This window comes from Xyrauchen texanus, chromosome 47, assembly GCF_025860055.1.
Source record: "Xyrauchen texanus isolate HMW12.3.18 chromosome 47, RBS_HiC_50CHRs, whole genome shotgun sequence".
In the NCBI taxonomy this organism is placed as follows: Eukaryota; Metazoa; Chordata; class Actinopteri; order Cypriniformes; family Catostomidae; genus Xyrauchen; species Xyrauchen texanus.
In genome coordinates, this window is record NC_068322.1 from 10,359,040 (window position 1) to 10,419,987 (window position 60,948).

Sequence of the window (60,948 nt, forward strand, 5' to 3'; positions counted from 1 at the left end):
TTAATATCGAAAGTACAATCACCAGTTACCCTAAATGCACTGTGAGGAAGGCACTAAGTACAACCTCCAAAAATAAGACAGCCAATAGCAAAATTGTTACATGTTGTTGTTGGGTGAATTTGGTCTGTGGATGTTGTACAGTCAGTGGTTGAAAAGGCTCCTTTTGGAAATACCCGAACTTACCAAAACAATTAGACACCTCCCACTTCTAGTCTCCATAAACAAAACTGGTTGACTATTGTGTATAGCTGAATTTAAAATGGCTTAAGTAAGGGAAATGACACAATTTGCAAATGCTCTAATCTCATTTTTAATTTCAAATGGGTAGTTGACATGATACATCAAGAAGTGACAGCAGGGTCCTGCAGTGTGACATTCTATTCTTCTTCTAAAACTCTTTAAAATATTTGTCTTGTGACTCATAAATATAACCCATAACACCTAATATTGTTAATATATTGGAAAGATAATGTTGTGTTTCCATGTTTTATGGGGACTTCCCATAGACGGAATGGTTGTTATTCTGTACATACTATATATTCTATCCCCTAACCCTACCCCTACCCCTAAACCTAACCATCTCAGAAAACTTTCTGCGTTTTTACATTTTCAAAAAACATAATTTGGTATGATTTATAAGCTGTTTTCCTCATGGGGACTGACAAAATGTCCCCACAAGGTCAAACATTTAGGGTTTTACTATCTTTATGGACACACACACACACACACACACACAATGTCAAATCTTGTTAAAAAGGCCTTTTATGTTAACAATCCCCAACTATCCTTCCAGAAGTAGTTACAGTATAAATACCCCGGGCCTGCATTTGTGATTACAGACAAAGAAAATAATTCCAGTTTCTTTTATAAGAACAACCTTAGTTGTTCGCAAATGAGAATTCCTTAAGATCTGTCAATTTTGTTATTAAAACACTTTATACCTTCTTTATGCTGTCTGCTTCTTAAGTGCTTTCACTTTTAATTTAACACAAAGAATATGTATTTCCTTGTGTGTTGTTTATGTATTTGTATCAAATCAAAGCAGATTTACTGGCCTGGACACAATCTTTGCCAGATGGGCTACGATATTTGCAAATGTTCATTCCCCCTCTGCTGAAAAATGAACCTACAATGGCGCCAAAAAGTATTTGGACACTTAAGCCATACATAAAATGTATAAATGTAATCGCATTACATAACAAAATATCATTAAAAAGTTTCACAAAAATATATGTGTTAAGTTTAAATGACAAAGCAATAGGTATACAATTTTATACCATTGATTTGTCTATTTTGGAAAAGAGAATTTGGTGGTCAAGCTTAGTGAAACAAGTCCTGCTAGGGGCACCAGTAGACTTGAGGGTGACTGACTTTCATCCCCTAAAATTGACCATGGGACCAGTTGAATGGAAGTAGTGGCAAATTACATTTTATAAAATACATTTTATAAGTATGTGTGGCTTAAGTGTTCAAATAATTTTCTGGGGCCACTGTATAAACAAAAAGTGAAAGTAGATTCCACAGCTTGAACAACATCTCCTGGAAATCACGTGATAAAGGATGGGATTTTTTTGATTGTATGTTTTATAACCGTCACATGTGGTAGGGCATCTAGAGAGCAATATCTAATATAGAACATGAAAAGCTGTAAACGTCATCTGATAATCATGTGAGTGTTCTTTTTGCGGTCAAAATACTCTGGTACTTTTGAAGAGTAGATCTCAATATATAAGGCAAATTTAAGACACAGTTTGTCCACATGATGTCAGCATTGCACCAGTATTGTAGGTGAAACTGAAACGCGCACAGAATCAAATCTTGAGCCAGGCAGTTAAAACCGAGTTTGAGATTTGGACCTACTATTGATCCTATTTCAGACTGATTTTTGTCATTAAAAGTATCTTCATATCATTTGAATATGCTTAACATTATATCAGTTTGTCATAAGCTGTAAAGTCTAATGATTCACTTAATATACACTGGCGGCCACAAGGTTGGAATAATGTACATATTTAGCTGTTTTTGAAGGAAATTGGTTATTTTATTCACCAAAGTGGCATTCAACTGATCACAAATTATAGTCGGGACATTACTGATGTAAATAACAACATAATTAATACATATAAAAAACACACACACACACACACACACACACAAAAAACTACTTTTGATAAAATCTAGACAGACCCCATTTTGAGCAGCCATCACTCCAACACCTTATTCTTGAGTAATCATGCTAAATTGCTAATTTGGTACTAGAAAATCTTTTGCCATTATATCAAACACTGCTGAAAGCTATTTTGTTCATTAAATGATGCTTAACATTTTCTTTGTGTTTGTTTTTGAGTTGCCACAGTATGCAACAGACTAGCATGTCTTAAGGTCAATATTAGGTTAAATTGGCAAAAAAGAAACGACTTTCTCTAGAAACTCATCAGTCAATCATTGTTTTGAGGAATGAAGGCTATACAATGCTTGACATTGCCAAAAAACTGAAGATTTCATACAAAGGTGTATACTACAGTCTTCAAAGACAAAGAACAACTGGCTCTAACAAGGACAGAAAGAGATGTGGAAGGCCAGATGTACAACTAAACAAGAGGATAAGTACATCAGAGTCTCTAGTTTGAGAAATAGACGCTTCACATGTCCTCAGCTGACAGCTTCATTGAATTCTACCTGCTCAACACCAGTTTCATGTACAACAGTAAAGAGAAGACTCAGGGTGCAGGCCTTATGGGAAGAATTGCAAAGAAAAAGCCACTTTTGAAACAGAAAATCAAAAAGAAAAGGTTAGAGTGGGCAAAGAAAAACAGACATTGGACAACAGATAACTGGAAAAGAGTGTTATGGATCATAACCACATTGAGCTTTTGTGGGATCAGCTAGACTGTAAGGTGTGTGAGAAGTGCCCGACAAGACACACACATCTATGGCAAGTGCTACAGGAAGTGTGGGGTGAAATGTCACCTGAGTATCTGGAGAAACTGACAGCTAGAATGCCAAGGACCTGCAAAGCTGTCAATGCTGAACGTGGAGGATTTTTGATGAGAACTTTTTGAAATAGTTTAAGAAGTTATGACAATTTTTGCAAATTGTAATAGTCATTTTTCATATTATCAATGTCCTGACTATAAACATTGTGATCAGTTGAATGCCACTTTGGTGAATAAAAGTACCAATTTCTTTCCAAAAGAGCAAATCTGTACATTATTCCAAACATTTGGCCGCCAGTGTATATAATTGAAGATGTCTTACTAACCTTTAGTTAATGTCAAATAGAGGAAATCAGGGCTCACTCATTTAGACATTCATTCAAATGTAGCACCACCTGAAAAATGAACTTGCTTTGACAAGTTTGGAACCCTGTCTCAATTTTCATCTCTATATCTTGAGCACTATGCAATGATGTGGTTGTCTGGGACAGTGGTACAGTACGAGCATGTGGTAGCATTCACAACCTCATAAAGGCTTCAGTCAGAGATCATAACAAACCAGTCAAGGTTAATAGGTGGGATGGTACTCTGCAATGACCTACAGGCATACAGGCTATAAGTCAGTCTGTGCACAAATACAGTTATTTTCACTGAATATAACGAGAGCTTCTAGTTCAAGGTGGCCTACCTAGAGGGGCCAATAGATTCCTATGTTTTGGAGAACTTGTATTGTGGGATCCACATCAAGCCAAGCCAAATAATTTTTATTTGTATTGTGCTTTTCACAACACATATCGTTTCATAGCAGCTTTACAAAACTCCATAAGATGTTGATTAATGGAGAAAAAAACCTTGTGAGAAACCAGACTCTTCCTGTTTCCCTACATGTTCATGTGTCTTGTTTTCATTGGTTCATTGTTTGATTACTTTGTTATCAGTTCTAGTTTGACATTGGTTTTAGTTTATTGTCTTTTTATCTTGTTTAGAGTTATGTTTGTTCATTGGCTTATGTTTCCCCATGTCCATGTATTTAAGCCCTCATGTTTGCCATTGTCTCTTGTCTAGTATTGATGTATGTAAGTCTAGTCATGTTTAAGTCTAGTCATGTTTAAGTGCTAAGTTAGGGTTTTCACGATTCACATAATCATTGCCAGCTACAATCGTGACAAGAAGGCTTTTGTTGGCAATTCATTTATAGTCTCTGTATTACATTTCAAGAGTGTAGTCCATCAATAAACAAAGGTGATGCAGGCAGAGATCAATGAGGTGCATCGCAGTTCAACCGGCAGGTCATTTCGGTGAGGTTTGGTGGGGTCCATCCTAAATCCAAGGTTCAGGCAGTGGCATATGAAATATCCGATGTCTTCCAGTTGGAGCTGGCATCAGTTCATCCTCTGAAGTCTGTCGTAAAAGACTGAAGTGATGTCTGGCTAGCACTGGCTATAGTTTGTTTTCATCACTCAGTGACACGTAGCAGTGGAGTCTGACACCAAGCAGGAAGGGAGCTTGATATGGCCGGCTCTAGTATCCTCGGGATTGAGACAGGAAACAAATAGAATAATATTAGCGAATATGCAATTCAATTTATTGCAGTTATAGATTATGAGAAATTTTTCAGAGAAATGTTTCTGGTTCTGGCAGACCTAACTAAAGCAGCCTAATTGTGAGTTGATGGATAAATTAGGTGTATGTCTGGCTAAATAGATAAGTCTTTAGTCTAGACTTAAACTGAGTGTGTCTGCTTCCCGATCAGTGTTAGGGAGACTATTCCATCGTTTTGGAGCAAAATAGAAAAAGGATCTAACTCCTTTTGTTGATTTTGATATTCTAGGAACTATTAAAAGGCCAGAATTTTGTGATTGTAATGAACATGATGGAATAGAATGTCTATTAGAATAGAAGAATCTAATAGAATGTGGTAGAAGGTCACTTAAGTTCTGTGAAATTAGAACTTAATCTTTGAATGAGGTTAACATAATTTTTAAATGAAAATGAAATTTAACAGGTAGCCAATGTAATGATGATAACATTTATATGATCATATTTCTTGGTTCTAGTCAGCAAACTGGCAGCTGCATTTTGAACTAATTGAAGTTTATTTATTGAAATTGCAGTACATCCTCGCAGTAATGCATTACAATAATATACAGTAGTCTTGAGGTTATGAACGCATTAATTAATTTTTCGGCATCAGCAACAGAGAGCATGTGTCTTAACTTAACAATAATTCTGCGGTGGAAGAATGCTGTTCTACAAACATTGGAAATTAGATTTTCAAAGGAAAGATTGGTATCAAATATAACACCTTCTTCGCTGTAGAAGATGGCTTATTTTTAAAAGTTTTTGGTCCAATAATTAGTACCTCTGTTTTGTCATTTCTGGCCCTCCAATCTTTGATTTCATTGACACATTGATTAATTTGGGCTTACGCCAAAGAGAGACATTACATTTCTGTTTTATATTCATCAAATAAATGTCATCTTAAATTTCACTCAAGTCTGCGAGTCTTCCTGATAGAACAAAAGTGTTTGTGTTGCTCGCTGTACTACTTGCATTAGAAACAGTATCTACCAGCTTATCTTTCTCACTGACCTCCACTAGCGTTCATATGCGATATCTAACTCTAACCTTCTCCATCAGCCTGACTAATTCCTTACATTTATCACATGTAAATCCCTCTCTGCTGATGGAAGTAGCCATTATAAACATGTGGCATGCAAAGCAGGAAGAAATAACATGAGCGGATGCCATGACATACCGCACTTGTTGTTGTTATGGTTGTACTTGAGCGGCGAGGTTTTGAGATCAATGTGGTTTGATGTGCTTCCTGATCAGCAGATGTTAGAGATTGATGCAATAATCTGTTTAAAACACAGAGAAGAAAACAAAAAAAAAGGGAAAAAAGAAGAAAAAAAGAGAGAAACAGTTTAAGAGAGAAACAGTAAAAAAACACTACTTTTATCTACTTTTGCTTTAAAGACAGCATGCACTTGAGCTGTCATAAACTTCACATGTTTGCACAAAACCTGATGATATATGTTATTCCAGCCTGATCTGAGAATGTTCCAAGAGCCTCTTGTGTGCTTCAATGGAAGAAAATAATTCTGACCTGATTTCGTAAATAAAAAACATGGTCAATGGTTACAAATTTGCTTATTTGATTAGTGACCTAGAAATAGTGCAGAATCCTAAACCATTTGTCATCATTATTAATTTTTTTATTTTAACTTAGTTTATTTCCAGGTTTAAAATAGTTTTTTAATCCCACAATTTTAATGTGGTCTCAGATATTTGCACCCCTTTGCATGTAACTGTATGCCTCGTACACATAATTTCCTAGTTTATGAGACGACGTTGCAGCCAGAGCCACAAAAAGTAATTTTATTACATGCGGTATTGTCGCCATAAGTTATGGAATGCAGTCAAACATTTGTTGTGGAATTCTTGGAGTTACTCTAGAATTCCCAGACTTCCCAGTTGGTTCTATTAGTGATGAGAATGAAAGCCAGACCTGCAGTACAGAGAGAGAGAGGGAGGTTCCAGCCATGTGGTTCGTTCATCCCGCCAAGACTGTGCTTCATTAAAATGAGGACATTTACAGAGCCAGGAAGTAAAGGGAAAGAGAGGGAGAGAGAAGAATGAAAAAGGAGAGTGAAAAGAGAGTCAGGCCAACAAGGGAGGAGGCAGCAGAGGATGGCAAGTTGGGTGGTGGGTGGAGGAGGGTGGCAAAACAAAACCAAAATGAGTCACAGAGACTTGGAAAGAGAAAGAGGAGAGAGAGAAGGGGATATCATTCCTCGATGACTGTGCGTGTGTGGCCGGATTGGAGGCGTGGAGTGGCACGTGAGCCTACAGTTCTAGTGATGGTGGTATGAGTCAGGACATTCAGGTGTGAGTCAGTGGCAGTGTGTCACACACCCTCCGGTCAGACACACCCTCAAACAGAAGCGCACAAACACAGATCAGTCATAAAAATCATACAAACACAAATTCATGTAGATTCTATGTGAAAATTATTAACAAAGATACATGGAAAATCATGCTCATATTTAGGAGTTAAAAGTTGTCTTAAATAGTCTTATTATACAGCTCTCTCGAATAATTGATTCTGATTGTTAAATTGTAGCATTCTGTGGGCATTATATTTTTGTAGAACGGTCCAGATAGCAAAATAGCTTTTGGCCAAATTTGGCAACATTTCGGCAGTGAGTTTGGCCCACATACCACGTAGAATTACGGTCCAAGATTGCCCAAAAGTCACTTGCTACTAAACTGTACATTGAAAAAAGTAAACCTAAAAAATGTGCTTCATATGGTAACATCTAAATTAACTGGTTAAAAATATTACTTAATTCACTGAATCATCTAAATACATTAGGTTACACCGACAAAACAAATTTTAAGGGGCAGATCAGGAAAAATAGGTATGGTAACAATTGCAGGTTACAGTGTATAATTGGCCATTGTCACATGCAAGTAACTATGTTCTATGTTTCCTATGATTTCCCACATAGCTTTGCTAGTTTCATGTCTCTCATATCACTCGACACTTCTCACCTAAAAAGCAATTTCAAGTAAAAAATGTCATGTCCATTTACATTATTTATATATTTGGTAATTAACTGTGAAATAAGCAGGAAATGTATACTGTTTTCAGTCTGCCGTTTTGGCGAAATAAAATCTTTAGGGTGATACAAGACCTAAACTACATGGACACCATATCTGGCTCTCTGAATAAATAAAATCTGATTTTATAATACCCCATTTGTCCTTTTCAAACTATATCATGATCTGGACACTAGAAGGCCTTTTCCACCATGGTGCCAAATGGTTACAGTTAGTGAACCGACTCGTTGGCACGATTACGTTTGGTTTTCCATTGTGTTGCTGCGAAATTAATGCTGTGTTCCATTCAAAGTCGGATGTTCCATCGGGCATTCCATTGCCCGATGCTTGGAGAATAACGTATAAACAATCAAAGCTGCGTTCCTTCCATTAGATGTCTGCTAGCAACCAAATTGATAAACTGTACTGCAATGCTTTTGTTGCATTTGTTGGCACGTTTAAAGAGTGGAGTTCCATTTCACTTTTCTGAATAGGTAGTTGTAAATTCTGAATTAAAATCTGTACAAATAAAAAATTCTGTGTTGAATAGAACACAGCATAAGTTTAGAATGGGCTGACTGAGCAAGTGACCAGTCGTACCACATTCAAAAGCCATTCCACAAACATGGTTCTCTTTCCTGAGAAATCTGGGAGAGGTTTGTAATAGTACCATACTAAACTGTGTTCAAGTAGAAATGCTACAGGAACCGGAAATCACAGTTTGGTCAGATGGTGGGAAAGCAGGTTCTGTTTCAGCAGGCTAAAACACTGGGAATGAGGCACAAGTACACACACCTTTCCATTTACCTGGTCCACACATCCACCTCTCTGCTGGGTTTGTAACCAGAAATACAAACGGCCACATTGGATGCAACCCACACTGAGCTCGAAGCAGCGGTCAGACTCTGACACATTCAGGCTGCGGAAACCAGACAAAGTAACATCCGCTCCACATTGATGGAGGAAGCAGGCAGGATTTCACAGCCTGTAGTTTTGATGTCCACTGACTCATTCCTATAAACAGACACTTTTGAATAGAAGCAGACACTGTGCTAAAGGGCCATTTAAATTCTACATACATCTCACCACTGTAGTATTTGCTGTTAACTCACCTTGACTCACCTCGAGCTGTCATGATCTGTTAAGGCATTCATGAGGCCAAGGTGGTCCAACTGTGCTGATATGGATCAGATATTCCACTTGTTAAGATTATTGAGAACTTTTCATTTAATAACATAAACATGGACAATGAAAGGGATAAACACATATAATGAAGCTTTTGACTTCAGCTAACTGCTCATATAAACATTATTCAATCCACTTTTGTCTGCTGTTAATGTATTGGACCATTTAAGAGTCACACCCATTTAGTTGTCAGTCCCACACATTTACTAATAATACACATCCATATGGACCTAAAACGTGATTTAGTATTGAACATAAATGTGCTCGAGGACTATTGGGATCGTCTTCCCATGTCTATTTATCTGAGGATCCATATGTGTGTGTGTGTAGTGTATATGTGAATGTAAACAAGACACAACTGTTTTTAAAGGTCTGTTACTTTTTGAGTGCGTGTGCTTAATGCTTAGACATATATTAACCCTGAAAGAGGCCAATGTGACTAACCTTAACCTTTCTCCTGTTGTGGAACAATGCAGCAGCTCTGGCCTTCCTCACAGCCAGACGACCCATTCCAAACACTCGTCTGCAGGAAGCACCCAGACATAGCATGGTCTCAGAGAGGCTACAAACCCACCACCTCCCTCTTCAGTCCCTCTGGATCCCACAACTCCCAGACAATCCACAGATCCAAGATCTCTGGAGAAAAGGACACAACAATGAACCACAACAAAACACTAAATCACAGCTACAGCTCATCATAGGGAACGCACTTTCACGGCACTCTTAAAAAGATTTCTCATCATAACCGTTTTGCGGGGCCTCAGTGTTCTCAAAGTCACATTCCTTCTTTGGAAAAGCCGGAATCAATAAATTATTTGGAGAAATGTCATCTTGAGTATGCTGTCATTCCTCTCGAAGCAGCTTCTTCATTAGGTTTTCATTGTAAAATTGTTGTAACGTTTGAAACAACTGTTAGATAAGCACTGAGCATTCTTCTGTATATTTAGAACAACTTGTTCATTAGTTCACTTTATTTATTTCCTTTTCAACATCTGTGTGTCCAAAGAGGGGAAAATGCACCTAAATAATCAAACGCCTTTGTGTCGTAAACCAAAGTGGTGTGTGTGGCACGTGAAGCTGCTTGTTGTCTTTTCTTGTCTTCCCTAGAGGAGATGCTCCTGAGAGGAATTTTGACATTTCATGTTAACTCAAGGGCTTGGAAGTTGCTATTGGGGTGTAAAATTATGAAATTTTGGATTTGATTGTGATTTTTGCATGCATATGTATGAGGACAGATTTGTATCTAGGTTTTGTTTGTTTGGTTTTTATTTTTTTAAAACAGATTTCGGTCCTAGTTATCGTATGCAATGTCTAATCTCTTAATCTTGATCTATGTCAGATAAGTAAAACTCTGTGAACTATGATTGTGCTCAATGCTTTGATTAACAAACACAAACATTTGAATATACATGTTTTTTAAATTTAGAGCAGGGATAGGGCATCTGATGCCTGCCAAGAACAAACCCACGTACCTTTGAATAATGGGTGAAACTTCACTAATATTGTTCCCCACTTTCTGTGGCTAAAATTGGCATATACAGTATACTGTACATTTTCAAGATGTACACACTCGATTCTGCACATCCTAGCACAGAAACTGATTTGTGGAGCAGTGCATGCTTATTCATTATGTGTGATGCATGTCCCAGGTATAATAAACACGGGAGTGGATTTACTGTATGGAGAATGAACACTTTACCCACAAGTTGTGAAACAGGCATGCGGGAGGTATGGGAAACCTGTTGAATCTCTTTGCATTGCCTGAAAAATGCTCACTCACTTTCATCTAGTGTCAAAGGCAAATTCACATAAGAGAGACCCAGCGTGTGCATGATAAAGACTGAGAAGGACCTGGCTGTTCAGCAAGCTGCTGTCAGTAAAACTTGTAGAGACTTAATGGCAGCCAGAGAAAATTATATTTTTTTAATTATAATCTTCAGCAAATTAAACTTCAGCATTCAATATGATATATATCTTTGTAAATAAATCATTTGAATAAATGATGACTAAACAATTTCTTGCAAGTTCTTTGTGAAAAGTATAAAGTAAATATATTTATGATGATTTTTTAATGTTTGTTGAAAAGTAGCATGTACCAAAATTTAATTGCGATTAATCACAGAAAATTGTGTGAGTTAAAATCGATTTACAGCCCTAATAATATATATATATATATATACATATATATAAATGATAGGAATGTTAAGGGGTTAAGGATTATATGGAAAAGCATGAAACAGGATTTTAAAGGATCTGAGGTGGAGTCTATGGCAGGGCTACAACAGCTGCGGCCAGACACACAAGAGAGAACAGGAAGTGTGTTTTATTCGCTCAGCAGAGTGAACGGACATCCTTTGGTGTGGAAGGATGGTAACACTCTAGAAAGAGCACGAGCACGTACATGCGCACACATATGCATAAAAATATCTAAACATCCTTACAAAAAAAACTGTGAAAAATAATAAGACTTTTAAAAAATGTTTTATCCCCTTTTCTCCCAAAGTGGAATGCCCAATTCCCACTATTTAGTAGGTCCTTGTGGTGGCGTAATTACTCACCTCAATCAGGGTGGCGGAGGACAAGTCTCATTTGTCTCTGCTTCTGAGACTGTCAATCCGTGCATCTTATCATGTGGCTCGTTGTGCATGACACCACAGAGACTCATAGCACGTGGAGGCTCATGTTACTCTCCGTAATCCACGCACAACTTACCACATGCCCCATTGAGAGCAAGAACCACTAATTGCGACCACAAAGAGGTTGTGACTCTACCATCCCTAGCAACAGGGCCAATTTGGATGCTTAGGAGACCTGGCTGGAGTCACTCAGCACACCCTGGATTCAAACTCGCACCTCCAGGGGTGGTAGTGAGCGTCAATACTCGCTGAGATACCCAATAAGATATATTTTCAAAGAATATGTCTTAAATTAAGTTAAATTATCTTAACAGCTAGAGTGCCTAATTTGTTTTTCTTGTTTTAAGCATAAACGTCTCAAAAGTTTGTTACATTTATGCTTTGTGACCTGCTTCAGCATTTTGAGTTTCTGCACTGAAAAAAATAAAGGAAAGTCTTGGCCAACATTTACATGATAATATCTCAGCAATGATTTGGAGTACAAACATAATAATTAAACAATTAAAAGGGCAGATAATTATTTTTACTTAAAAGATAAAATGCAAAATGTTCTGGTATAAAGTGACTCAAAATTATGGACCAATTTACATGTTCTCTGGAAAAATGTTCCTCTGTTAAAACTCGTTTATTATTTGAGCTGTAAAGTTGTTCAAATTGTCATTTTTACAGTCAGTTTAGGGTTTAGCGTTATGTCGTCATGGCAACAAAGCTGTAAAATTGACTATTACACAGAAAAGTCAGTGTGCTATTTTATCACATTCAGTTCATATAACACACATTTTTATGTCATACTTTTGAAACAGCTAGTATTTTACCGTTTGTGAATTGGCCCCAATCACTTTCACGTAAGTGTAACCCAGATTTTTGCTTTTTTGAAAGAAATGGAGGAACATGTGGATTAATAAAAAAAAAAGAATTGCGATTAAAAACAAAAACACACACACAGATAAAAACAGAGCACACACAGTGAGAAAACATCACTGATAAAAAGAAATCTCTTCATAATTATGGGTAGTCATAGCATGCAAAAACAGTTGCAATGACTTCTCAAAGTATAGTTTCTGCATCTAGACATTACCTAATATGTTGATGAGTGTAAATGAACCAGTTTGCTGTCTGAGGCTTTTGCTTGTCCCTGAAAGACAGAGCCTCTTTACATAGAACAGAGGAAGAGGTGACAAACCTCCGAACATGCTTATAGTAACAGTGAACTCCATCAGAAGTTAAGCCAACCAACACCAGTGCCTTCATTAATGAAAATAAAAACAGAATGTAAACATTTTTAACTTAAACATTATTAAGTATTATTTTAAAGTCTTTCATAATTGAAGAGAAAATTCATTTTCATAACAACAAAAACTATCAAATAAAATGACCACAAAATAATTTGATACACAATATGTACTGTATATCAGCACAATAAAAAAGGGGGTCATTGAGTGACAGGTGCTGTCAGAGTGCACAGAATGGCAGGGCTTTGAAGTGGGGACCGCTGTCCCATTCACAGACTCTGCCACAGAGCAAAGGTCAGGGGCTCCGGAGTGGGCTACATCTCCCCTGTGTATACATCAAAGAACGGGAGTTAAAGAGATGTTTTGGAATTGGGAAGAGAGGGGAGCGTGTGCAAGAGGAACAGGGGAAAAATCGTTGTCTAAATACCGTAACATTGTGTACCTTGAAGCTCCATACATTGAAGTGGGCCTCTGTCTTTGTAAATTTACACCCTTACTGGGTGTAACACAGGGGAGATGTAGCCCACTCCGGAGCCCCTGACCTTTGCTCTGTGGCAGAGTCTGTGAATGGGACAAAATGCAAGACATGGTGCTGCAAACACAAACTATTCCTGTCTAGTAGATCTAGGCAGATGGATGCCAGGATGGAGGTGGGTTTCAGAGAGAACTCACGACAAGCTGTAGAGAAACCAGCTTAACTGCAAAATTGAGCCATTTAAATAAAACACAAGGAGAGAGACGCATGATGATTGGCTATCTGATAACAAGTCAGAGAACCAATCAGCATGCCGATTTGCTTAGCATGTCATATGTGAGCATGCCGATTGGCTAACAGATAATAAGTCAAAGTACCTTTGGCAACATAGAGTTGCATGGCTGAACTTTGGTCATTCATTAAAAGGGCTTTTCTAAGGATGCATTAATGTACACATACACCAGACAACACTTTCGGACCATCTTACTTTGGCTGCATTGTATCATAAACACAGCATTTTTAGGTCACTGTGTAAAGTTAAACGTAGTTTGAAACATAGAAAAACAGATTTCTCTGCATTTGGAATTGTGTTCCATCCCACTATGTTTGAACACAAGAACGCACTCTCATCTTGTGCTGTTGCTAGTGTCAAGCAAGCCCAGCTGTGCGGTTCCTATCCAGCTGGAGATTTGCTTACTGCCCCTTGCTGAAAACAGATGATGCTTCAAACTTGTATTGCTCCTATTGCTCTGAGGTCTGGGATATTTTTGAATGTGTTACATTTCATATAATTAAAGCTACACTATGTAACTTTTGGTCCTCTAGATTTTTATAGTTTGGATGTTTTGCCACTCCGGGCTCTTATGCCCTTGAGTCGACATCTCAAGCTCATGTCTGGACAAGTTTGTGATGCGGCAGGCTGGTCCTCTCCGCTCACATTCATCAGTTTTTATGACAAGTTTGTGTTGCGATAGGGTTCTCTTCGCACACATTCATCGAACTTTATGGGCTAGATGCTTTGCTACTCCGGACTCTTATGTCCTTGAGTCGACATCTCAGCCCATTCCTAAACAAGTTTGTGATGCGGCAGGTTGTCCTCTCCGCACACATTCATTGGACTTTTTAGTTTGGATGTTCTGCACTCTGGGCTCTTATGCCCTTGAGTCGACATCTCAGCTCATACCTGAACAAGTTTGTGATGCGGCAGGCTGGTCTTCTCCGCTCACATTCATCAGTTTTTATGACAAGTTTGTGGTGCGATAGGGTTCTCTTCGCACACATTCATCGAACTTTATGGGTTAGATGCTTTGCTACTCCGGGCTCTTATGCCCTTGAGTCGACATCTCAGCTCATGCCTGAACAAGTTTGTGATGTGGCAGGCTGGTCCTCTCCGCACACATTCATCAAAATTGAATGGTTTAGATGTTTATGCTACTCTGGGCTCTTATGCCCTTGAGTCGACATCTGAAGCTCATGTCTGAGACCTCTCGCGTTTTTGTGAGTACACTGCACAACCGTAGGGGTCCGGACAGCCCCAAGTGCGGCGGCGTGGGTATTGCGTTCCCCGTAGCGCTTAGCAGCGCAACATCGTAGTGAAGCTTTTTGTAAAGAGAACGTCTCGGGTTACATGTGTAACCCTTGTTCCCTGAAAAAAGCGGAACGAGATGTTGTGCTGCTTGCCGCACTGGGACGTCCCAGGATTGCTCTTCAAAAAGAAGTATCTGACGACACCTGGTGACGTATCCATTTATAGCCTGGCCTCAGGTGCATCTAATGATTACATCAGCCGAGGCTATAAATTCCAGTCAATGTTCATTGACGTGTTCCACACATTATTCAGCTCGGCTCACAGCTAAAGCTGTTCCCCGTAGCGCTTAGCAGCGCAACATCTCGTTCCGCTTTTTTCAGGGAACAAGGGTTACACATGTAACCCGAGACGTTTTCGTTTCAGTTAATGTTTCTTTATTTTGAAAATGGCTGATTCCCCAGAGGGTTGCCTTTTTGAATGATTCATGGTCAATGTTGTTCATGTGTTGTGGCTACAAGCTTTCAGCTTTAAACTACAACCACACCTATCACTGCACATATACATGTGCAGTAGTAGCTGCAGACCTTCTTTTCTTTATTTACAGACCTGGCATAAACATGCTTGGATGACTGACGGAAGTATCTAATTTCCCACCAAATCTGTCCCGACAGCTCTAAAATATAAATGATTATTATAGGCTTACCATAGTGAATCATGGTAAGGCAAATACATGGTTTGGAAGATGGGTTGTTGGTGTACTTGCTCATTAATGAAATTTGTTTTAGTTTAGCTTTAAGAGCATTAGATTGCTTTAACGCATTACATCAACAGCCCTAGTTTCTACTAGTATAAACATAATTTGCTGACATCAAGAATTACTATTTTAAATAGTGAAAATGTTAAATAGTAAATGGTCTGCACTTATATAGTGCTTTTTCTAACCTTAGATTTTAAAGTGTGTGAATGGGTCCCAATCACCCATTCACACACACACTCATACACCAATGGCGGCAGAGCTGCCATGCAAGGCACTAGCTGTCATTGGGAGCAACTTGATGTTCAGTGTCTTGCCCAAGGACACTTTGGCATGTGGAGTCGTGTGGGCCGGGAATCGAACCACCAACCATGCGATTAGCAGCCGACCAGCTCCACCTGAGCCACAGCTGCCCCAAAACTTAATCAGATATCTTTATTCTGCACATGATTAAATGTCACAAAAGCTCAAAATAGCCTGTGAATGTTATTTCTGCAAAGGCATCAGTAAAAGAAAGCTTTTACAATAGGTGTCCATATATATTTCAAGACTGTAAGTTCACTATTGTATTGGCAAGACATTGAAAATGGAATTTATTTTTGTCTTAACCATTCCTACCATTGTTTACAAACTGACCAGGAAATTTACTTGTAATGATGTGATTATATAAACACGTTTCTCTATAGAGATGACACATTTTTACAGTACATAAAACATGCAATATTGACTTCATAGACAACAATGATCAAAGGCACCTTTTTTTATTGTGCTGAATAAAGAGGCAGATATGCATAAAGAGGATTTTTTTCCAATACGTTTTTTTGTCCTTTTTTATTAAACAAGCAAGCAATTTTAAGTGAAATCACAAAGCAATACTAAGTGAAACAGCCATAATTGTTAGAAAACAAGTTATACCAAGTGAAGACAGCTGAGAGTGAAACTACCTAGTGATAGTTTCCCATCTCCACTGCCACAGAGACTATGCAACATTGCATACTGAAAGACAAACGTTTTAACAAGTCAAATGTCCAGTCTTTCCTAACTTGTGACTGAGGCAGAGAGGTACAGCCTTATAAAAATCCCCCCATACACACAAAAATAAACTATGAATACATATTTATATATATATTTCATTTTAAAACTATATGATGTTCTCTCTGGACTCAGGCACCTGAATTGAAGCAGATAGCAAGTTTGAAAAATGAGGTAACAGGAGGCCCTCTCAGAGGTAGAAAAGTGTATTCGATTGTTCTAGAACATGTTGTCATGAAAATACAACTTCATCTTCATTAAGACACCCAGAGTTGAAAGCACATGAACAGTGGCTCCTGTAGATACACAATCAAACCAACATAGGAAGTATATGAACACATTGATAAGGTTCAGAAAGGGTTTTCCTTATCTCAGAGACACATAAATGTCAGTTGTGGGCATCATCATAGATTCCCGTTTATTTGCAAAACAATGAAGGGTGCTTTGTGTGAAAGTTGCCATTTTACACTGACCTAGAATCAGCTTTCCGCCTACAATCATAACCATCGCCAGAGTTCAGACCAAATGATCTCAAACTTACTGGATGGTTTCGAGGTTGTCAAAAGGCAGAGCTGAGGCACTGACATTACACTTTTACAAGAACTGTAACCATATAGGTAGTAGCATTACAGTGTTTGAGTAACGTTTAATGGTGGTTTGTGGCAAAAGCCAAGCTGCCGCATTTAAAGACGGTCATTACATGCCATTGTAAGTTCAAGAGGCATGCCAACAGTTCCTTTAGCTTCCTCTGAGGCTCTACCTCAGGCCCAGATGAGATTACCATGTTAACATTTCTTAAGGTTTTTATGGTGACAGGCTAAAAAAGGTGTAATTTATACTACATAAGCATTACATATACATCTGTTTGAACCATATAACAAGAAAAGAAAATCACATTTGTGTAAAGTACACAAACAAACAAAAAAAACTAAATAAAAATGCTAATCAAGTGTAGCTCAATATCTACTATTCTTTTAAAAACATATTCATATATGCAATATACAAAATCAGAAAACATTTAACACTGGAGGCCAAAAGTTTGGAATAATGTACAGATTTTGCTCTTATGGAAAGAAATTGGTACTTTTATTCACCAAAGTGGCATTCAACTAATCCAAATGTATATAGTCAGGACATTAATAACGTGAAAAATGACAAAAAATCCTGCACGTGCAGCATTGACAGCTTTGCAGATCCTTGGCATTCTATCTGCCAATTTGTCCAGATACTCAGGTGACATTTCACACCACACTTCCTGTAGCACTTGCCATAGATGTGTCTGTCTTGTCGGGCACTTCTCACACACCTTACAGTCTAGCTGATCCCACAAAATCTCAATAGGGTTAAGATCCATAACACTCTTTTCCAAGTATCTGTTGTCCAATGTCTGTTTCTTTGCCCACTCTAACCTTTTCTTTTTGTTTTTCTGTTTCAAAAGTGGCTTTTTCTTTACAATTCTTCCCATAAGGCCTGCACCCCTGAGTCTTCTCTTTACTGTTGTACATGAAACTGGTGTTGAGCAGGTAGAATTCAATGAAGCCGTCATCTGAGGACATGTGAGGCATCTATTTCTCAAACTAGAGACTCTGATGTTCTTATCCTCTTGTTTAGTTGTACATCTGGCCTTCCACATCTCTTTCTGTCCTTGTTAGAGCCAGTTGTCCTTTGTCTTTAAAGACTGTAGTGTACACCTTTGTATGAAATCTTAATTTTTTTTGGCAATTTCAAGCATTGTATAGCCTTCATACAATGTTTCTAGAGTTTCTAGAGAAAGCTGTTTCTTTTTTGCCAATTTAACTTAATATTGGCCTTGATGACCTGCCAGTCTATTGCATACTGTGGCAAATCAAAAACAAAACCAATGACAATGTTAAGCTTCATTTAATGAACTAAATAGCTTTCAGCTGTGTTTGATATAATGGCAAGTGATTTTCTAGTACCAAATTAGCAATTTAGCATGATTACTCAAGGATAAGGTGTTGGAGTGATGGCTGCTGGAAATGGGGTCTGTCTAGATTTGATAAAAAATTACTTTTTTCAAATTGTGATGGTGCTGTTTTTTACATCAGTAATGTCCTGACTATACTTTGTGATCAGTTGAATGCCACTTTGGTGAATTAAAGTACCAACTTCCTTCCAAAACAGCAAAATCTGTACATTATTCCAAACTTGTGGCTGCCAGTATATAGTATATATATATATATATATATATATATATATTTTTTATTTATTTTTTTAAACCTGAAAGAAAGTTTCAAGTTTTTTTATTTTTATTTCATATGATGTGTTTTATGTTTTTCTTATCCGTCTTCTCCCCCAGTTGAATCAAGATGACCATGATTCAAATTTAAAATGTTTGTAAAACAGGATCTTGTGCAGTCAGAATGTAATTTTCAGTACCTGAATTGATACTAAGACATCAAAAATCGTAAAATTTTTTCAAGACTGGAGGTAGGTATTTGTCAGCTGATTATGTCAATTTTTATAATTTTTTGAGGTACATATCTGAATAGTACAAAGAGAAAACAAAAACTATAAACTCAGAGCAATAGTGGAGAGAAAAAAAAAATTAAGAAAAGAAAAATCCATTCAAAACAATATCATTTAGTGTCGTACAACCACTTGATCCTTAGAAACCATTGAGTAAATCAGTACAAAATATATATATTCAAGTTAAAAATATAAAACAGACATCCCAGTTGTAGAGACGAGTGTCTTGTTACAAATGTCAGATGCTAATGTGAACAAAAATAAAATAAAATAAAAATTAACAAGAACAAACAGTACTATTTTTCCCTTAGCTGCATGATTAGTTCTACATATGACTAGAAACAGACCTCAGATTTCAGTTATTTCCTGCCCGACACTCACAAAAAACATTTTGCAGAGCATTGCTGCGCCCTCATGCCAAGTTACGACAACATTTTAACAAGGTTCATTTTCAATGTTGGCACTCACTGCCATCCCCTGCTTTGTAATGAGAACTCTATAGCAGCATGCATTTCTCAAACTGATTTGCTGGTTGAAGAAATCAGAGGTAGCTTGAAATGGAGAGGAGATATTGCATTTGTGACAGTGCTGGCGTACGTTAAGATGCATCGAACATCTTTCGTGTCTTCTGACATAACGCCGCCACTCCTGTTCAGGTATTTTTGTAAGTAATGAGGTATAGTGTGGTTTTGTTCCTGTGGTTTTTGAGGTTTAGGTCTTGAAGCAATCTGAGTTGATACATTTCCCTATAGCTGAGCTTGGATATTATGTTCTTAAAGCTATGCCATACAAAAAAATAAAAACAATTATGTACATATGTGTGCGAGATATGTACAGTAGAAGGCTGCGTCATTGTTCTGTAGTAATGCTGGAAATTACTGACCACATGCCATTTATGTTTGCGCCAACAATATAAGAATGCGTCATCGAATTTTAGGTTCAAATCTGCCACCAAGGAATTAAACATCTTTGCTAAACTCTTACCTTCTTAGAAAAATTACACTCACAATCAGTTAACTAACAGGGTTGTGGGTCTGACCGCAGTTTTAAGGCAGATCTTTTAAAGCTCACGGTCATTTTGATGAAATGACTAATGCATCACAAGCAACAATTTTGACAGATTAATATTCTTACATTCATATTCCTGGTGTAATACAAGTTAAGGTCAATCGACAGCATTTGCGGCATAATTTTGATTACCACCAAAAATTATTTTGATTTCTCCATCTTTAAAAGAAGCTAGATTTAGAGGCAGAAATGTGAAGATTATAGTTTTATAAAAGCATTTAAATTAATTTTTTGTTAAAACCTGCATTATTTGAGCTGTAAAGTTGTTTAAATAATAAGTTTACAGGTTAACAGCGTTAGGTTGTCATGGCAACAAAGTTGTAAAATTGGCTGTAACTACACAGAAAAGGATAGTAAGTGATTTTATCACACTAAAATCATGTTAACAGATATTGTTTTCATCATGTATACACTTTTGAAAGAGTATTTTAACGTTTCCCGATTGGCTTAAATTTACTTAGACTGTAAGTGCTTCATTGTAACCCAGATTTTCTTTTTTTAAAGAAAAGGAGGCACAAGTAAAAAAAATATGCTTTTGTGGTAATAAACATTATTACCACAAATGCTGTCGATGAAGCTTTATTTGTACTGAACATGGAATATTCCTTTAAAATATCTTAAGAAAATTTTTAAAGGTTATGCAGCAGCATTTCACACCAGTTTGAATATTTCATTGAATTTGAGCTTATTATGAAATCACTAGGACATTTTTGAGGTAAACCGCAAACCTTAGCCAGTCAGCTCTTTTATAAACAAAAATGTTCTAAGACAAAGGGAAAATAAATCTTTGGTGGCACGGTGATGTGGAGAGGGTGTTCAAGTGTGTTTGGTTGTGTATGACAGAATGGGTGTGTCCATTTAAAGCTCCACCAAAATACAGGAGGCACCTCATGTTGTGACTATTCAAAGACAAAAACGGACCGATTTATTTTTCTTCTTTACCAATGAAGCCTGGAAAATTCGGTAACGAGAGTGTGTGGCGCAAGTAAACCGCTGCAGCACATACTGTGTATTTAACCCCTGCTCTTACTCTGTGCGCTTACAGCAGTTTTGAACACTTAAGTTGGAACAGCAAGGTGGCTCCAATAATCATCATCTGCAAGATGTGTGTTTGCATTTACGTCATTTTTTTAGGTTTATGTTCTGAGATGTTGTGTGTGTTTATCACAAACAAATAAAAACCAAAACAAATGAATGAGGAAAAAAAACGAAAATAAAAAAAAAACGATCAAACAAAAGTGGGAAGTCAATAATAAGTGGTCAAGGCAGTCTTTTCCCTTGGAGAGAGCTGACAGCTGGATGAGGTAGAGGTAAAATCCTGTGTTTGCTTAGTCCTCCTCTGGCTCTGCCTCCTCCTCTTCTTTTTCCTAAAAAGAACAGTGGGCAGACAAAACACACAGAAATCAGGATCTATTCACCACAAAAAGACAGAAACATGGCTATGTGTATTCAGAATGTACATTTTTGTTATTTTGACTGTTCGAGTTCACGGCAGAGAAATCAGCTGAGCACTTGTACATAAGACCACATACATCCAGCTGAATGAATATAATGTGACTGTGGCAACCTTTTGCAAAATTATATTATGCGGCTATTTATACATATTTGTGGCTTTTTACATAGTTCTGAATATAAATGTCCACTGAGTGGCACTTGTACAAAGTTGTTTTGAAGTATGATGCATTATAGCTTACACTGACACCTAATGGCCCGGATGCTGCATCATTGAAACACAGTAGTTTTCAGATACCAAACCAATTGACATTGCACAGTAAACCAGGATTAATTTAATCCATTAATGAAAGTGTCCAATAACAGGGCAGTTACTGAGATTAAGCAAGTAGTATTCAGCTAGTCATGTGATTCAAAAATGGCAGCCCCCATGAGGTGCCCCTGCACCATGTAAAATTAAAAAGCTTTTATAAGGTTACTGATATGACTGAATTCTTCATGAGTGGTCAGGATTTTATACACATTTTCAAAATAACTATTCATTTCTATAGAAGTAAAGTATAGCTTTTTATATGAGGAAAAAAAAGTGCACCGTCAAACAAGGTTTGGTTAAACTATGTACCCTACCTCCCAATCTTTAAAGTTTAACCTAACTGATAGTTTCATACGTGCAAATGTGACATGACAACGCTATTACTGAAGCAACTACGTCATTTTGCGGTGCTTCTATGACACTTTCGTGTCAATTGACTCTTGTGTTCTTTGGGAGTGGTGTTTAGGTCAACGCTCTATCGACTGAGCATTCGATCGCATTCGAACAAAATAAAAAAACGTATGTGTTATTATGTAAACACTATAGGAAAGGGTTTTGATGTCATAAGAGAGCATTGTGTGAGGAACAGGGTGAAAAGTAAGTGTTTATGAACCGATAATCTGCCCTTTTACTCGTGATTTGTGTGAAAGGGATTAAAAGTCATTGTTGTTGTTCATTTCACCAGGAAAGTGATGCGATAAGTACAACAAGCCATGTACAAATTTAGCAAAAATTTATGTATAGGAACATGTTTCAGCATCTCACGCACTGGCCGTTGCATTTTTAGATGGAGTGTCAAGTTAACAATAGTGAATGTTTCATGCTTTCTCTGTGGTTACAAATATTTTTTTTATGCGCTCAGACAGCGAACGTCCCACAGCTGCTGCTGAGATGACCAGTCTTGAGACAGAGGAAAGTGGTGAATGGGGGGACTAAGCAGAGACGCTTAACTTTGGGAAGTTTTGAGAATGAAATGGATTTAATTTTCCACATGGCTTCATTTTATTTGGGGAAGCTAACTGACATAATTTATAACCCTCTTCCTTTCCCAAGTCGCTGTGTTGCTCCCATTCAGGGGAAAGGGCCGTTGCAAAAGCCTGTCTGCATTATACGAGCCAAACTCCATTCATTAGTGCGGCAGACACTTCAGCTGTGAAGGACCAGCTAAGCGCTACCATGTGTGACATGGGCGAGTGAAAGAACAGAGAAGGAGGGGTTGAAGGAACATTATTTTATTTAATATATAATTAAGCAATAGAACAAAAGAGGCTGTGCTGTACAATAATATTACCACTAGTAAAGGGTATTATAATATTTAATGAATTAATAAAATAATCAATTATATTTATTAACATTATTTATCACAATTAAGAGATCTTCCATCAAATAATGCAAATAATTAGTCTAAATGTAGGTGATATATATATATATATATATATATATATATATATATATATATATATATATATATATACAGTATGTAGACTTGGTGCATTCATTAATTACAGTTTAATTAATGCAGGTCACAGGTTTATGTATTATGATATTATTATTTGTACGAGATGGTGAAATCGTAAGATATCATATGACTTGGCTCGTATGAAAAGGTATGACTTTTATTCCCATACAGACCAGGCAATTAACAAACAGAATTTGGAATCGATACAATACAGGCATAACATGATTGCAAGCCCCAACACTTTTTTCACTGACATTTCTTTAAATAAATCTGGTTACTCATTCCGTTCTTATTTATGCAATAGAAATGACTGTTGGATTTCAGTTACCTGTAATACGATTTCCTGTCTCGTTCCAAATCCAGATGTTTTCTTCTTCCATGGTACATAAGTTATTTTTCTATTACAATCATGATTCAGTTTAGGGTTTGGGTAAGGGGATAGACTTTATGGTTAGGCTTAGGTGTAGGTTTGCATTAAGATTTCAAATTTCTAACAACATAATTCTTTTGTAAATCTTTCTATGGTAGTTAAAGTGGCACGTTTTTGTGGGAGCCAACTCGTCCGAGACTGAATTCACCCATTCCTTTCTGTACTTTGAAATGAAAGAAGTTGGTATTGGTAACTAAAGGCGGCACTAAAATCAATCACAATGTAGTGCTGTGTGGAGAAACCAAGTGGACACGCTTTCCTTTATGCCATTAAAAAAGGCTGATATTCTATAGATCACTTAATGCAATGGATTCCATGCTTTGAGAACAACAATTCAATAGCAAATGCACAACAAAATTGCTCTCTATTTTATGACAAAGGCAAGACCTACCTATATAAACATTTGTTTTAATGAAAATTAAAGTGCTGACTTTAATCAGTGTTAGAATGTCTTATAATTACACAACTACATACACACTATATCATTATTACACAAGAGGATAATGAAAAAAGGAAAAAATCTAATTTTGCATTATGGGTTAGAGGAACTATCTCTGTCCACTTAGCTACCTGGGCAGTGAATATGTGTGTGTGTACAGTGTTTTAATGTGCTGAAGCTTCCAGTGTGGCTCAAAGCCATCAGGGCCTTTGCATTCCCACATAGCAACAAATCAGGCTGCAGTTATGCATTCACACTGTAAACTGGTCTGCACCAATGAACAAGTGGGGGCATGCAGATTCCTGTTAAATGTGTGGAAGTTGGTGTGGGGGAGATGGGAATTGTAGCATGGCCAAGGAGTGGTGGTGGCGTAGTGGGCTAAAGCACTAAACTGTTAAGAAGATGGTTGTCGGTTCGAACCCCACAGCCACCACCATTGTGTCCTTGAGCAAGGCACTTAACTCCAGGTTGCTCTGGGGGGATTGTCCCTGTAATAATTGCACTGTAAGTCGCTTTGGATAAAAGCCATTTGGGTCTTTTTGTCAGGCCCCTAAAAATGTGGGTCATCTGGTAACATCTAAATTAAAACTTCAACCCAAAATTAAAAATGTTGTCCTTTATTTAGCTTTGTTTTTCCAAACCTTTCCCTTCCATGGAACACAAAAGAAGATGTTAGACAGAAGTCTCACCATTCAACAAAAATTCTCCATGTGTTCCAAGGAAGACGTTTTTCGGTGAATCCCTGTTACTGGTTTTGTTCAAGACAAAAATATGACCCAATATGACTAAATTAACCTGATTATACGTTAGGACACCAATGAATGTAACTAAAGATCAGGTAGAAACGTATCCTTATGGTAATAGATGCATGTTTTCACTTTTTATAGCATAGTCATGTTTTCCAGCATATTGTGAAGAGGAATATAGTTTAACGCAAGTTCACGCGAATAAACTTCTCACCAATTCGGAAATACCATACTTGTTTTATTCAGATTGGAGTTTATTCAGATTGGAGTTTTAACTACTTTTTGGTGGTGTAAAAAGTAGTTTTGGTGTGAAAATATGTTTTATGAATATTTTGCATTTTTGCATCATCAAACTTTCACACGGTTTACACTAACCAACATATAGACAGCAGATTTTGGTCTTTTTCTCATGAGCACATTGAAAAAGCACCATGCACAGAGACTTTGGAACCAATTCCATTGTTAGAAGCAAGGAATTTTGACAAGAGAAAAAAAGGGGCAACCCTTCAAAACTAATCCTGTCTGCTTAGATGGCATATCCATCTGTGAGGGGATGAAACTGAAGAAGGCTGGGATTCCACACATAGCACTGCAGGATTTACATTAGCCTTAATGATTGAGCACACAGGTCTCTCATCAAGCCAGAATCATGCCATCCTTTCACTTACTTTGGAATCCTAAAGACTTTAATACCAAAACAGTAAATGTCCTCCCTCTCATATGTACACACAATCATCAGTCTATTTTTCTCTCAAACACAAGGCTTCTCGCATCCTCTCTTGACTGATTGTACATGTATTCTACCTCAAACAAGTGTGTGTTGAGTCTGAGCCATTGCATAGCAGTTATGGTCGACAGGAGTTCGAAAGTGGTAAAACATGGATAAAGTGACAAAGGTTTGTCATACAAATGAAATGCATAGACCTTAAAAATAGATGTCATTTTTTGGGATACAAGTATCTGCCAATAGCATAATTGTAAAATGCTTGTTGAGCTGGCACATTAAATCATGGAATGCTCGAAGGCAGAGCAACAGGACACAAATCTTGATTGGCAGTTAACTATTCTGCAGTACATGTGAGTCATTAAGAATGTTACAGCCCAGAGCCAACTGCACTGGGCAGATATCTAATGATTAAAAATAGTGTAAAGCAAATACTGAGAATACTGTGTCATATATGTGAGCATGTCCACCTGTTTCAACAACCATGCATGGTGCAAGATTTAATTTGACATACCTGAGCAGGCTTTTCCTGAACCACTTGCTGTGGCTGAAAGACAAAAAGGGAAACAATCATGACTTTCTGAATGCAACAAATTAATAGCTGCCATACTGGCAGAACATGCCATTCACAGAAAAATATTTGCACTGCAACATTGTAAATGGGAGTGTTAAAATGAATAAATCAGAAACAAAAAGGAATCAAGCGGCACACCTTAAATTGCCAAAGCAAACATTTTTGTCAAGAAAAAGCTGCTTAATACAATCATTGGGTAGACACACCATATCGTAATCAATGCCAACAGAATAGAATTGACCAATGATTAAAACTAATAATTGCTTGTTTTTTTTTTTTTTAAACGTATTTAGGTTTTTTATAAGAGTCCTTATACAAAGACCAACATTTCCAATGGTAACTCATCCTAGAGCTCTTAAGCTAAATTCAAACTTGGTATATACCTTCAAACAGTTCTGATTTGGATCGCTATAACTTTTTGAAATTATTGAACTTATAATTTTCCTGTAATGAATAATAAAACATCTAGGGTTTAGATTTTGATAATCCATTACAGGAAAATTATAAGAGACAGTTTAGCAGAGACAGACTGCAGGTAATAAAATGAACAAGAGAAATTGGAACACCCAGTGTGTTTAAGAGGAAGTCCTGCCTCACATGTAAAAGAGCCAATCACATTTTAGGTACAGATCTCGTCAGTAAACTCAAAAATACGCATGCGCATTAGCTGTACCAGCCTGATCTGAGCTAATGAAGTTAATTTAAGATTCCATTGTTGTCAGATTTGACTGATTTGATATTTATTCTGTGATCGTTATCTTGACCAACCATTTTGGAGATTTCAGTCTTTCCCCATTTAAGTAGAGAGGAGCTGTACTTGAAGAATAGCTAACAAAACTGATCAAAACATCAAAAGCAACAACATGTATGTCAGATCCAACACCAACTAAGCTCATAAGAGATACTTCCTGTAATCTCAGAACCTTTTCTTAATATTATTAACTCCTCGCTATCCTTAGGACATGTCCCAAGAAACTTTAAATTGGCAGATATGAAACAGCTTATTAAGAAGCCACAGCTTGATCCTAGAGAACTGGCTAATTATAGAATGATTTTAAATCTCCCGTTTATGTTGAAAATACTAGAAAAGGTAGTGTCCCCCCAACTATGTTAATTTCTACAGAGAAATAGTATATATGAACAATTTCAGTCTGAATTTAAGCCCCATCACAGTACAGAGACTGCACTTATCAGAGTTACGGCTGCATTTATCTTCTAGAGAATGAATGAATGAATGAATGAATAATGAATGAATGAATGAATCAATCACTCAATCAATCAGTCTGTCTGTCTGTCTGTCTGTCTGTCTGTCTGTCTGTCTGTCTGTCTGTCTGTCTGTCTGTCTGTCTGTCTGTCTGTCTGTCTGTCTATCTATCTATCTATCTATCTATCTATCTGTTTAACTAATTTGAAAGCCAAAATCAAAGTTTGTCTTGACAAATTTTACCTGTAGTTCATTTTAAAGATCACTCACAACATGACCAGATGTGCACATATAGAAGTGAACACAGCAGTGCAAGAGGAGAGTGTACAAAGCCCAGATTGTGCCCTACGTGCATTACATCACAAATACTAAGCATTGCCACCCCACAGGAAGTGGTCAGCTTGACAGCTGAGGAGTCCTCCACTGTTCTGAGAGCCAGGCAAAAAAAAAAATACCCTAAGAGTCCCCAGTGTTTGGAACCAAAGCCACTACACACACACACACACACACACACACACACACACACACACACACACACATACACACACACACACACACACACACACACACACACACACACACACTCCACTTGGGATTGTTGGGAGCAGCTGGTGTGTTTTGTGCCAGCTCTGCTTGGAATGCTATTAGGCTGTAACAGAGTAAATGTCAACACCAGATGGAAGCAGGCGAAGAATCTAACTAGCGATAAATTTGTAATCTGTTACATCCAATTCTAAAGATAATAGCAAACGTATAAAACACATACAAATTGAAATATGGAAAAGGTGATGCTGTAGACGATTTTGGATATGGTATGACTGCTTTTTTGAGTTTGGGTGAAGGATTGTATGGATACAAATTTTCTTTTGTATTACAGTAGGAATCAACTTTCCCATTGCATGTTTGAATATTGTCATCTCTGCAATTCTAACGCAACAACAGTCCTGTTATTAGCAAGCACTAAATTAAATAACATTTTTGCTTTCTGCTAACAAAAGTGGTTCTTTATACTCTCTCGCACCAACAGAGCAAGTTTTCAGTATCAAATAATTTCTCTGTCGTCACTGAAAACACAATGTTGCTCTGAAGTGACAAAACAACTATTGTGCCAAATGATTCTTGAATGGAAACTGTGCCATCCTGTACCAGTCCAATCATTGACATGGTTATGGTTTCTTTTACCACTGTGGTGCTGCGAAATCAGGATCAAAATGAACTGACTAAGCAAGAGACCAATCTTTAGTCACCACATCACTTAAGTCGTTCCACCATCATGGTACTCTGCCCTGAGTACGGTCATCCATCTGTGTGATCACATAAAAGTGATATATGTGGAGCAGAATTTTGGACTAATGACATAACTATGGACGGGACTACCCAGTAAAATAAATAAAAAAGAAATACAAAGTGACCACCAAAATTTCTTTCTTCACATTATTTGTTGCAGCCATTGCTGGTTTGGACAAAAAATCCATTAACATTCTTGCTTGATGCTTTATCACGTCATATTTAGGTGTTACCAACGCAATACATTTCTCTCAACATTATCTGTTTGGTCCCTATTGCTATTGGTTTTAAATATGACGTTTCCATGACTGACAAGCCATCATCCCTCTCTTCCCTTTTGTGTTGACCGTAACTGAGGATTATTTGAAAGGTTAACTGTCTGAATCCCTGTAGGAGATCTAATACCTTCATTTTGGCCCCTCTGAATGGCATAATATGTTCATTTGGAAACAAACCACTTGCTCTTACAATCGTAGACTGAGAAAGGAAACTTCATTTCTTGTTTAACATTCATCCATTTGGAGAAGACAAGAAATTAAACTTGGGAAAACCTTACATTCAGCCACCCCATCATGAAAACAACACTAAAACCAAGATACACATTCACCACACTACCACTCACCCATCTTCAAAAAGCTTTTCCCAGATCACGTCCCTACAACAAATAAATACAAAACTGCCATTCTTAAAGGGACTAATTTGTACTGAATGGTGCAAACTAGGGCTGTGCAGTATAAAAAAATAAAAATCAATATTTTATTTTTTGACAGTATTCAATAAGCATTGCTCTGAAATTGTTCAATAAATCATATTAAATCATAAAATATTTTGGCCCAACACACTTTTGTTGCAAAAAGATTGATTTTATGTTTGCATGTCCAATAACCTACATGCAGAACTGATAATCAATGGTTTTATATATGCCATTTTGCAAAACTGCAACTACAAAAAAAAATCACTAGACTAATGTGTATATATATATATATATATATGCCCAAAGTAAATTTCAAATATAAAAATAAATTATAAATAATCAAAGCATGTTTTAGTTTTTTTTACTGAACACATGGAAGAATAAATATATTTCAATTATTTTCATTTATATGCCAATAAAACAATACATAGTAAACATCAGTACTTATCTACATCTATCGTTTAATGTTTTACTAAAACTACTTCAATACATGACACATGTCACGCAGGGTCTGTGAATATGTTTGAGTAATGATGCAAATAATTTTTTGAATAAGAGTTTTTAATCAGATTCACTGAAATGGACAGCAAGAACCAACTAATGTACTAATTGTTACGTTTTAATCAGAGACACTGTATAAACATCTGCATTGACACTCACAAAAGTTGCAAGACAGAGAGAGATTGAGGAATTAGTCTAATGACACTGTCTTTAGGAAACTTACTGGCCAAATAAACACATTAACATCACTCTGATGTTCACAATATTGCTTACTTTTTCCATTACCAGCAAAATCATAATAAATGGAATATTCTGTTCGTTTTTTATTTATCTTCTTTTTACCCCAGGTACCATAATTCTGGATTTACTGTGAGCTAAGGTGAACTCCTAATCTGAGCACAGTTGTGTTGGCAAGTAACACTGCAGTTGATATAAGGGGTATGACTACTTTAGATGTATCAGATGACACATGGAAAAATCTCTCAGACACTATTCCTGTCCCAGCTGTAAATTTGAGGCAATCATTTGGAGATACATTTAGCCATCAGGGACCGGATATCCAGACGGTTCTAATTACAGTGTACACTCTTTAACACACAAAAAAGCCATATGGTTAAGTCTTCATTATTGTTCATTTTTAATTTGGCACCTCTTCTGCAAACAATTAACTAATCCATAGCCATAAATAAAAGTTGTTAAAAAAAAAAAAAGTAATATTACCTCCTCTCTTCTATTCTGCAATTACATTTATGCTGTGGCAGTGTACATTTAAATTTGGTAGAGTGCCACTGCTAATATTGTCGGCTCCTTAATGATAAATTGCTTGAGTTTTTCCTCATTTCCTAAGTCAATTTGGATGAAAGCATTTGCTAAATGATTAAATGTAAATGTTTCTCCTTCATCTTCATCTAAGCTCTGTACTCTTAATTTATTGGTGATGGGATCTGGATTTAATGGAGGAAGTCACGCTTGGTGACCAAAGGGGAACTAACTGGCGTGAGACAAAAGCCAATTATTGTGTGGGGAAATTGTGCTATGATTGAGTATGTGAGTTAATTTATTTTAATGTTGATGTGATTGGTGGCCTTTGCACCTTTTTTAAAAGGGCACACATGAACTGGCACACACAGTCAAAATGTTGTTTTACAACCATACCTAATCCCTAATTGAGTCACCAGTTTAATTTAAGAAGATAGAGGTTCATAATGAGGGAGATCCTAAAGAACAGTTATACCTCTAATCAAATAAATGGTTTATTCATACAACTTCATCTTTAATTTCACACTATCAACACTGAGGTATGGCTTTCCAAACTAGTTTGAAACTAAGACGTCACAACATATTTTTACATATATATGTTTTAAATTAGATTTCATGCACAAATATGTAGGTGGTAAAAATCAGGAATGCCAAGTTGTTTGCACAGTTAGGTTTTAACAACCTTGCCTTTCAGAAGGTGAACTTCCAATGTAAAGGCTTGTGTTTATATGTGAACAGAAACAGCACTCTGAGAGGTTCTTAAGGCCATTAAAGTTTTATGCCAACATGTGAACAGAGCAACTGCTCAAATATTATTGCAAGCCATGAGTCACATTCATCATGCGGCACAAAAAAGTGAGCCTATTTTGACGCTGGGCTGATTGACAATGACCAGAATTGTTCTACAGCAATTAAAACCATTAATATGGATATACAGGTTGGTTTGAGAACCATATTTGTAATATCCCTGATAAATTGGCTGGTTAGAGTAATGCATATACAGTGGGGTTTAAAAGTCTGTGGTCCACATTGAAAATACTAGATTTAAAACTTTAAACCTGGAAATGATAAAAGTAGAATGAATTTGAAAACTAAATAAATCAATGAATAAATCAATATATACAATTAACATTTTGACATAAAACAAAATATTTAAGATTCTGCTCTATTTCTAGATCACTGATCAAATAGATTTGTAATATTGACCATATAAACTCCTTTGAACAAAAGGTCAGATTTCTTCTCTTCATGCCAGCATGAGTGCATAACAAATATGAAAAATGCATGTTAATTTTACAAATCAACTTCATACTCAAATTGTTATGCTGATAATATATTTTATAATTCAAAAAAGTAACAAAAGCATTTTCACATGTTGGCTCAGACATTTTAACCCTAATGGATAAGGCTCTTTCAAGAATCTCAAGAAGATTTTTTAAGCACTAAACCTTTACTTTTCTCACTGAGGTGACAGACTAAGGTATTGCATAAGAGTAATATACCAGTTAGGGTAAATTTCCAAACTCTTAACACTACATTGCCAACTAGCCACAGATTTCATTGCTTGCCGCAACCCCGCAACATTGGAAACAAGTACTACTGTGAATAATTTTTCAGCCAACAGTGTTACGCATGCCTTGAAACAACTGCTGGGAGGAAAACGGAGACACCCACCATGTTCAGGAATTAAAACATCAATGAACAGTATCTCCAAAATAAAAAACAATGGCAAAGAGGGAAAGAAAAGAAAGTAACATCTCTAATTCTCTCCAAGCCTTCTGAACTTTCCCGATAATAGGTAGTAAGGATGGGTCTAGATTTTTTGTCATAAATTGTCTAAACAGTAAACCCCTAGTTTGTTTTCCACAGAAAAGTTGCATTTTAAAATTCATCTTTAGCCTTCAGACATCGAAGCATTGATACTGATTTTCTTTTTTTCCTCCTTGAAAGTGTTTAGGAAGCCACTGATTACAAAAACCTTGATTTTGTTCTGGGGTGAATTATATGACTTTAGCAAGCTATGACATTCAATATGCAATTTTTTTGGCCAAAACTGTTGTTGTGATACAGTTCGGAGTGTCAGCTAGTGTTATATGTAGTAACATGTAATAATATGTAGTAACACAGATATTATTTAATTACTTTAACCATATGATACCCATTGTAGAAGAACTGGAAGTTGCACAATCACCATCATTGCATTTTAATCATGAGAAGTAAAATAATTCTCAGGATGCCTGTGCCATCCTGTTTTACTCAGTCTAGCTGTTTTTTAAATGCAAGAATGCATCATATGTAAACACCCCCCCAAAAAAGCATTCGATCAGAGTCAGGTGAACCCAACAGCAGCCTTATAATGCAAGCCTTCCTTAAGGTTGATTAGTCGACTAGTCATTTAGGCAACCGACTAGTCATTTTAAAAACTGTAGTTTTGCACATCCAATGGTGTTACATCTCACTTTCTATAGGACAACTTAACACACAATTCCCTTGACATTTATTCCTATTAAAGAGTTTAAAAAACAAGATAAGCAACATCTTCATCTTCTACAGCCAATTAAATCCAGTCTCGACTGGCAGTCCCTTTTTAAGTAATGTTTACCCTGACTACACCATCAGTCAGCATGTTTCTTTAAAAATGATGAGACAAGCCTGACCTTATTCCAGGAGAAAGTTGTTTAGGTGTTGCGTTGCGGCCCAGAAACCCCATATGATTCCTTAACTTAAGAGTCTAGTCTTAAATCCCCCTGTTCAACAGCAAGAAAAAACAGGGTAAAGCCCTCTCTTCTTTCTATCATTCCAACTGCTCAACATTCAGAGTAACAGCAAGTCAGCCAGAGCAACATTCCAAATCATTTCCACCAAAAAACAGTGGGACAATATCCAAATTTCAAACACTGCCATGGGTTTGTCAAACATCCATCTGAAAAGCTAGATTGTAGCCATTAAATACACATGCAATCACTCAAAGTTCTTGGATATCAAAGAATGTTTGAGCCCATATTCTTGGCCAAAGGTGATGCATACTGTTGTAGAATCGTGTTTTCTGGCTACCTTGGCATCTCTCGCCGCTTTTGGGGGAGGTTCTTTAAAATCTCTAGATTTTTGGTAGGCACAGTTTGAGGTTTTTTTTTGTTTTGTGTAATTCTATATCTGATCTTTCAGTAATAAAAAATGAGAAAATGTTTTTGGACCAGTTACACAAATAGATTATGTAATGGTTGTAAGTCAGCCTCTGGCAAAGGTACCTGGGGTAAAAAGCTGGGAGCATGCAGCTGCAAGTCTCAGCAGCTCCAGAACATAACGTGCTGGGGCAGAGCAATGCCAAGCTGCTACACAACTAGTGGAAGACTCAAGCTGTCAGAAACTGGCATCTACTACCAAATCCAATTCCTTGTTGCTAGAGTCATTTACAAAAATTGTGGAACCCCATTCTTCCTCTTACAAGAAACTGCACAAAAGTCCACTGAAGTCATTCTAGAGGTAGACCGATATATCGCTTTTACTGATGAACTGGTGCTGATAGTTGCTTTTTGGAACTATCAGTTATCGGCATAGACCTATGACCTCTGTGGTCGGCGCTGGAGGATTCTACAGTTTGAACAACTTGGTTCTCCAGTATGACAGCGGCCTCTAGAAGTGAAATAAAAACAATTACTGAGTCCTCATGGGGATTTGCTGTATCTTAATCTTTTATCATTGACAAAAATCATCCATATTTTTATCTTCTGGTGAAATATATATCAATAGAAATCCTTAATCTGGTGAATACATAGGCTATAAGAAGGTTAATTTGGTTCATTCATCTGATTAATCGTTTATCGGCCTTTCCCACCACCATAGTTATCATTTTGGAAAAATCCACTAACGGTCGACCTCTAATTCTTACAGCTGTTGATACAAGAAATCTGTGCTTGTAGAATGTTTTAGCAAAACTCTAAATTCTATAAATCCGCTCAATCTTTTGGCTAATTTGATAATGCTTTCAGCTACCAATACAGTAAGAATTCTGAGCACTGTTTAACACATTTTGGCACATCTAAATGCATTAATGCCTCAAAATCAGCATATTTGAAAAGGTCTGCATAATACATCTGGGTCTACTAATGCCTCAATCCTGAAAAGGAATACTGCATTTGAAAATCCACATTTGTATCATTACTGAGGCCATGTCCACATTAATACGTGTAAGTTTAAAACCTCCATTTTCATTTTCCTAATGTCATCGTTTTCCAAAGTATGTGGTTAAGGAGAGCATTTTCATAATGCTCCATTTTCAGTGGAAGAAGATGGCATTCTAGCGTGGAGGAGAGGCATAAATGAAATAATAAAATGTGTTTTCAAGTGAAAACGTATTAGCATGGACTTGGTTTTCTGACATAGCACAGACCATGAGACCTTCTTGCCCACAAGCCAAATTCGTTTTACCTGGCTTGCTGGCAAAATCCGTGAAAATCTAGAATGACAGAACAAAGCTAACATATGTTTTGCATTTGTGAATTTTTTTTTTTACTTGAACATAGTCTTCTTAGGGATGCTGACATGAATTCCACAAAGACAGGAAACATAAAAAAAAACACTTTGCTTGATTTGATGAGGAAAACTTATCCAAGGACTCCCTTACTAGAGGCAGACCACACAGAGGAGCCACCCAGTAACTGCACCCCTCTCCACCCCCACCACTCCCGTGAATAAAGGCCACATGTTCTTAAAAACTAGAGGTGGAAGTGGGGAAAACAAGCCAGACATCTCTAGGGTACAGGGCTACAGCACTGGCTTTGTGATCTCCACTGGAATGCCTCCACCAATTTGACCAATTCTAAAAAGACTCCAGGTCTAAAAGTCCTTCCAAACCCAACTTTCTCCATCCCCTCACACACATCTCTTTTCAGGCTTCAAATCAGCCACCCTCCCCAACCAAACAGTGCAATGAATGCCACCTATCAGAGCAGCCGATTAGGGGGAATTTGCCGAAGGGCCCTTTGTAGAAGAGAAAAATGTCTGCCAGAGCAAGGAATGTGGAAAATTCCTGGCAGGACAAGCAACCTTTTGTTAGGAGTTTTTTTTGGAAGGGGGGTGTTCTGGAGTAAAAGAAAGCACAGACAAATTGGATCTGGTCTGTTTAGGAGCCTCTGCTGTTTGAAGTGAAATCAGTTCCCAGAGTTTCTCAAAGGAGAGAGGAAGAGAAGGAAGAGGGGTGGGGCCAGCACAGTAATTCAGGTTTTAATTCAGTTCCACATAACTTTCTTCTAGTTCTTCTAGGCTTGATTGGGGTCTATATTATTTGGAATTGCATCAATACTTCAGTAGGTCCAATGGGATGCTTTACAGTTTCACTTCTGCCAAACCTTCCAACTTGATTAATGCAACAAAAGGGCAGTTTTAAATTTTGCTTAAAGTTTATCCATAAACTTGTTAACACTTAATGTATGGGTTTGTAGATATTTTACATGGTTGTGGTTGCGTCCAAACGTCAGATGGTTAACTGTGCTGAAGAGTTTTTAAGATCAATGTAGATGTTTTAGGTTATAGTAACCTGTGACACCTAGAACAAATGACTTCCTGGCCTTCATAGGCCCACAGATACTGCAATGGAATAAAGATAAATATGTAAGAAACAAAACATTCCAGAACCAGAAAGATGGAATATGGACAATCATGGACAATACCACTCAAGTGGAAACAATAATTTCTACTTTAAAATCTGGTGACTCTGCCTTTACTATAAGTATGGAGGAGGTGGTGCAAGCTCTTGAAAAGACCAAAGTTAAATCTGCACCTGGGCCGGATACTATCTGTGGCCGAACCTTAAAATACTGTGCGGAGCAGTTGGGGGGGGGTGTTTCAGACTTTATTTCAGAAATCTATGGCTATTGGTGTAGTTCCTCAACTGTGGAAACATTCCACTGTTATTCCGATACCAAAAAAGAGTTCCATAAAATCCTTAAACGATCTGAGACCTGTTGCACTCACCTCTCTTGTGATAAAGGCAATGGAGAGGATTATTAAAAACTATATCACTAAAGTAACTGTTTCACAGTTGGATCCACTTCAGTTTGCCTATCGCACAGGTAGAGGGGTTGATGATGCAAAGGTGTTTATCACAGACATTGTTCATAAGCATCTTGAGTCTCCTAATACCACAGCCAGATTTTTGTTTGCTGATTTTTCTTCGGCTTTTAATACCCTACAGCCACATATTCTTGCTGAGAAACTTATCAGTCGTTTTCATCTGGAGGACCAACTGATTTTCTGGGTAATTGATTTTTTAACCAATAGGTCTCAGAGAGTGCTGGTCAATAATATCTTTTCTGACCTCCTATATACTTCAACTGGCTCTTCCCAGGGATGTGTCCTTTCACCTCTGCTCTTCATTATGTATACCGACAAATGTAGATCTACTCAACCTAATTGTCATCTGATTAAGTTTGCCAATGATACCGTTTTACTGTCTCTGCTTTCAGGCCCTTCACAGCATCATGGCCCAGCCCTTCAGGAATTTGTTGAGTGGTGTGACATTTCCTGTTTGGAGCTTAACTTGAATAAGACTAAAGAGATGGTAGTAACCTTTTCTAATAAGCAGAGGCAGGTGGCTATGGCAGCATCTACTGTTATTCATGGGAAGCCTATAGAGATTGTCAAGGAGTACAAGTACCTTGGGACGATTTTTGACAATCTGTTCAAATTTACTTCCAATACAGAGGAGATACTGAAGAAATGCCAGCAGCGGCAGTATCTTTTAAGGAAGCTCAATTCCTTTGGAGTTAGTAAGAACTTGCTCACTATGTTCTACTACTCCTACATTGAAAGTGTCATTACATTTTCCATCGTCTGCTGGTTTCATTCTATAAGCCTCCAAAATAGAAATAGTCTGGAGCGCACAGTTAAAGTCTGCTCAAAAATTATTGGACTCCCTATTAGGGCTCTTTCTATTATAAGTGAACAGCAAACGCTGAGGTTGGCTGGAAGGATCTTCGTGAGACACATCACATGTAATGTTCTCTGTTTTGAGTGGCTTCCTTCACGGCGACGGCTCGTTGTCCATGTTGTAGGACACAAAGGAGGAAGGCTTTGTTCCCAAATCGGTGCAGCTTTTAAATTCTCAACCGTCTCTAGCCCTCTTGTTTATTATGTCTTGATTTAATTATTTTTTAATATATGTATATTAGGTATTCATTAATATGTATTTCATGTACACTGTTATTTATTTAATGTAGGATGTTATAATGTATAATGGTTACGTTACTCTATGTGGCCTTATTAATTGCCCCTTGGGGACAAATAAAGTGTTTTGAATTGAATTGAATTGAATTGAAAACGCAAAAATAGATGGAGAATAGACTTGATACTATATTCTAAATATTTAGATACAGCAATATGCATTTGCAAACCACAACCACAGCGTTAATTAACAACAAAAGTGAGTGCAGAGGTGCTGAGCCTTGTAACGTTTCATAATAAGTCATGCTTTCTAACAGTTTTGAGTCTGGGGATGCTTTCCTTCTGATTTGGGGTGTATAAAATCAAAGTCACTGTAGTTTTTGTGAATATGTCCTGCAAGTGCCAGGAAAAAGACATTGATGAAAAAAATGCATGCTTGCAGCCCTCTCTGTGAATAACTTGGCCTGCATTGCCATGCACGATAAAGGTCTTGTGTCGTAGAGGTGTTGCCATCAATAATGTATGTCACATTCCTTTTCCTGTTCTTCCAAAGACAAATGCTTACTGTCTTCCCCACACTTTTTCTCTATTACTTTTCTTATTTATTCATACATCAGCACTGCTATGTATGCTGCCGTTATGGTTTATTAGTTAAGTGTTTATTATGTCGCCTGCCAACACAGCAGCAGCTTAAACTAATAGGTCTAAGTAATTATTTTGTAGAACAGCTTGCTCATTTTTTCAATTGCCATTGCAGTTAGTCATATTAACATAATATGTGTAACACAGAGACAATGTAAAGCATTACCATTTAGTGGACTTAAAAATATACTTTCAATAAAATAATCTCACAAATAAGAGAAAACCTTGATAGCTGCAATATTGGCTAAATTATGTTTTTGTTGCTATTTTTCCCAGCTCTTTCACTTGCTTTCAGAGGTACTGTCTCTCTTCCATTCTTCATATATTCTGATCTCCAGAGCACCTACCGAGGCAGCTGCTATGGTCACTGGTTAAGAGCAGAATGATTAAAGCACTTCCAGAAGTTGGAACAGGAAAATGAGAAGAGAGGAGGAAGAGGTCACATGGATCATTGGTCGAAATCTGTTGAGGTGATCCCAGCAACTCCTGCTGTGTGAGCAGAGCCCAGCTCAACACACCCCTACTGGCAGAAATTCATGTTCTCGGGTCTAGGTTAGAAGAGATAGAAAAAAGAGGAGAGGAGGGAAGGACATGGGGGAGGGCTCAGAGAATGTGGGGAATGAGGCAGAGATGTCCACTCGCTCTCTCTCATACTGTATCCAACTTGCACAGCCGTTCAAGTGAGGGACAGGAACGGTTCCAACCCACAATGTAAACAAAGCTTGCGCAAGTGCATACTTTCTAGACCCCAACTCTAGCCCATGGTTTCAATAATTGCTAATAAAATTTCTGCAGCTCAAAACAAAATCTACTCACCATCTGCCTACGCCTAATTAGGAGACTTCTACCAGACAAAACCAAAACTCTAAGTAATTTCTGGCCATGCAATACAACCAAGATATTTGGTGCAACCCACAAGTCCATTAATTATTTCTAATGGCAAACTGAACGAAATACAAAATTTTCAACAACTATTTAACCTTTTCATTTTTTTATTTTGTGATTGGTTACAATGATGTTCTGCGTGGGTTCCATGAAACACAAATGGAGATGTTAGACAGTGTGACAGCCTTATTGTGCCTCCATTCACTTTCACTGAATAAAAATAAAAACATGCCATGAAAGTTAGGGCCTTACAAATCCATTTAATTTTTATTTTTACCCTAATTCCAATTTAAATTTCTCTTAATTCTATATCTGACCATTCCTTTTTTCAATTTCATCAACTGATGTCTGTCATGTTCACTGTTGTCTTTTGTTTTGTGCTTTTATGTTGAAATTTAGTTTAGTTCCTGTTTGGTTTTTGTAGTCCTTTGTAGTTTCATTTTATGATTGGTTTTCCCCTGATTAGTTCTGATTCCCTGATTGTTTCCCCATGTGTTCCTCATTCCCTTGTTTGTTCCTTTTGTGTATATAAGCTCTTTTAGTTTCCTTGTTTCCTTGTTAGTTCTTGCATGTTTTGGATGCTCTGTGCCAGGTCTCCCTTGTTTTGCCCCCCATTCTCCGCCTGCTTCGTCACAGAAGAACTAACCACAATTATGGATCTAGCAGCTGTCAGAATTCTCCTCCTCAGGCAAGAGGACCGTCCAGTTGAGGATCACGTTCGTGAGTTCTTAGATCTGGCAAATTTAGTGGACTACCCAGAATTTTCCTTGGTGGTTTTCTTCAGAGCAGGTCTCTGTAGTTCACTAAAGGAGCTGTTGCCTCCGGCAGAACGTCACTGGACACTCCTCGAGTTTGTGGAGGAGACTCTACGAGTGAGCGGCTCGCCGTTCACTGTGGGTGTAGAGGAGGAGGGTGTAACATCTCCTCCCACTGAGGTCACCCCCCAGACTTCCATGGCTCGTACCCCCACGCCTGCCACGGCCAACGAGCCAACGCCCACGCCTGCCACGGCCACTGAGCCAGCGTTGCCAGCTCCATTCGCACGGAGGAGGAGGAGAAGAGGAAAGGCTTCTGCTCCCCAGTCTCCGCCTGCCACGGTCAGCGAGCCAGAGCCTACGCCTGCCACGGTCAGCGAGCCAGAGCCTACGCCTGCCACGGTCAGCGAGCCAGAGCCTACGCCTGCCACGGTCAGCGAGCCAGCGCCTGTAGCCTCGACCGTCCCAGAGCCAGCGCCTGTAGCCTCGACCGTCCCAGCGCCAGCAGCCATGACCGTCCAAGAGCCAGTGACTCCCGAGCCTTCCAGGGCTCCGCCTCCCGAGCCTTCCAGGGCTCCGCCTCAAGTCTCTGTCTTCCAGGGCTCCACCTCCCGAGCCTCCCAGGCCTCCGCCTCAAGTCTCCCGAGCCTCCCAGGACGCCTCCCGAGCCTTCCAGGGCTCTGCCTCCCGAGCCTCCCAGGGCTCCTCTCGAGCCTCCCGAGCCTTCCAGGGCTCCGCCTCTCGAGCCTCCCAGTGCTCCGCCTCAAGTCTCTCGAGCCTCCCAGGGCTCCTCTCGAGCCTTCCAGAGCTCCTCCTCCCGAGCCTTCCAGAGCTCCTCCTCCCGAGCCTTCCAGGGCTCCTCCTCCCGAGCCTTCCAGGGCTCCTCCTCCCGAGCCTCCCAGGGCTCCTCCTCCCGAGCCTCCCAGGGCTCCTCCTCCCGAGCCTCCCAGGGCTCCGCCTCCCGAGCCTCCCAGGGCTCCGCCTCCCAAGTCTCTCGAGCCTCCCAGGGCTCCGCCTCCCAAGTCTCTCGAGCCTCCCAGGGCTCCGCCTCTCGAGCCTTCCAGGGCTCCGCTCCTCAAGTCACTCGAGCCTCTTGGGCTCCGCTCCTCAAGTCACTCGAGCCTCCCAGGGCTCCGCCTCTCGAGCCTTCCAGGGCTCCGCTCCTCAAGTCACTCGAGCCTCTTGGGCTCCACTCCTCAAGTCACTCGAGCCTCCCAGGGCTCCGCCTCCCGAGCCTCCCAGGGCTCCGCCCCCTCGAGCCTCCCATGGCTTAAATTCCTGAAATTATATATATATATATATATATAATTTGTTTTTATTTTATTTCACACATTCATTTAAATCAAGCTTTTTCTTTGGTGGAACACTGAGTGAAATCCCTTTGTTTTTGTCTGTTGTTTCTCACCCCCATATATGCAGTTTGCTACATGGACCAGTTTGATTATTTAACCACAAAGGCTTAATTATACTAAATATAGAGTCTGTATGTGCTGAGTGCTTCATGGTGAATGGATTGTGCGATTCTGTTCTTGTTTTCTGCATCGCAGAATTATAGGGCCCTGTAAAGTGAATGGTGACTGAGACAAACACTCTGTCTAACATTTCCTTTTGTGTTTAAGAAAGAAAGAAGAAAAAAAGTCATATGGGTTTAAAACAAAATGAGGGTGAGTAAATGATGATTAATTTTATTTTGGGTGAACTAACCCTTTAAAATGTAGATGTAGATTCCTGTATGGCTCAAATTCTTTACGTATATGGGTTTGTTTACATTTAAGTAAAGCTGACACCATTGTACTATTTCAGTCCCATTTAGCATGCAGGGAGCACGAAAAAAGATGTTGATGGAAGGAGCATAGGCCAAACCACTAATTCATGTGAGAAGGACAAGACCTCAGCTGACTGCAGATTCTCCTGCCTAGAACGCTCAAGCAGCCTAGTTCAAGATTTTGCCCATGAGGCTTGCAAAGGCTATAAAAAGGTTTTGATGTTTGATACCAAATTCCCATCTCAATACCCTCCTCTTGGCTCACACATGCACACATTAAAAAAGGGAATAAGGGGAAAAAAAGGACAGAAAAAAGTATTTTCACACTTTGGCAGTGGCTGAGGGTTTCCCCAGCCTCCCCACTAGATCGACACTGTTGGATGACTCCCAATCGCAACCTACAATCTCCAAATGCCGCCTGCCTCCCCTCTTCCCTGCCAGACCCTTTCCCTCGGCTCTGATTCCGCTGCTCACCACCTGACAACACTGTCTGTCTCTCAGCCAAGAATACCAGATCCTTGTGTGAGATGAGGGAACTTCCTCTCTTCGTCTGCTCATCTGTGCCTCTTCACTCATTCATTTCCTAATTTCCTCGTCTTTTCCTAGACTTCAGGCGGGGGAGTCGAAGGCGCAAGTGTTAGGATACAATGTCCAAAGTCATTTTTTCCTCTCCAATTTGGCAGTAGCCGTTTTAAAGGGATAGTTCACCCAAAAATGAAGATTCTGTCATTATTTACTTACCTTCATGTTATGACACGTTAAGACTTTTTTCCTTTCACAAAAGCAGATGTTAGATAGAATGACAGCCTCAGTCACCATTCTCTTTCATTGTAAAAAGAACCAGCCTAAAAATACTAAGCTTCCTTAAGGCTGATTAATGAAATGGTCATTCAAGCAAACCACCGACTAGTTGATTTTGAAAAAATAAAGTTTTGCACATCCAGCTCTGGGCAATGAAAGGGCAGTGCACTGTTTTTATCCCAAAAAAAAACATTGCTGGGTAAACTAAACAAGGGAGTTGGAGATAGAACCACCTGGGAAGGAAAGCGCAAATATGAATCAAACCCTTGTCATTAACCTCATATCAAAGGAATTCTTGGCGTGAGATAATCATCTTTTTAGAGTATGTAACATCCCAAATGGGTTCACTTCTGAGGGAATACACCATGGGAAATCTACTGTCTTTGCCTGTGTTCCTATTTATTACCGTGGTAAAAAACAGGCAGGGCTGTTGGCTGAGGAGCCAAGCACTAAGTAAGTGAACACTTGACCATTGTGGTGGGAGTTGGAGATCTAGAGAGAGCAGAAGAGGCAAGAACATTCCCTCCACTCACTTGCAGAGGAATCAAACACGTAACCTCGATGGACACAAGCCAGTTGGCACTCTAAAAGGGATCTGCAGTGGACAAGTGAATAATGTTTGCTGTTCGAGGACATAGATAGCCCATTCCAACACGCCCCACCTCGAAAACACAGTGTGGTTTGTCCGCTTGGCACAGCATTCCCTGAGCATCTCCGCACCTGTGCAAGAGGAGCACCCGGAAAAGGAAGAGGGGGGCAATAAATCAGTCTTTTGGCTTCTGAGGCAAATCTTCCAGATAACATTTTGCCTGGTGTACAGGATCTACAGAATGCGCTCTATAGCAGGACTTCCTGTTGGCCTGGTTCATAAATAACAAAGGACTAGCTAAAAACAAGTAATGAAACATTACAATGCAATTCTGCACCAGTGAATGGATTATTTACACTTCAATATGTTCTATTATTCAAAAAACACCAGGCAGATGATCATAATTTTGGATCGCAACCTTAAAGGTATAGTTCATGCAAAAATAAAAAATTATGTCAATTACTCAACCTCATTATTCACAGTAGCGGCATCTTTGAAGAGACGGTAAGAAGGGATGTGCATGGATGCGTCACTATTCGAATACCAAAATCCCTATTCGTTGTTCTACATGTGCAATAGAGGTCTTCAGTCCGACCTGAACTCAACGAGTGCAGACAAACAGTTGGGTTTTCTGGCCAAGTTTTGGTCAGTTTTTCAAGGATAGGTCGAGTTAGGGGCTGTTCAAACAAGCTTTTGTGTGTGTGTGTGTGTGTGTGTGTGTGTGTGCGCGCGCACAGCTTTTCTATATACTGTTAAGACTCACTGAATGGACGTCTTTGACTGTTGCATTGAATCTCACCTTTTTCAGAATCTCAGCCTAACATCTATTGTATTTCCAAGGAAGATTGAGAGTCATATGGGTGTGGATGTAACCCACACACACAAACACAAGACGAGACAGTCACAATGTCGGAGAAAACTGCTTTATTCCAACAAAGCAGGCAACAGTACAAAAACAGGGCAAATCCAGTGAAGAATGGTCAGTGTGAGCGTTAAATCGAAGCCGGGGAATAAAGATAGGGTAAAGGGGCAAATCCAGGAGAGAGTGGTCAACGAGAGCGTAGGGGGTCAAAGCCGGGGTAATCAGAATAAGAATAACAAGTGGGAGCAAAAGACAGGGGAACAAGGGGAGCTGGCAAGCTAAGAGGTGAACGAGAGGAGGTCAAAACTAGACAAGACTAGCGGGGACAAAGACACGGGAAACTAAATACAATAACCAACACCCGTGAAACGGATGTGCTGTGGTATTTATAGGGGAAGGTGCAGGTGCAAACAATGAAAGGTGATGAGACGAGTGCAGGTGAAACGAATAAAGGGGTGATAGAGACGAGTGCAGGTGGTCATAATGTTCTGGCCATTGGGAGTGGGCATGTGAGCCCGAGGAGGGAGACCTGCTACGAGCATGAGAGCTCGTAGGAGCAAAACGAGCGTGGAAGCTCGAGGGAGCAAAACGAGCGTGCGAGCTCGAGGGAGCAAAACGAGCGTGCGAGCTCGAGGGAGCAAAATGAGCGTGCGAGCTCGAGGGGGCGGAACAAGCATGGAAGCTCGAGGGGGCGGAGCGAGGGAGCGGGGTTCGTGACAGTGGAACAACCTTTAAATTAGAGAATTTTAATTTTTGGGTGAAATATTCCTTTTCAATAGATGAATAATAATAATATCAGAAGTTTAATATGTTTCCTGCAACAGCATCATACAGCAGGTCTTTTTAACTGAAGTTGTCATTTATTAATACTTTTTGGAGCACAACCGCCTATATGAATTTCCTCCATGTTTGATATTCAGATCTTTTATTGATTAAATGTCTTTTCACCAAGCAAATCCACAGACCAACATTCCCCAAACCTGCATACCTATGCTTACATACCTAGTCTCTCACAATCATATTATTATGAAAGGAAGTAAATGGAACACAAAGTCTAGTGTGGCTGCACCTTAAGAATCCAAGCAGCAAAATCAACTTTTCTACATCCTCTGACTGTAGGATTTCTTATTAGAAACCATGATACCCAATGCATTATTCAACAGGTCTCTGGCTACAGGGACAGGGATGTTCTGAAGTTGAATGAACCACAGACTGATGGGCCACTGTAATGAGGCTTCAGAATTTTTGTGAACTCAAATTTCTCTTTTTCTTATGGTCTTATAATTCTGGCAAAACTTGGTGGACTCATGCTTTTATCGTCTCCAGTGGAATGGATATGGTTCAACAATCATTTTCTGTCCTTATGGCCAGAGTAACCTTCCACTATTAACCATTTAGAGAGGTGGAGATACTTGGTTGGGGAGGGGGCAAAGAAAAATATTCCAGCAGCCCCCTTGTAGCCAAAAAGGATATGGTATAATTAGTTCCAGGAGGGCGAGCAGTTGCTGAATGAAGAAAACGTACTTTTTTTATCCAGAAGAGGAATGGCAAAGCTCTTTTCAAGTTCACCATGTATACATGGAGACCGCTGTGCAGCCATGCCAGACCTCTCGGCCATGCCAATTCATCTGAAACATACTAAACAGATCATAATCCACACACAATGACCCAATACGAGAGGAGGGAGGGCTGCAAACACATTTCCTATTGCACATTCATAAATCAAATGAGACAGAAAGCCCAAAAATGTTGGTGTTCTGCCGCTGACTGCAATGGCAGAACCCAATAAAGTCTTGGCATACATCAGGAGAGGTAGAGCTCCTTCTTTCGCAGACTCCCTGACCCTAATCTGAATCCTACCTCTGTCCGCTCTCCATTGTGCCTCTGATTCATTCTCATTCATAAACTTGGCCACAAGGTTACCTTGGGCTTATTCAGAGAATATCATTCCACTTTGCACACTCCTCATTCAGGATGTGTGTAATAGGACTACAGTTTGATGAATATGCTTAAAGGAAAATTCCAGGTTCAATACAAGTTAAACTCACTCAACAGCATTTGTGGCATAAGATTGATTTCCACAAAGAATTTTTTTTTTTATTCTTAAAAAAAGAAAACAATCTGGGTTACAGTGAGGCACTTACAATGGAAGTGATTGGGTCCAATATTTAAGCGTTAAAATACTCAGTTTTTCAAAATTATAGCCACAAGACAAACAATATGCATGTAGACAAGATTATAGGGTGATAAAATAATTTACTAACATTTTATTTTTTTAAGTTATAGCAAATTTTACAACTTTGTTGCCATGAAGATATAATGTCAACAAACTCTAAATGACATGACTGTAAAAATTAAAATTTAAACAACTTTACAGCTCAAATAACACTTAGAATTACAAAATAACAAAGAATTAACATAAGTGCATTTTTTTAATTATAAGCTTCACATTTCTGCCTTTAAATTCACTTCCATCGTAAGTGCCTCACTGTAACCTCGATTTTTGCATATATTTTTTTTTTAAGAAAAGGAGGGAATCAACATTATGCCGCAAATGCTATCAATTGAGCTTAACTTGTATTGAACCCAGAATTTTCCTTTAAGTCCAGAACCACATCAGCCTGTAACACTCACATCAACTGCAAAATTTATCTTAACATTAATAATAGATTTTTTTTAGCACAAATATTACCCACCAATAAAAATACAGCTTAAAAACTGGTTTGCTGGTCTTTAAGATGGTCAGTTTAAGATGGTCTCCCAGCCCATCTAGCTGAAAAGTGCCCACATTCCCTCTGAAACCTGTAAACAGACTAGATTGGATACCAGTTTAGACCGATTCAGCTGTTTTTCATCTTTTTCTAAAGGGAAAAGTTTGCAGCTTTTAAAAGCTGGTTTATTTATAGAAAAAAATATCAATCTTCCATGAGAAAAGTTCTTGTTCATGACTTTGCCCTTGCGAAGTCTACTTAACCTTTGACTCATAATATTGTAGTTTTCAGGTCAAACTCATTTGTTAGATATTACAAACTTGTTTGCATGTTAAAATAAAAGTCCACTACCTTTCTGCTTCAACTTTCAAACAAACTTTCGTGTGTATCTTATCGTGAAGAAAATCGGTGATATGCAGCTCTATTAAGAAGATAATATGTTTTTGAGAGTTAAAGATGGCATTAAAGTTGTTGCTTTGGCTTGTTTTCCAATATTAATATCTAAAACTCCTTTAAAATAAAGTACATTTATTTAAAAAATGTGTTGTCTGAGAATGTTGAATATATTAAATATTTAAATATTTTAAAATATCTAAAATCCTTAAAACAAGATACATTTACCTGAAGCAACACACACAAGTTTTCAGAAAATGTGCCTTAAATATAATTATATTTTGACATACTGCATTGGTAGAAGAATAAATAAGTGAAAAAATACACTTATATACAAAATACACATAAATTTAAGGTACAGTCTCTGAAAGCAAGACTAAATATCTTATATGTTGCTTCTAAAGTAAATGTGTCATGTTTTAAAGACATTTTAAATGGAAAAACTGTTTTCCTTTAATTCAATGAATGTCATTTAGAGGTATTTTAAAAGATGATTTTGTTCTCTTTGTTTTTAGTAAGCACGTTAATTACAACATTTCAAGTCAAGGCACAAGCTGAATAATCGTTTAAGAGCTAATGATTTATTCTTGCAATAATCGCCCGAATAGTCGAATATTTGTTCTAATAATTGATCGATTAGTCGATTATCAAAATAATCGTTAGTTGCAGCTTAGGATCTACTGTGCATATTACTCCATTATCTATTTGTTTAAGACTAACTGAAATCAATGTGTGGGTGGATCAAGGTTAGTGCATGTTTGTGTAGGGCAATGTGCCATGTGGGAGTGTGTACATGCATCACGCACCCATCATGAATGCACAGCCGAACGCACCTCAGGCATCGGTACAAAGGAAACAGAAAATAAATGTGAACCTTATCAGTTTAGTCCAAAGTGTTCAGCCATAGCAAAATGATCACATCCAAACTCTCTCTCACTGTACAGTAGTGCTCTATGAATAAAACAGATAATTCGATGTTACATTACGTTTTGGTATGTGGTATACCTCAGCCTTTAAGTTTGACCGTTACAATGCAATTTATTGGTAAAACACCAATAACATTAAATCAAATGGGCTACGGTAAGCATTGTAGGGCTTAAATGGAAAGACCATACGCTTTGGGGCAAGTCATTGCATGTGTAGAGGTTTTTATGCTAGAGACGGGTAAACACAAGCACGAGCAGTGGCTCAGTTGTTTCTATATGCATGCTAACACATTCATTTTATAATTTAATTTAACCATTTAGCAGAAACTTTATTCAAAGTGAGAAATGCGATTCCCAATCCTGTTTCCTCCTTCTCACCATCATTTCCTGCCCTATATTTCCTATAAATAAAGGGGCAAAAAAAAGAAACTAAACAAATGTGTACGTGTCCAGAGATGTTCTGTCCTAGACCTGTCTGGCATGGTAAGTAAAGGCTGAACTTCATCATGTTAGCAAAATGGGCTCAGCCGACACTTGAATGTAGGGTGTTTTGGAACAGTTCAGTTCACATGTGACTCAAATTGCATTCCTGGATGATAGAGTCAGATGGGTTGTGTTTTCCTCCATTACAAATGTACACATTTCTGCATTGAACAAACCATTTCAGCTTGTGCTTCCATGACCCCCCACAAATACATTGAACACATTTGAAACTGAATTAGAAGAACCAAGAGTATAAAAAAATACAGCAAACATTTGCACTGTACTATAATCAAATCCGTAAAGTAATTTTCTCTTAAACTAACAGCAAATTAAACGTGACACACTTTATGAGCAAGCGTGTTCAGTGACCTCAGAATGCTTTGCTTTTCCTCTCTGCCTGAGAAAATTCCGTAAGGAGTCGGCATGCCACAAAGGGTTCATTCTCTCCATATCTTTCCACAGTCGTCCTGGTGGCACTTTTAACTGCCTGCGGCTTTACTCCCAAAGCTATCAATCAAAAGTGTCACTTGTAGGCTGATAAACACTGAAAACTTCAGGTTATCTAAATAATTATTGAATTAAATGTGAGTGCAAACATTTGTCCAATCTCCTCTTTCATTTGCATATTGGCAACCAACAGATTAATTTAAACATGATTAAATAAAAAAATGTACTTGATTAGACGGATACTGATTCCTAAAGGTGACAGGAGAAGTCTAAACTCTAATATTTGTTCAGCTGTTTGTTTGTTTTTTTGCCTGGTTGTTAGTTACAATCACTGACACCATTTTTAATTAGTAAACAATAAGCAAAATAATACTTAAAATAAAATATAAGAAATATTTTGAATCATGTAATTTTGAGGCTTCCCAAAGTATTATCATGATTTTTCTGTTTTTTCCAATCGTTTGTGATTAAAAAGAGCAATTTTTTGTCAATTAAAAATGTCACAGATGATCAAGCAAAATGTCAAGACAGAATAGAAATTCCCAATAGTTTTCCATGACTTAAACATTTTTATTCAAGGCCTGGAAACTACAATTTTAAAACTCTTCTGCTATTCAGGATTCTCATGACCGTGGGAACCTTATTTTAATTGTATTTTTTACAACATATTCACAGCTCAGTAATACATTGAAAAGCCATATGCATTTCTATTCTGGGTGGAATGCAAGAGTTTGAAAGGTGTGTGAACGGGCTGTGATGGATTTCACTCTTATGGGCCTCTGATGTTTCATTATTGCAAACAAACTCACCCATTTCCTGGGTCTTCCTCTGGGCCTTTTCTCCCCTGTGGTCTCAGCTTTCTGCAAATGCCAAATATCATGAATTAGTGGTGGCAATATATCAAAAGCTTTAAAGAAAAAGCATTCAGTCAGAACATTTATGCAAAATCACTTTCATATATGGGCACAGAAGAAAGGGTGAAATGCTGGGGCTCCATTTCCTTTAATGCTTTTAATGCACAGAGATTTGTGTCAGGTATATCCGGGCCTCCAACAACGAACTGTCTACATTGCTCAAGTTCCTGGACCGTGTAGAGTAATATTTCACTGGAGGAATCTTATGCCATTCAAGTGTAAATCAGAGCAACATTATCAGCAGAACCACCCAGATAAGGGCCATGAAAGACATTTCTGGAGTTTCAGTCAGAACAGGTCCAACTAAATGGGAGCACTGAAGTAGAATTAAAGTCAAAGAGCTGAGTACTCAAGTTAAAATAAAACACATTGCTGGATGTTTTTCTAACATCTCTCTTGCTAAAGACTCCATAATTATAAACAAAGGGATTTCCCATTTAAAATGAAAAACAAACTCTTTTCTCTCTCACTTTTCTTAACTTTTCTGTAGTTTGACTTCAGCACATCCTCTTGCATCCATACTGTTTGGGAGCCCATATTTAATCTGATGGCTGTCTAACTACACCATAGAATCCCTGTAAGAGGTGTCAAAGCCAAAACCGAAGTGTACGACTTCTCCAACTCTGTGTATTTGATTAAGAATTCCTAACTGACATTTTGCATTGTTTTGGCAACAATCCCACCACCCTCTGAAAAACGCTACTGAAATGATTTGACAGGTGGAAGCAGGAGAATCTTGCCCTGTGGGCTTGCACAGCGGTGCCTTCTTGCCGAGACTGAAGACAATGAACAAGACAAGAAACGCCTTTATTATTTATAGGATATAAAGTTTTCTTCTGGTAATGGGCTTTTGTCATGCATAGCTAAGTAAACCTTATTCAAATCATCAAATATCTATAAATTCTGCAAATAACCTGGGAAGGACAGGTGTCGAAGATATGCTCGTTAACAAAGAGCATCCAACTGAGCAAGACCCAGTGCTAGACCCAAGAATTTAATTTTAATTTAAAAATACTATGAACTTAATGCCTATACACTTTCAAACAATACAAAACAAAAGGAAAAATAAATAAATAAAAAGTGATACTGCTGCAGGAGCAACCCCTGGACATGAACACATTGCAAACCGAATTCTCCATTCATCTGCATTCAAATACCAAAACAATATTCTCAATGGAGACATTTACACTGGATAGATTTTTGTTTAAAGATAAAAATAATTGCAAGGATTCACACCTGTGAATGTTAATCCTCCTCAGTAGTATCTATAAAAGCATTTTTAAACTCCAGTAAACTTCCAGTAAGGATAAACGACTGTGCTTGGCCCATCCTGGCCAGCGCTGAGAAAAGTAACAGGTACTACGTGTCAGCGACAAGACTGGGGGATGAGAGGATGGTGATGGGCTGTCCAAGTTCCAAAAGCACCATACAAGTCGTCCTTAACTCTTGTCCTTATATATCAATTCTTCTGAAGCCATTCGATAGTGTTGTGTGAGGGACCGACCGAATTATCAGTGTTAATTCATAATTTCCCCTATTTGAAACTGGTGCGCAAGGCATCTTTGTTTACATAAGCACAGCTGAGAGTACACCTGACACTATTACATGCTTTGTGCAGTTCATGCTGCGGTGCCTGCCAAAAGTATAAACAAAGGAGAAAAAGCAGGAGGTGTAGAAAATGGGCACATTCATTTTTGCATGTATTGTCACAAATTTTGCTGAATGTGTGAAAGAGATTAGAGAACGGGTCAGTCTGCTCCCCCTTACAATACCTTTGCAGATTCCCCTTTGTTTTGGACACTTTCCCCTCTGGACACTTTATTCCTTGATTTCTGTTGTTATTATTTTAAATAAACGGCTCTCCGTGGCCTGACGCCACACCCACTGTGTCTGTTTCTTGCTCACCCTGCCACACAAGGATCATATTACCACCTCTCCAACAGACACTGTTTGTTTTGAATACCCCAATGACACTTCACTGTTCAGCAAAGGCATGAAGGCTGGCCCCAAGAATGGACACAGATGGAACTCTGGGTCAGCGGTCCGCAAAGTTCGACCATCTTTTTTTTTTTTATGTTAGGAAATTAAAAGCCGAGTTTTCAAACCAAAACAGATTAGTGTGGATATGGACAGAGACTTTTTAGCCTGAGATGGACCACTGGTTTTAAAATGAATGGGAGAATCTGGAACTCCCAACAGCCAATGAATGTAGAAAGGGAATTCTCGCCTTAAGTTTTTTTCTCTCCCCAATTTAAAATGCACAATTCTCAATGTGCTCTAAGTCCTCCTGGTGGCGTCTGCCCGTGCTGTTTTCATTGATGTCTTGAATATATGCTTGCTGTTATTTTAGCGGAAGCTCTGTGTTTTTAAGACACTGTTTCACGTTAAAAACAACTTCAACTTTTTAAACCGTGTCTCGTGACATCTGTGTTCTGTTTTATTCGTTGTGCTGCATACATCTAGCTTTTTTTTTAGCACAAGAACTCATTTGGTCTGAACAGTCCCTTATCTAGAGAGCAGAGTGACCAATTGCTGATATATTGCCAATTTCAACACTTATTTGAACACTTATTTTACATGATATTTACTTAAAATTAGAATCAGATTTTGTTTATTATGCCCTAACAAGCTTTTAGAACTAACAGAAGAGGGAACTACAAATTATTTTTAATCTGTCAAAAGGACACGATTATTGGCTAATAATCTCAAAAAGGCCAAATATAGTGCGGATGGACAAAATTAGGTTTCCCTTAATTCTATAATCTAAAGTAAGAAATTGATTTTTGAGTTTCTTAAGTTTCTATGCAGTGACTTAGCGAGTTTTCAAAGAGATACAACCCCATTAACCTCATTCTCTCTATATCTTTTACGTCTTAGTCATTATTCTCAGTGTCTCTGTCTGTCTTTCTTGGGCCAATCAGTGTCTCCCTGCCCTCAGTTCTCTGTTGGGGATGCTGCATTTTTAATCAGGAGATTTAATGGTCTGCAAGCTAACACCCTGATCAATTAATCATGTCTGTGTTTGCATGTCTCGTCCAGCCAAGTCCTGTGTCCATTGCAGATATGGACCTGGCTGCTCCCTGTCCTCTTCGACACCAAGACATCCTGGCACGTGAGTGAGATCGGGTACAAGGCCATCTCTCATTAAGGTATGGGAGGGTAGTCTCGCCTCTTGCCAAATGCACTTTTGCAAATGGCCAGTTTAAAATTAGCCCCCCCGGTGCCCTGTATCAATTTCCAACAATGTCAAGTCAACAGAAAATGTTCCAGTTAGTCATTAGGGCCGCTTTATTGACAAAAAATCAGAGGGGGTTGAAAGTAGTCATGTTATATCCGTAGACAGGGACAACTGTGTTAATCGCCATCGAGGTATATCCAGACACTTTTAGCCTGATTTAGGCTGGATAGGTAATTTGATACCATTTCTGTCAGATCTTTGGTGCAATTGAGGGCTGACAACTGTGGAATTTGTCATGTGCAAATTAAATAATTATTCTGTATTTAATACAAGTTAAGCTCAGTAGACAGCATCATTGCTGAGTGGCACTTAAGAATAGAAGTGAATGGGGCCAGTACACAGACATTAAAATATACACAAATTCAAGAGTATAACCACAAGGTATAAATGTTTTAAAATGGTTTTAGTGCAATAAAATTGCTTGCCAACCTTATCAGTGTGAATTTTGTTGTCACGACGACACCAGCAAACTCTGTAATCTCGTAAACATGCTGGTACATCTCTGATCACAACAAAATCCTGTTAAAGCCTATAATGTTTATGTCTTGTGGTGATACTTTTGAAACAGTGGGTCTGTTCCAAAACCTTACAGAGCTGCCTTGCAGTCTCCTGCTTATATAGGGTACATCCTTATTGAAATGGAGCCTCATATATGAGCAATTTGATACACTCTACATAGGCGGCAACTCCAAGCTTCATCCAAATAGCGTTCCTCAAGCTCAGTGCACAGGAGACTTGATTCCCAACTAATTTCCCTACAGGTGAAGTAAATTCACATTTTAGGGTACTTTTTTGAAAAATACACTTGTTTCTGTCTTAATTGATGCTTTTTTTTCTACAAAATTCACATTTTGGGTCAAATAGTTTTTAATCAATACATCTCAGTATTGAATGGATTATAAGAATATTTATAATGGAAATGTATCTCGCTTTGTTCGTCTACCTGGGATTGAAGGATATATACAGTTTGATGATGACCTTAGAATTTGGTCAAGAAGAGATATCCAAGGTGGCAGCCTTTTCGTACAACATTCGGGAGAGCGCATATGATGTCTCCACCATCTCGCAAGGTTTTAGAACAGACCCAGTTTTACCCCACATTTTAACACGATGGGAGAAGTTGTTCCTAGCAGGCTACTCAGCCACAGGTTCGATATGGTTAGGAATAGGCTGGGGGCAGGGATATTGCATCTGCTGCCTACCATGAACAAACCCAGGCACCTTTGTACAATGGGTGAATCTTCACTATTGTTTTTTCCCCACTTTCTGTGGCTAAACTGGGCAAATCTGAATATTTGATCCTGTTATAAAAAAAAGACCACTGATAAATGCCAGAAGATTTTGTCCTACTAATTAAAGCATGTTCACAGATTTTATGGCATTCACACATATACTTGTATCAAAGATTAATGTATTAATGTATTTTGACCACAAAACTGCATAATTGACAGTTGTACCTGACCACCAATTTCCAACATAGCTGTATTCATATTTCATGTATCTCGCATCAATATTCAGTCTCTTTCTTCTCTTATATTAAACTCCAAGTCCATGTGAATATTCCAAGTACATTTATTTATCTATGTGCCAAGTAGCCATGCAACAAGCAAGTCCTGATCACACTGTTGGGATTTATTTTATGATAACTGGCTAATTGTACTTTATGCTTTACGCATTAACGCATCTTGATTGACTGCTACGTTAAACAAACCTGGACTTAAATGTTTATTTGTTGTATTGTCTCAAGACACTTAAATTCCAGTTTGTCTATTCATTCTGGTTCATGACTATGCAGTTTCTTAAGATAGTTTCACGTCTCAACAGCTGATCAGGTAAACTCTGATGGGAGTTCCATTTTCAAAATAAACTCAGTATGTTTCTCTGCATACAGTATATTATCTACAGTAAAATTGCCCTTTACCATTTAAGAGCAAGTGCAGCATCTGTCTGCGAGTGAGCTTAAGAGCTTTTAAACAGAGGACCTAACACTCCATCCTCTTATGGTGGTCTTTAAAGTGGTAGGAGACACTAAAGGTGACTGATTCCAAGTTTGGACGGATTCTTGTGCAAAGTGTCTCTAGTGAGGTGCCTCACCAATTTGAACTCTTTTCATCTCAGCAGATTTATCAGTCTACTGTATATCATAACAATGCCAAAAGAAATTAAACAGGATTATGCTGGCAGAAAAGTGCCCGAGAGTTTCAAAGCAACCCTGTGACTGTTTACAGCTGTAAATTAATGCTAAAGAGAGGGGTCTGAGCCATCAGCAACTTATTTACACAGACTAATTCGGCAAATTTCAGTTCTCCTCAATGGCTTGGAGATGAGAGTTACTCGTAACACTTTTAAAACTCGAATGCAGTGTCAGTTGGGGGATGGAGGGGACTTCCCACAAACATATGCCAGACTAGACCACACACAGGAGTGAGCGAGGCAGAAATGTTAGTGACTTCATCACGAAACACTCTCCAGAACAACCCCTCTTTAAAGGCATTCCCAATACATAAACAGAATTCTGCAATTCAAATTGCCGACAGTCACATTCAGCTAAACTGCTGTGCGCCAGCTAAATCTTCTGTGATGCTGCAATTTGCTTTTCTGTTTACATGGGCATTAGCTAGAAATGGGAACAGACTTCTTTTGGCAATATGCAACAGAACATGCTCTATACTCCCTGTGCATGCATGAGTGTGTATATATGTGTGCACGTCTGCATGTTTGTGGTTCTCTCACATATGCATGGTAATTTGCCATGGGGAGACAGAGTATTTATGTGTGCGAGCATGTGTGTGTGTAGAACTCACTATTACTTTTAGGTGTTTAGGTCAGCAGGGGGGAGCTTAGCGTTTACTGCTGTGCTGAAGCTCAAAGTGATGTGCTCAGGTCACTATGGTTGGGCCTGGGTGTTCCACCTACCCATTCACACGGACGACATTGGCATTTTGTGATTAACTCATCAAGGAGGCAGTCCCCCACATTCACTTACACATAGACTGTCCCGGATGTTGACACACATCACATGTCTTTAAAGAAATATTTTGAGATCAATACAAATTAAGCTAAAATCACAGCATATTGATTACCAAAACAGTTAATTTTTAATTGTCCATATTTTTCTTTAAGAAAGGCACCAAATCGTGGTTACTGTGAGGCACTTACAATGGAAGTGAATAGGGCAAAGCCGTAAACGTAAAAATACTCACCATTTCAAAATTATAGCCACAAGATGTAAACAATATGCACATAAACATGCTAAAATTTTTTGTGTGATAAGAATCCTTCACTAGCCTTTTCTGGACAAAGTTATAACCAATTATACAACTTTGTTGCCATGACGACATGACACCATGAATCCTGTTGTTCCAGTAATCAACTTAGCAGCTCAAATAATACACAAGTTTTAACAGCAGTTAAACTGATAATCTTCACATTTCTACCTTTAAACCCTCCAGACCGCCCCATTCACTTCCATTGTAAGTGCCACACAGTAACCATAATATTTGCTTTTTTAATGAATGAGGGATGAGATTTAAAACAATTAAAAAAACATTTTTTTGGTAATCAACATAATGCCACAAATGCTGTCGATTGAGCTTAACTCCTATTGAACCCAGAATTTTCCACATATTCCTGATAAGTGATTCATAAAAACTGCAAGATAATTTTTTCCTCAATTAATACGGCTGAGGTTAAAGCCAACACAAAATGGTGTCCGCAACCCATTGCACTTGAGTAATATGACATGTTTCAGAGTGAAAAAGGGTATACAATAAGAAAAACATATGTAGGGCGGGACTTATTTTATACATAGGGAATTGATTGGACTTTGAAAAGTTTCTGTATGACAGATTGTTTAAGGGGAGGGGTTTAAAAATAAGAAAGCTTGATGATGTCAACCGAAAAGGAAAGAAGTTTCAGAGACGGAGCAAGCTATTACAGTAGCTATTACAGTTTGAACTAAGAATACCAAGACATTTTGTTCTTTAAAATAACATGCACTGCAGAATCTTTCTAAGATCAGGAATGTGTATTAAGAAAATAGAATAAATTGTGAAATAATGCTGAATAATATTCCTTATACTATGAAGTGGTGTTTTTAATAGTACAATAATTATAATGTGATGGATAAGAAAATACAAAGAAAACGCAGTTAAAAAAATTAGTAGACAGACAATTAAAAGTCAAATAAATGCTTATGGCAATTAAACTTGATGGGTTACAAATAGAGATCAGGTGTTGATAATGTCATGAATATAGCAGGAGGGTTAGGAAAACACACAAACAGTGTGTGTCTTTCTGTTAAATTTTCACCAGAGCTGAATGAGTTGCTACAAAACGTGGCGAGTGTCTGTGTGTGCAAGCATGTGTGTGAGTGTGTTTGTAACTGTTGTGGTGTGCAGAAAGTAGTCTGGTGTCTTACCTTCTGCGCTGCTTTGGAGGGGCCCTTGTTCTTGCTTCCTTTGGGGCGTCCCCTCGGCCGTTTGGGGACAGGCTCTCCTGTGGGTTCCTGAGGAGGAAAGGAGGTGAATGCAGTCCGTAAGGTCAGGAAAAAAGCCACGGCCTAACACTGGCCCCCCTCAACCATCACCATGCTGCACCCTCCCCCCACTCCCACAGGACAGGGTCCCTTTCAACCATGCACACAGTTACTGGTGGTCTCCCATTCACTTGTGCTTTACAAGTGAAGACCAAAGGAATGGACAAAGGTTGTGTGTGCCTATGTGTGTGCACACAGGAAAAACAATATGCAAAATGAATACCTGCACAGACAACAATAATAATTAACATGTAATTCCCAAAAATGTATGATGCAAAGCAAATGTGTTGGAATATAATGTATGTAATTTACAGGTGGGTTAAAAATTTGATAGGGTGAAAAATAAAAAGCATGCACATATTTTTCTTACATTAAATAACATCACCTTTTACTACATGTCTATATATATATTTATGGCAGGAAATACCACGGTAATAATAAAGTGATAACATAAATCTGACTGTTCAGAAAACTCTTTTTATAAACCATATAAATATTGAATTTAAAATTTACAAAATTAAAATTATATATTTTTCAATGTAATATGTCTATTTTAGAGTCTTCTTTGTTTTGTAGCAAAATATTGAGACATTTGTGCAAAATACATTAGTTGATTGGGTGATTTAATTTTTAAATCCAACTCATCCTTGTGTATACTTGCATTAGAGTGACTCATTAGTGAATTATTTGAGATAGTGAATCACATCCTCTAAAGTATCAACCCACTCAAAACAAGCATTTTGAAGGATGTGGTCATGACAAATCAGTTAGATGTTCGGTTGCATTACATTTTAATTGTATGCTGCTTGTTGTTATAGAAACCATTGCACACATTGACCTATTCAAAAGAAGTATTGTTATTATTATCAACAGAACATCAGAGGTCGTGGTTACAACACATTAATATATATAGTCAATGATAAGCAATGCGGCCTGCACAGAGCTATAGAAACAAAGTAACACGCAATTGTGTTGAACATCAGCTTCGCCTGTTTTGCAAACAGCCGAAAATCACTGGTGGGCTATGCATCATTTACTAAACCCTATTATCTTCTGTCGGTTTGTTGACAATTCATTAGCAAACGTCAAATTTGGTTTGGACAGCTGAAATGTTTCAAAAGCACCCACAAAATGCACCCAACAAAGAAACTATTTTAGATTAATCACAACAACAACAACATTGCACGCAAGTTTTAGAGCGGAGGACCCTATAGCGCGCGCTGTACATTCAGTCAGTCCGCAGACATTCTTCACAAGAGAAACTCAAACTTTAAAATTCATAAAACACACAGAATTCGGTCTGACTTCACCTCATTAAATTGTTCATATTCAAACATGACTACAGCAATTCTTGAATATACAAAAATAAACACTAACAGACATTAGCAGGCAGTAAAGTTTAGGCTTAAGCACTTTCAGTCGCGAATCCACTGACCTGTTGCGGTTTCCTCGGTCTGCCCGGACCCCTCTTCGGTGGCTCGGCCGGGGCGGGCTCGGGCTGCTCCTGCGATCCTGAAGCTTCGCCGGCGGCTTCCTCACCGCGAGCGCTCATCATGTGTGTGCGAGATTTTTTTTACTAAACAAAAGTCAGCTCGAGCGCTCAGGCAGTCAGTGAAGTGACGCTCGCCGGACGTCCTGCTGCTGAAATCCGCGCTGAATCAGAATAAGCAGCACGCGCTTATAAAAACAATGCAAAGGGGATGCCAAATGTGAAAATTAAATGCGCGCCTTTCGCGGTATTGTGAGAACCACGTGCTGCCTCTTGGTTGAAAATTTGGCAAACACATGCACAGGAAAAAAATCTCTTTAGATTCGGGCGGGGATGGCTTTCAGTATTAAAATAAGCCAATTGGTGATCGATTGGAATTTCAGTCACCGTCTGTGCAAACGAGAGGGAACTTGTGACAGTGCACTGTCAAATCCACGCTACTGTTGCGGGCGATTCAAGCATTTGCGGGGAAAGACTTTCTACGCGCATTGGTTTAAGCAAAAAAAAATTGCCATTTTAAATGCATCCCTATTGCTCACACGGAAATAGTAATTTCAGCGATTGGGGATGAGGATGAGGTATATACATTTAAAAAAAAAAAAAAGGGGGAGAGAGAGAGAGAGACGAAAAACACTTTTCCCGTGGGTGGATAACACAAGGAGGGAGGGGGCACGAGAGGTGCAAAGAGAGAAAGAGAGAGAGAGAGAGAGAGAGAAATTGGACAACAGCCAGAAAAAAACATGAGAAATACAGCGACGCTAAGAGGAGAGACCACATTGAGACGAACTCACGTGTCCAGCACCATTAATGTAACTGGCTACACTCCAAAGAGTTTAAAGAGACATCACATTTCATAGACTGTTTTTATTTTTGTTTGTTTACATGAATGGATTCAATCCACCAACTTCTTCACCTAATTTAATTCAATGTGTGGTCAATTACACCGTCCATTCATTAAAAAAGTTTGACACATAAAGACATGACAAGCATTTTTTTTTTTTAAATATGTTGAAAATGATGTACACTCACATTAGGTCAAGACTCCAGTCATATCAGTAACCCAATAAAAGTGGTTTCATTTTAAATGGATTGGGTCGCCCCCTCCCAGTGCTGCCATGTTGACAGCACATGACACTGTGTCATGCAGTTGACCGAGTTATTACCACTAATAATGACAATAATAATAACATGTTTGACTTAATATAGCGCTTTCAGCCAGTGGCTGAAAGTATGGCGTATATGGGGGTTTCATGGGCATGGATTATGATAACTGTGAATGAACGTACTCCCCCTACTAACATACTCATATTTAAGGACAAATCTGAGGTGTTTAAAGCATTTGTGAATCTGGAGAAAAGTTCAATTTTACGTGTAAATCTCTTCCAATTTACTCATATATTAACGAACATTTTATGAATGAGGCCCATTGAGTGCAAGTGGAAAGATAAAATGTCCCTGCTGGAATGATGAAACAAACCGATACTGCCTTCAGCTCTCGTGGCGTGGATCACGGATGAAAGGTGCAACATCTAAGGTCAAACACAAACAGCCGGCAGAGAGATTGCAATTCACGGTAGCCACGGTCACAGTCCAGCATTTCCCATTGAACATAGGGGCCTCGGTTTGTTTCTGGCAAGCAGCAGATGCCCTAACTACACCACCATCCTAATCCTAACCATTTGGAGCCTGTAAGGCAGAGTAGCCTTCCTGGAACAACGGATGGCACCTTTCCCCCATGGTGAAAATCTTACTGAGTGCACCTTTAAGGATTTAAAAAAAAGGATAGTTCTGGCTCTGGATGCACTTCCTGGAAGCTCATTTCTATGA

General features: G+C 38.4%; 2 protein-coding genes across 3 annotated transcripts in view; both read right to left on the minus strand.

Moving 5' to 3' along the window:
* LOC127639204 (beta-2-microglobulin-like) overlaps positions 1–36 on the minus strand; it is a 2,467-nt gene extending 2,431 nt beyond the window's left edge. The window contains exon 1 of the mRNA XM_052121107.1: positions 1–36. This exon is cut by the window's left edge and continues 131 nt beyond it. The gene's annotated coding sequence lies outside the window, so the exon portion shown is untranslated.
* A 9,225-nt stretch (positions 37–9,261) lies between these two features.
* LOC127639157 (high mobility group protein HMGI-C-like) lies at positions 9,262–59,201 on the minus strand. Of its 2 annotated transcripts, none has more exons than XM_052121033.1 (5): positions 59,068–59,201; positions 57,516–57,602; positions 49,753–49,803; positions 26,019–26,051; positions 9,262–9,362 (listed from the first exon to the last, which is right to left on the minus strand). In XM_052121033.1, the coding sequence occupies exons 1-5, from the start codon at positions 59,185–59,187 to the stop codon at positions 9,312–9,314; spliced, it is 342 nt and encodes a 113-aa protein (XP_051976993.1). In that variant the 5' UTR covers positions 59,188–59,201; the 3' UTR covers positions 9,262–9,311. The 2 variants fall into 2 exon arrangements, with proteins under 2 accessions (XP_051976993.1, XP_051976994.1); XM_052121034.1 differs by lacking the exon at positions 9,262–9,362 and adding an exon at positions 18,676–21,308.
* Positions 59,202–60,948: the final 1,747 nt, after the last annotated feature.

Coding starts and splice junctions, on each gene's coding strand:
- LOC127639157 (XM_052121033.1), bottom strand. CDS start 59,187: ATGATGAGCGCTCGCGGTGAGGAAGCCGCCGGCGAAGCTTCAGGATCG. Junction 57,603..59,067: donor GACCGAGGAAACCGCAACAG/GTCAGTGGATTC, acceptor TTTCCTCCTCAG/GAACCCACAGGAGAGCCTGT. Junction 26,052..49,752: donor GAGGAAGACCCAGGAAATGG/GTGAGTTTGTTT, acceptor TTTGTCTTTCAG/CCACAGCAAGTGGTTCAGGA.